The sequence below is a fragment of the Carcharodon carcharias genome, chromosome 14, assembly GCF_017639515.1.
Source record: "Carcharodon carcharias isolate sCarCar2 chromosome 14, sCarCar2.pri, whole genome shotgun sequence".
NCBI classification, from domain to species: Eukaryota; Metazoa; Chordata; class Chondrichthyes; order Lamniformes; family Lamnidae; genus Carcharodon; species Carcharodon carcharias.
Window position 1 is genome coordinate 127,898,167 of NC_054480.1, and position 72,089 is coordinate 127,970,255.

A 72,089-nucleotide genomic window follows, 5' to 3' on the forward strand; every position below is an offset into this window, starting at 1 on the left:
GTTGATGTTTCGAGTCTTCATGTCCCTTCAACAGAACTAGGTGAATCCAAGGAAGGGGTGAAATATAAGCTGGTTTAAGGTGTGTGTGTGTGTGTGTGTGTGTGTGTGTGTGTGGGGGGGGGGGGGGGGGGGGGGGGGTGGTTGGGTGGGGGGAGAGAAGTGGTGGGGGGTGGTGTGGTTGTAGGGACAAGCAAGCAGTGATAGAAGCAGATCATCAAAAGATGTCACCAACAATAGAACAAAAGAACACATAGGTGTTGAAGTTGGTGATATTATTTAAACGAATGTGCTAATTAAGAATGGATGGTAGGGCACTCAAGGTATAGCTCTAGTGGGGGTGGGGGGAGCATAAAAGATTTAAAAATATTTAAAAATAATGGAAATAGGTGGGAAAAGAAAAATCTATATAATTTATTGGAAAAAACAAAAGGAAGGGGGAAGAAACAGAAAGGGGGTGGGGATGGAGGAGGGAGCTCAGGACCTAAAGTTGTTGAATTCAATATTCAGTCCGGAAGGCTGTAAAGTGCCTAGTCAGAAGATGAGGTGTTGTTCCTCCAGTTTGCGTTGGGCTTCACTGGAACAATGCAGCAAGCCAAGGACAGACATGTGGGCAAGATAGCAGGGTGGAGTGTTAAAATGGCAAGCGACAGGGAGGTTTGGGTCATTCTTGCGGACAGACCGCAGGTGTTCTGCAAAGCGGTCGCCCAGTTTCCGTTTGGTCTCTCCAATGTAGAGGAGACCGCATTGGGAGCAACGAATGCAGTAGACTAAGTTGGGGGAAATGCAAGTGAAATGCTGCTTCACTTGAAAGGAGTGTTTGGGCCCTTGGATGGTGAGGAGAGAGGAAGTGAAGGGGCAGGTGTTGCATCTTTTGCGTGGGCATGTTAACCAATGTTTAGTGTAGGAGCTTACAAGTTATACATTAATTTTCAACAAAGGCCATTGTTTTGTAACAGCTTATGTAAACACATTCATAAAATGAAGTTGTCTTGTATTGTAAGACATTTCTCCCTAATATTCAAACTATATACACACAGGTTCACATACACATGGGCCTGTTTTTAAAACATTTTTAAAAATCGGTCACATGATCAATATCTTGCACTGGTCTGCTTTGAGATGGCTATTATTTGCGCTTACTGATGCCAACAGGAAGATGGCAGCTTCTGGAGTTGATCCTCGGTTACACAGGAGGTAACAACCCTCTTCCTTACCCACTCGCCTGCTCCAGTACCACATGTAGTGGGAGCTGTTCGCTATCTCAGTCATCAGTCTTTGTAATACTCTATTAGGAACCTTCTGAGTCAAAAGGTGGTGTGTTCAAGTCCCACTCCATGAAATTGGGCACAAAATCTAGCCTCACATTCCTGGTTCAGTACAGAAGGAGTGCTGCACTGTTGAAGGTACCATCTTTTGGTTGAGATACTAAAAATGAGGCTCCAATATTCTATCAGGTGGACGTAAAAGATCGTATGGCATCAGTTATAGAAGAGCAGGGGAGTTCTCCCAATGTCCTGGACAATATTTATCCCTCAACCAACTTCAATAGAACAGGTTTTCTGGTCACTGTCACATTGTTTGTGGGATCTTGCTTTGTGCAAACTGGCTGCAGCATTTCCTACATTACAACATGTCAAAAGTACTTCATTGATTATAAAGCACTTTGGGATACTCTGAGGTTGTGAAAAGTGCTTTAAAAGTTATTTTTTAAACTGGAGCAGATACTCCAATCTCTGCTCACACGTCAGCTCCATTTTCATCTGTTTGGGACACAGGCAGCTTCCACAGGTTTAGTTTTATTTGAGCAAAAAGGCCGGAATCTCTCCCTTCCTGTCTCCCCCACTTCCCATCCAGTCCGCTATTGGTGACTCCCGTGTTTTCCCAAATATCCAAAACAACGGAATAATTTTCTTGCAATCTCTTTGGGTGGTTGTTACTAAGAGTCACATGGTGGAATTTCAACCATCCCAAATCCCAGCATTATTTTAATGATCAGGGATCTGGACAGCTGGCTCCTGGCAAGGCTCCAAGATAGAACCGGACATGGGAGCATAGTCCAGGAGAGTGTATTTCTCAGGATCATAACTGAAGATTTAAAAAAGGCCAGTCATTGATGGACAAAGTGATAGATAAGCTGTTGATTTTCAAGATGGGGGAGTGAGTGGAATTCCTTGGGTTCACTTCAAAAGGTACCCCTCCAAAGGTGTGGGTTGAGGAGGGTTGGAATGGTTTAAATACCTACGGCTCTCCCTCAATTTAGATCATAGACATATCTTAGATGGTTTGGAAATCTGGAAGTTTTTGATCCTACTTGGAGCTGCATCCTTCCCCTTTCCCAGGGATTTCAGTCCCTGTGTTGGTTCCATTTTTTGTTAAGATAGATGGATGTTTAAATATCACCTTTGACCCTTTACTCTGTGATAACACTGCTTGCAAGAAATTTGGGCACCGGGCTCTGAGGATGAAGGGGCAAGGGTTGGGGGATGGAAAGGGGTGTCTTAAAGTGAATGTCATTAACTAATGTTAAATTAAAAACGCGACTGCCATTCAGATACAGGACAACAAAGCCACAATGATTCAATAACAAAGGACGCCAACAATCTACCTCTTCCAGCTTTCCCTGTGTACAGTTTTACAATGTGCCTTCTGGTACCTCGCCCCAAGTGCCAAGACAGCAAGCATTTGGCAGGCTGTTCCAACAGTGGTGGCATCACACTCCAGCTTGATCCTGTCCTTACAGTGTATCACTGGATAGGGATCAGGAGCAGCAAAGCCTGGCTGTTATGTCAACAAAAGAGCAGCCAATTTGGTTTGAGATGTAGAAGAGCCAGCCAGCAGCCATGGAGCTCGTACCCTGTGGGAGTCAGCACCTTAAAGCAAAAAGTGCTGGAGAAATTTTGGGGCGTGGGGGCAGGTGGTGGGGGAAAAGGAGTGGATAAAAAAATTTATAATATAAGAAATTCCTTCTGACTCATAATTACTTGCTCGTTCTCCAACATGGCAGACGAGAAGGCACTTCCCAGCTTGCTTCGTTCTCATGCTCAAGTCCCCTTTTCTATGAGGCCATTAAATACTGATGGAAGTAAAGGCCAAACAGGTTCGTCACCACTTGACAGGCAGCCAGCCACCAGGTCAGGAAGGAGAAGAGACCTCGGTAAAAGAGGGGTGTGAAAACCTGGCGGAGGGTGCTCAGGGCTGCTGTGATCTGAGAGACGGCTGCTCGATAATCATCCTCTTCACTGGCAGCTGAGTGGGAGGAATCCATACCAACATCCAGAGCTGGCGAAACTGGAGGAGGCTCTGGGTAAAAGCACCAGGAGTAGTCACCTAAATACAATAAACACACAATGAATTACATCGACTCTACAGCACTAAAGCAGGCCATTCAGCACAACTGGTTCATGCTGCTGCTTATACACTTAAGAAGCTAGATAAACATACCAGGGAGAAAGGAGTACAAGGATACCCTAACGGGGTAGGATGGGAGGAGGCTTGTGTGGAGCATAAAAGCCAATGTGAAACTGTTGGATCAAATGGCTTATTTCTTTGCTCTGGTCAATGTAAACTGCAGGCACCTGCACAGTGACTTGGATGAGGGAAATGAATGTACTATCGCCAAGTTTGCAGTTGACACAAAAATAGGAGGGAAAGCAAATGGTGAGGATGGCACAAAGTGTCTACAGAGGGATATAGACAAGGTTAAACGAGTGGGCAAAAACGTGGCAGATGGAATATAATGTGGGAAAGTGTGAGGTTATGTACTTTGGCAGGAAGAATAGAGGAGCTGAATATTATTTAAATGGAGAAAGACTGAAGAAAGCTGCAGCACAGAGGGATTTGGGGGTGCTTGTGCATGAATCACAAGAAGCAAGCATACAAGTTCAGCTGGTATTAGGTAAGGCAAATGGAATGTTGGCCTTTATTTCAAAGGGAATGGAGTATAATAGGGAAGTCTTGCTAAAACTATACAAGGCACCAGTTAGATCACACCTAGAATACTGTGAACAGTTTTGGTCCCCTTATCTAAGGAAATACAGACTGGCATTGGAGGCAGTCCAGAGAAGGTTCACTAGGTTGATCCCAGGGATGGAGAGATTTTCTTATGAGAAGAGGTCGAGTAGGTTGGACCTGTACTCAGTGGAGTTTAGAAGAACGAGAGGCAACCTTATTGAAACATATAGGGGAGAATTTTCCCCATGCCAATTAAGGCCTGCCCAGCGTATTTCTCAACTTTCAAGGATAGCAGGAGTGGGCAGGCAGTGGCGGGTGTGCATAGACCGCCGGGTCCAATGGCGACCCAGCGGCCTGTTTAAATGAAGGCCTGGCAGCCTTTGCAAGGCTGCTCACAATGGCCAGCAGAAGAGCACTGTACGCAAGTCCGGAGAGTAGGCCAGCGGGGCAGGCCAGGCCGGAGGGTAGGCCAGCGGGGCAGGCCAGGCCGGAGGGTAGGCCAGCGGGGCAGTGTGCCCCTCGTTTTTCTGACGAGTGCCTAGCTGCCCTCCTGGAGGAGGTGGCTGCAAGGCGGGAGGTCCTGCTTCCAGGGGATGGGGGGGGGTTCGGAGGCCTCCCCACCTGACCAAAGGTGCCTGGGAGGTGGTGACCGAGAGTGTGAGCTCCCATGATGTGGTGCGATGCACATGGGTTCAGTGCCATAAAAGATTCAACGAAACGACTTCCTGTGCTCGGGAAGGGTGAGTACCATGTTGACTGAAGTCACTTAATGCAGTCGTCACCCTTTCCCCCAACCTCCCCAGGGAGGTAGGTTTGTCGAGCACTCAGGTCACCATGTGTATACCAAAAGCCATGGCACTGCTGAATGCTCAGTGATTGAAGTTTGCAACATGGGTTGACCATTGATTATGGAAGGATGAGCGCATAATGATCCGGGGGACCGGCATGCAAATTGACATTGTCTTCACTGTAACTAATCAAACGTCCTTGTTCTTCCTTTCAGCATCATCGGAGCAGGGCCAGGAGGAGGAGGCGGGGGGGGCAACTTCTCACACCTGAGGGCCCAGAAACAATTGACTCACCAGCGTAACACCATCTCTGCCAGGCAGGCATCAGCGCAGATACTCGTACCTCAGTGGGAATTAGAAGATCGGCTAGTGTCCCGGGGCACAGCGGTGAGGGTACTTCACACTTGCTTGAGGTGCGGGCAGAGACAGAGTGTGTCCAGGGCGCCGGCAGTCCGAGGACTGCTGGGGACCAGGCACATGCTCAGTCGGTGGCTGATGACGTGCCTCTGGAGTCGTCCGTGAGGCTGGAAGTGCAGCAGGATATGCGGGACCATCTGGCAGAGATTCATGAGGCAATGCATGGCATGGTGCCCGTGCTGAAGGAGTCCATGCAGAGCATCACCGATGCAATGAGCTTCATGGCCGAGTGCCATGCTTCCTCCATGGAGAGAGTGGCGACTCTTGTGGAGAAGCTCCCCCAGGAGAACAATCAGGGCCTCCTGGGATTGCGCTTGGACCTGCAAGCCCTCACAGCGGCATTGACCTCAGCTGGTCATTACCCGTGTGGGAGATGGTTTGGGCACCAAGTATCCCAGCTCAGTGCCCATCCATCTACGGCGAGTAGGGTGGTCCGAAGCGACCTCACTTTGGTGCAGCAGCTGCCTCTTGTCTCTGTGGGCTCCTCTCAAGGCGCTCCGGATGAGGGCAGCAGCACCTCCACCCCTCTGCCAGTGACCATGGCATCCAATGAGGCTGCGACGACTGGGGAGATGCCAGCCCTGGCGCTGGCCGCTCCCTCCCAGGTGGGGCCATCAAAAGGCTTCACGGGCCCGTTGCGCCCGTGCGACATCCTGAAGATCGCACGGTGCCCCGAAAAACTGCAGTCGATTGTTGCCTCAAGGGCCTTAGCTACAAGATTAATGAATGTCGAGCGCACATTGGAGAACATTGTGTACCCGCCCACCTAAATATCGCGATGGCGCTTGATTACGGCAGGACGCTCGCCCGACGTCACCGCGCATCATTTTACGCGTCTTCGTGTGGAGTCCACCCCCGCATGCCAATTCTGGCCATAGGATTCTTAGGGGGTTTGACAGGGTAGATGCTGAGAGGTTGTTTCCCCTTGTGGGAGAGTCTAGGACCAGAGGGCATAATCTCAGAGTAAGGGGGCGCCCATTTAAAACAGAGATGAGGAGGAATTTCTTCTCTCAGAGGGTAGTGAATCTGTGGAATTCATTACCGCAGGGGGCTGAAGAGGCTGGGTTGTTAAGTATAGTCAAGGCTGAGACAGACAGATTTTTAATTAGCAAGAGAATCAAGGGTTATGGGGAAAAGGCAGGAGAGTGGAGTTCAGGTTTATCAGATCAGCCATGATTTGACTGAAAGGCGGAGCAGACTCAATGGGCCGAATGGCCTGCTTCTGCTCCTACGTCTTATGGTTATTAGCACAGACATATCTAAGTTGGGTCCTTCCAATCCGTATAGTTCAGTCTCACAGCAGATATCTGCCCCCGCTGAGTGAATGTGCCCTCAGAGAATGATAAAACTTAGCAAAATAGTGGGGACTCCAGGAGAAAAGGGACATCCTAAAATTAAAGGGAGGGACTGCTCAAGGGTGATGTCAGGAAGCATGTTTCTACACAGGCCAAAGAGCACTGAGAATGTGCAACTGTCCCCAAAATTGTGGTTCAGGCTGGGGGTCAAATAAAGCTTTTCGAGACAGAGACTGATCGATTTTTGTTGGGTAAGGGTGTTGAGCATATGGAGCAAAGATGGGTAAATGGAGTCGAAGTTACAGATTAGCCAGGATTAATTACATGGGGGAACAGATTTGAGGGGGTGAACTCCTGTTCTGAAATGTAAAATAAATGATAGATGGAGACAGTTTTATCACTTGTTCGCTGTTAATTCAGTTGCTTACCCAAAACTTTCAGCAGCAGAGTGGAGTGCAGGATAAGGATTATGGGGCCCAGGTACTGCACAGTGACCACACACAGATAGCAAAACACTCGAGAAACCTGTAGCAGGTGGTAAAAATACTGCATCAGTCATTAATAATCAAGCTTCAACCTGCTAACAAAGAGATGCCACTGTTTATAAACTACATGTTGGCGTGAATCACAGGAAATCACGTGCAATCAGGGTTCCAGAATCTGGTCACGATCCTCAGGGATACAGCAGCGAGAACAATATTATGACCCCAGGCCATTCCAATTCTGGGTGTCCATTACTCTCTATATAAACCACCACACCCCTCGATTAGATTCCAGCTTATGTAGAGTAAAGGGTTAACATCAGAAGTCTATATGATGCTGATGCATTAATGATGTCAGATCACATGACTGAGAAGTAAGAGAGACCTGGAAGGGGGAGAAGCTCCAACCCCGTGTAGAGGTCCAAATATGTAAATACTTGCTGTACATGAAGAGTAATGGTTTTGAGAAATGACAGACTTGAGCAGCTTACTTAGGGAGAATGGACAATCCCCACAAACCCCCTCTAGACCCCAACCGCATAATGAAACAGCCTATGACTCCCTCCCGGATATATGAGATAAGATACATGCTAATATTCAATATACAGGAGTCATCTTCTAACTAGCTCATGGAATCAGAATTTCATTTAATAAGTACATGAAGAAAAATATTATTCTGACCTCTTGGTGATCTAAGGATCTGTTTAAGATCAAGTAACCCCACTCTTGGTTATCTGTTCATACATTAGTCAATTTCTCATGGTATTGCAGAATGGGAATCAAGATCAGCGACTGTCTTCAAGTGAAGCAGGATTAGGGGACAGGGGATTATTGTATCTGGGAGCATTAGTGAAATTGAAAAGTTTTTGGCAATATGAGAAGCAGAGAAGTAGAATCTTTCAAAGCAAAGGAACTTCTTGGAATACGGGTGAGCAGCTGAGAGGTGGAGAACTGAGGTGCAATAGGAACATGACATGTTTACATAGGAAGCTCCCATTATAGGTATTGCAGACGGCCTTTAGTGGAAAAGGCTGGCAAAAAAGTGTGATTAAAGTGTGACAGCAGGAAGTAAGAGATGGTGACGTGGTGGTAATGTCAATGGACTTGTAATTCAGAAGCCCGGGCTAATACTGTGGGGACATGGGCTCAAATCCCACCAAGGCAGCTGGTGGAACTTAAATTCAATTAATAAATCTGGCGTTGTTTGGTAGTACAGAACTTGAGCATTGCTGAAAAAAAGAGACATGTCAAAGCTTTACGTCTTGCACTCATCAGGACCCTTACAAGAATACCAATATAAGGGGAAAACAACAACTTGCACTGTATGTGAAGAGAGTGCTGATTGGTTGGCAAGCGGCATTGCCATGGAGAATGCACTGATGGTGACTGACAGATAACTGCCAAGCATTGTTTGAAATTTAAACCAGGCAGCTTGACCCTGATTGGTCAAGGCATTGCTCTGAGGAATGAGTTAGTGAATGGCTGTCACTTATTTTGTTTAGCTGAAAAAGGCGCAGATTTCTATCTGCAAAGAACAGGGCCCTTTGTATTAATGTATGTAGCTTCCAGTACATGTAAATGTGCCACATTGCGAGCCTGACTGACAATCTTAAATTGGTTGTCAGCGTAATTCTTAGCACATTGAGGATTATTTAGCAAATGTTGCCCAATCATGGAATCACATGTAATGTTGAGTTTTGCAAGCACGGGCTGGTTGGGTGCGGTCTATACCCCGCCCCTTTCAAACAGTGGCTGGGACATGCAGTTTGATACAACCCACCAGTCTTTGGGACGTATGACCTGCAAACCTAGCATCTCACTGGCACTGAAATTCATATCCCACATTATTCATTTCTGTGATAGGCAGAACGGGCTGAGTTTTATGTTGATCGGGTGGATGCGGTGCGTGACCCGAACGGGCGTGAAATCGGGCGAGATGACATCAGGCGAGTGTCCTGACGTCATCCCGTGCTCATGTAATATTTCGGTTGGCGGGCACGCACAAAGTTGGAAGAGCGCACGTCAACAATTAAGAAGGCAATTAAGCCCACTAACGGTGCAATTTTCTATCATTTTACATAGCCCGGTCCAACCTTTTGGTTGGCGGACAGGCGAATCGGCCAGGTGGCCTTTATATTTTTCATCAAGCCTCATCCAAGGGCGGGATGAGGTTTCCATTATTAAACAAAATACAAATAAAAATCTGTGGACAGCATTTTTATAATCTATATGTTTGAGCGCCTGATTGTGATGCTAGGACATTTTATTCCTGTTTTTAAAAACTTTATTTCCTAGCTTTTGGGTCTTCAGCTCCCTGAGGCAGCTCTCAGCCTTCAGGGAGCTTTCTGTCAGCGCTTGCCCATGCCCGTGTTCATGTCACTCCCTGCCCTCCTCCCGCACCCACCACGGCACCACCAAGCTTTTCAGCACACGCTTTAATTAGTCAGCCAGCATGAAATCGCGGTCGGGGGCCGATCATGGTCAGCGGTCCATTTCCAACCAATAGTTCGCACCGGCCCACGAGCTGAAAATTCAGCCCAACGTCTTTTCTGGCTAGACAGCAGCATCCTGTTAGTGGTGAATACCACTCGTATTGCTGCTGCATAGTAGCAGCGTGAAACAGCTAGCTTCACCTGTTGCTCAAATTTTTGAGATACCTTGCCCTTCCAGGGTATCCTGAGGTAGACTGGGCACTTTTCAGGGCCTGAGACAATTACAACAAAGACCAAATTCAGGATATCAACAACATAGTGTGACTTGCAGGTAAGTTAAGAACAGGTAAACTATCTATTGAATTTTGCCAAGCGTGTATTAAATCCAAGGTTGTGCCTGTTTTAATTTCCAAACATATTGATAATACTAAAGTGAAACACAGTCCCACGACTGAGCGAGTGTTTATATGGGATGAGATTGAACAGATTGGTAATAGGGTTACTAATTTACAGCGTGCCCTACACTGCACTTGGTCTGAGGTGCAAAAATTTCTTTCATTTTTCAATTAGATACGTTTATGCTGCTATATTCTTCAATAGGTGACCACACCTTAAACCGTACCCGTTTGAAACACGTCCACACCATAAACTCACTTAAGCGGAAGCTTAATTAACGACACCATTAAATATGTAACAAATCTCTCTGACCACGTACTCTCAGAAAGCGAGCAGCTTGTTCTTGTGCATGGTTTCAATTTTGCTGTGCCTTCATCCCAAGTCAAATGGGAAGAGGTATTAGCTGAGTTTGAACTCCTCTACTCCCAACTATCCCACCACAAACCAGCGTCCACTGAAGATGCTGAATCCTTGAAAGCGCACCCAGCTGATCTAGCACACGCATGTTGCAGGATTCTGAACGACCTGACTTTCACATGCAAAGCGAATGTCTTACAAAGCGAATGTCTTACAGCATTGCAAGGCCTTAAGACGAACCTGGGCATACACATCAGTAAACCTGACAAAGGGACAGGAATATCATCCTTAACATGCGTGACTATATCAACAAAATGCACACTATTCTTAATGACAGGTCCAAATTCGTTTCCACTGGGTCTGCTGCCTAATGTGATCTGACAGCCTTGCTCGAAAGTAAGTTAAAAAAAATACTTGCTGGACTTGTGTAAGAGCGATGAGCTACTGCGTGATGTATATATGAAAGAGTTAGCCCTCACAGTTCGCTATGTCTGCGTATGTATGAGCTGCCCAAAACACAAAAGTGATGTCCCTCCAAGCCCTATCTTATCTATGACTGATTCCGCACAACATGAATTGGCCAAATGGTTGGGCAAATTGTTACAAGCAGTTTTGATCAAGTTTTCCACATACCCGGTGAAAGATTCCTTCACATTTGCGAGACCATGCTGGACTTGCATATCGTTAGCAATGCTGTGTCCATGTGCTCATTTGACATTGCTAGCCTATTCATCAATGGAAGCCATAGATATCATGGAGATCTAGACCTGCCACCATTGCGTGAATCAGTATTCATTGAACTTATGAGCTCAGCAACTGGTGCAGTTGAGTAGTTTTAATGACACCTTGTATGCCCAAATAGATGGTGTTGCCATGGGATCCTCTCTAGGCCCAGCTCTCGCAAACATCTTTGTTGGGTTCCGTGAGAAATGTGTATTCAATGGAATGACACCTAACCTCCTACCTCCCACGTATATCTGATCTGTGGATAAAACGTTTGCTATATTTAAATCTGCAGCTTCATGTAACAATTTCCTTACATGTCTTAATGGGCTCCATCCTACACTCAAATTCACCTTTGAAATGGAGCAGTCAAATGAACTCCCCTTCCTTGATGTACTTGTTGAGAGATCTGCCAGGGGATTCTCTACCACGGTCTAAGGCAAGCCTACCTTCACTGGTCAATATACGCCTTGGGATTTTTACAGTCTCACATGCTATAAGATTAGTCTTATCTGCAACCTTGTAAAAAGGGCCCAAGCCATTTTCTCACCATGCAAGCTTGATGCTGAAATAGGGGCATCAAAGGTATCCTACAGGATAACAGCTACCCTGATCAGGTCATTACACTCTGAGTATCACATGAGCTCATGAACAGGCCTAAGGCCTTCACTTTTGTCCCTGAAATGTGCCCAGTTTACCTCAGGATACCCTGGAAGGACAAGGTATCTCAAAAATTTGAGCAACAGGTGAATCTAGATATATCGCGCTGCTACTATGCAGTAGCAACACGAGTGGTATTTGCCACCAACAAGATGCTGCCATCAAGCCAAAAAGACATTCTGCCTATCACAGAAATGAGTAATCTGGTATATGAATTTCAGTGCCAGGGTGATGCTAGGTATGTAGGTCCTACGTCCCAAAGACTGGCGGATCACAGCAAACAGCATGTCCCAGCTGCTGTTCACAATGGGCAGGGTACAGACCGTACCTGCAAAACTCAAAACACAGTGTCCAACATTAGATGTGATTCCGCGATTGGACAATATTTGCTGAATAATCCTCAATGTGCCAAGAATTACGCTGACAACCAATTTAAGATTGAGAGTCAGGCTTGCAGTGTGGAACGTTTACATGTACTGGAAGCTACATATATTAATACACAGGGCCCTGTTCTTTGCAGACAGAAAGACCATGGACACACATTGTGCCTGCTTCAACTAAACAAAATAAGTGACAGCCATTTGCTGACTCATTCCACAGGGCAAAGCCTTGACCAATCAGGGTCAAGCTGCCTGATTTAAATTTCAATCAATGCTTGGCAGTTAACTGTCAGTCACCATCAGTGGTGCATTCTCCATGGCAATGCTACTTGCCAAACATTCAGTGCTCTCTTCAAATACAGTATGAATTGTTGTTTTCCCCTTATATTGGTATTCTTGCAAGTGTCCTGATGAGTGCAAGATGAAAAGCTTTGACGTCTCTTTTTTCAGCATCACTCAAAATCTGGAGTATAAGCAGGTTTCAGTAATTCTGGCCATGAAACGATCATCGATTGTTGTAAAAACCTATTGGGTTCACAAATGTTCTTTAGGGAAGGAATTCTGCCGTCCTTACCTGGTCTGGCCTATGTGCGACTCCAGACCCACAGCAATGTGGTTGATTCTTAACTTCTCCCTGAAATGGTCTAGCAAACTACTAGGTTCAAGGGCAATTAGGGATGGGCAACAAACGGTGGCCTTGCCAGTAACGCCTATGTCCCATGAAAGAATTAAAAAAAGATATCAACGGGAATTCCGTGGAGATGGAATATTCTAACTTATGTGGTATCTGGGCTATCACTTTTAGGCAACAATTGCTGCGTCTTCCTGGATAAATTAGAGGCTAATTGTTCTTAAGCAGTTCCTGAGATCAGGTTGATTTTCCTTTCTTTATACTTTTCTCAAACTATAAAAGAAATTCTGGCACCAAATGTCAATTAGAAAGTATCTCCTATATATGTTCCATTAACGTTTCCTTTGAAAACTGTATTTTTTCACCAGAGTTATATCAGTAACCAACACACACATAGTGTCATACAGGACTAATTAGCCCTCCTCTTTCCCATAATTCCTCTGATGTACCTTCCGCTGAATTTCAATAATAGGGATGCTTCCAGCCTCCTTCTTCATTTGTTCCACCCACTTTTCCGCCAGGTTCAGGTACGCCTGCAGGTGGTAGCGGGTCATGGCCAGACGGAGCATGCAGAGGGTGATGATTATCCATAGGCGCACTGTGTTGTACGTCGTGTCAGACATCCTTCGGAATCAAATGAGCAAGGAAGCCCAAAGTCAGAACTTTGTATCAATACTGCATTATTAATCTTCTATATTCAAGGAAATACAGAGTAAGCAGTTGATAGAATGGAAAGGGAGAAACTATTTCCTCTGGCAGGGGAGTTCAGAACAGTGGGGGAGGGAAGAACCTTAAAATTTGAACCAGGCAATTCAGAGGTGATGTCAAGAAGAACTTTGTGACACAAAGAGTAATGGAAATCTGGAACTCTCTCCCTGAAAAAGCTGGGGACTAACTGAAAGTTTCCAAATTGAGATTGATGGATTTTTATTGGGTAAGGGTATTAAGGGTCATGGAACCAAGGCACATGAAGGGGATTAAGATAAAAATCAATTGTGATCTAATTGAAGAAAGGAGCTGAATAGCTTCCTCCTGTTCCATAACTAAGACTGCAACAAAAAGTACAATTAGCCTGGGGATTATGCGGAAGCTGTGAGTAACAAAATGTTAAATATGTAAAATGAACTGAGTAGATCTTTATGAATGGATTTTTAATGGTGCAACATAATTTGAGAGCAGCTGCTTGCCCCACTCTACCTTGAAATTATCGTGCTTGAAGGTTTGTGATTTACAAACAAAAGGACATAGACAATAGGGCACATTCAGCAATGCTTCCCTTCCAACAAAAAGCCTTGTTAAACGGGGGTCAGAGAAAAAGCTCCAACACTGGACACCCACTCAATTTGTGGATAGCACCCCACCCACTAACATTCACCCCTTCCACCACTGAGGCACTGTAGCAGCAGTGTGCACCATCTACAAGATGCATTGCAGGAACTCACTAAGCTTCTTACACAGCATCTTCCAAACCCACGACTACTACCATCTAGAAGGACAAGGACAGCAGACACATGGGAACACCACCATTTACAAGTTCCCCTCCAAGTCACTCACCATCCTGACTTGGAAATATATCGTCATGCCTTCATTGTCACTGGGTCAAAATCCTGGAATTCCCTCCCTAACAGCACTGTGGTTTACCTGCATCACATAGACTGCAGTGATTCAAGAAGGCAGCTCACCGCCACCTTCTCATGGGCAATTAGAGATGGGCAATAAAAGCTGGCCATGAATGAATAAAAAGAAAAAGTTGCCAGAAATGCAGGGTTACCTTCCAATCTCCAGGAATTGAAGATTAATTTCCAGGACATTGGTGTGAGCGACACTCAAAAGAAAAATTACAGGATATTAACATTCTGTATTTTTTTTAAATGGGGGAAAATAAAGCTGTTTGAGTGACGGACAGGATCAATCCTATTGCTTAAGAAAAATGTGGGAGAGATGTGGGAATGTGGGGGAAGGGCAGCTCAAGGCAGAAGGTGATGTGATGAAATCTCCTGGAATAAAACCAGCCAGAGCTGGCAACCCTACATCACCTAGGTCAGCACTCCTGCCCAGGCTGAATTTACCCACTTATTCCTCCCTCCGATTGCCAGTTAGCACTGTTTTTCCATGAAGGACTGGATACTTGCTAGAGGACAGAAAAATCCAACGAGGTACAATGAAGGTGCAAGGCATTGTTGGGTACTCACAACTCCACCTTTTCTTTTCCAAGTGGAGCGTTCATCACAAAGTCTCTGGTAATTGGTTTCACCCACAGCAATAATACGATGATAGGCGACAGAAAGCTGGTGTGCAATAGGATCCTGGGAGACGAGCAGAAAACAAAGACCATGAGAGGAACATATTACTGCAACTATGATGATATTCATAAAAATAAACCTGCCCCAAGATGCTGCAAAAGGCACTAAGGACTAACAAATGCCGAGCCAAAGAGGGACAGATTTTTGGAGAGGTAACCAAAATGTTTCGGCAAAGTGTTAGGCCTAAACAACAACACCTTGTATTTCTATAGCACCTTTAATGTAGTAAAACATCCCAAGGAGCTTCATAGGAGCATTATCAGACAAGACCTTTCCCATCCCCTGAACAGGTTGATGCTGGCCCCAATTTAATACTTCATCTTAAAGATGGCACCTCCAGCAATGCAGCGCTCCTTCAGTGCTGCGCAGAGATGCCAGCAAAGTTCTGGAGTGAAGATTGAACCTACAGAATCACAGAATTGTTACAGCACAGAAGGAGGCCATTCAGCCCTTTGTGTCTGTACTGGCTCTCCAAATGACGAATTCACTTAGTGCCATTCTCCTGCCTTCTCCCCATAACGCTGCTTGTTCTAATTCCATTTTGAATGCTTCAGTTGAACCCGTCTCCACCACAATCTCAGGCAGTGCATTCCACACCTTAACCACTCGCTGCGTGAAAAAGCTTTTCTTCATGTTGCTTTTCCTTCTTTCACCAATTACCTTAAATCTGTGTCTCTTTCTTCTTGATCCTTTCACGAGTGGGAACAGTTTCTCCCTATCTACTCTGTCCAGACCCCTCATGACTTTGAATACCTCCATCAAATCTCCTCTTAGCTTTCTCTTTCCAAAGGAAAGAAGTTCTAACTTCTCCAATCTATCTTCAAAACTGAAGTTCCCTATCCCAGGAACCAACCCTGTGAATCTTTTCTGCACTCTCTCCAATGCCTTAATTTCCTTCCTAGGAACATAGGAGCAGAAGTAGGCCATTTGGTCTGTCACGCCGGCTCCGTCATTCAATTAGATCATGGCTGATCATCTTACCTCAATGCCACTTTCCTGTGCTATCTCCATACGTCATTAGTCTCCAGAAATCTATTGATTTCTGTCTTGAACATACACAATGATTGAGCTTCCATAGCCCTCTGAGATAAAGAATTCCAAAGATTCACCACCTTCTGAGTGAAGAAATTCCTCCTCATCTCAGTCATAAATGGTCTGCCACTTATTCTGAGACTGTGTCCCCTAGACTCACCAGCCACATCTATCCACATCTACCCTGTCATGCCCTGTAAGAACTTTGTAAGTTTCATTGAGATTACCTTTCATTCTTCGAAACTCTAGAGAATACAGGCCCAGTATGCTCAATTTCTCCCCATAAGACAATTCTGACATCCCAGGGATTAGTCTGGTGAACCTCCGTTGCACTCTCTCTATGATAAGTATATTCTTCCTTAGATAAGGAGACCAAAATGGTACACAATATCCCAGGTGCAGTCTCATCAAGGCTCTATACAATTGCAGCAAGACAACTTTACTCCTCTACTCAAATCCCCTTGTGATGAAGGCCAACATACCATTTGCCTTCCTAACCACTTGCTACACCTGCATGCTAGCTTTTAGTGACTCATGAACAAGGACACCAAGGTCCCTTTGGACATCAACACTTCCCAAACTCTCACCATTTAAGAAAGATGTTTCTTCATTCTGATTCACGTTATATCCCTCTGCCATATTCTTGCCCATTCTCCTAGCCCATCCAAGTACAATTGAAGCCTCCTTGCATCCTCTTCACAGCTCATATCCCATCAAGTTTTGTGGCATTAGCAAATTTGGAAATATTACAATTAGTCCCCACATCCAAATCATTTATATAGATTGTGAACAGCTGTGGCCCCAGCACTGATCCTTGCGGTACCCCACTAGTAACAGCCTGCCATCCTGAGAATGATCCGCTTATTCCTACTCTCTGTTGTTTGTCTCTTAACCAATTCTCAATCTAAACCAGTATATTACCCCCAATCCCATGTGATCTAATTTTGTTTACTGATCTCCTGTTTGGGACCATATCGAAAGCCTTCTGAAAATCCAAATACACTGCATCCACCTGTTCTCCTTTATCTATGCTACAGGTAACATCCTCAAAAAACTCCAACTGGTGTGCCAAACATGATTTCCCTTTCATAAATCCATGTTGACTCTGGCCAATCATATCATTATTTTCTAAGTGTCCAGTTATCACATCCTTTGTAATAGATTCTAACATCTTCCCCAGGATGTGATAACTAGACACTCCCTAAAGTACAGCACCCAGAACTGAATGCAATACTCCAGTTGATCCAAACTAGTGTCTTATACAAGTTCAACATAACCTCCTCGCTCTTGTACTCTATGCACCTAATAATAAAGCCTAGGATGTTGTATGCTTTATTAACTGCTCTCTAAAGCAGTCCTTCAATGACTCATGCACATATACACCCAAGACCCTTTGCTCCTGCATCCTCTTTGGAAATTTTTATTTTATATTGTCTCTCTACATTCTTCCTACCAAAATGAAACACCTCGCATTTCTCCATATTGAACTTCATCCGGCACCTATCCGCTCATTCCATCTGTCTAGACCTTTTGAAGTTCCACATTATCCTCCTCATAGTTCACAATGCTTCCGAGTTTGGTATCATCGCAAACTTTGAAATTGTGCCCAGTACACCAAGGTCTAGGTCATTAATATACATCAAGAAATGCAAGGGTCCCAACACTGACTCCTGGGGAATTCCACCATAAACTTTCTTCCAGCCCGAAAAATATCCATTAATCACTACTTTGTTTCCTGTAACCAGGCCAATTTCATATCCATGTTGCTACTGTTCCTTTTATTCCATGAGCTTTAACTTTGCTCACAAGTCTGTTGTGTGTGCTGTATCAAACGCCTTTTGGAAGTCCATGTACACCTGCATCAACCCTCTCTGTTAGCTCTTCAAAAAACTTCAGCTAGTTAGTTAAACATGATTTTCCCTTAAGAAATCAATACATGCTTTCTTTAATTAACCCACATTTGTCCATGTGATAACTAATTTTGTCCTGAAATATTGTTTCTAGATGTTTGCCCACCACTGAAGTCAAACTGATTGGCCTGTAGTTGCTGGGCTTATCTTTACCTTTTTTGAACAAGGGTGTAACGTTTGCAATTCTCCAGTCTTCTAGGACTACCCCTTAGCCGAAGGAAGACTGAAAAATTATGGCTAGTGCTTCTGCAATTTCCACTCTCACTTCCCTCAGTATCCTTGGATGCATCTCATCCGGTCCTAGAGCCTTATCCACTTTAAGTACAGATATCCTATCCAATACCCCCTCCTTATCAATTTTAAACCCTTATAGTGTCTGAATTACCTCCTCTTTCATCATTGCCTGAGAAGCATCTTTTTCCTTGGTAAAGACAGATGCAAAGTATTCATTTAATACCTCTGCCTCCATTTTGATTCCCAATAGGCCTTACTCCCCCTTTTACTATTTATATGACTATAGACTTTGGGATTCTCTTTTATGTTGACTGCCAGTCTCTTTTTGCACTTCCTCTTTGCTTCTCTCATTTGCTTTTTCACCTCCCCTTTGAACTTTCTATATTCAGCTTGGTTCTCAGTTGTATTTTCTACCAGATATCTGTCATAAGCACACTTTTCTTCTTTATCTTAATTTCTATCTCTTGTCATTCAGGGAACTCTGACTTTGTTTGCCTTATATTTCTGTTTCAAGGGAATATGCCTTGACTATGCCCGAAATACCTCTTCTTTGAAGGTAGCCCATTGTTCAGCTACCGTTTTTCCTGCCAACCTCTGAGTTCAATTTATTCGCCCCAGATTCATTCGTACCCCATTGAAGTTGGCTTTCCCCCAGTTAATTATTCTTACTCTGGATTGTTCATTGTCCTTTTCCATAGTCATCCTAAACTTTATGATATGATGATCACCATCCCCTTCTGACTTCTTTTAGAAGTTCAAGTGTTGCCACAGCATAAGTTGATTTAGATTGAGAAAGATTGGAAGTGAGCTGTGGAAGGAGTGGACTTGACCGGGTCCATTTCCTGCTCCCTCCCATTCTCCCATTAGTGTGTCGCCACAATGTTCATTCTTTAAATCACCACATTATTATTTAGCCCCAGTTGCATTACTTACTGTATCAGAGGTTTGTCTGCAGTCATCATGAGAGCATCTAAATGAGTCTGTGCCAATCGGAGGCCCGGGAATGTTAAACATGCACCAATAAATGCGGAAAGTCCAACCAATGAGAGTTTAAAGATTAGTCTGGCGATTGAGTAGCTGAAACAGAAAGAAATGCACATCACCCTGTGTGGATAGGTCAACACCACAAACAAATTTGATATGGAGTGGGGGGAGGGTAAATCTCTGGAAAGGGATAACAGACTCCGAGAATGAGCATTTTTAACGTGCAGTTTCAAGCTCCGGGTCAAAACAACCAGCAAAAGAGTCGTCGCAGACACAATGGATCAAGTGGCCTCCTTCTGTGCTGTACTATTCTATGATTAAGTGGCTGGCACTCTTTTATTTAATAGGTGTTTGTTGAGGGAGGAATGCTACTTGCCCTTCTTTGAGTAATGTCATGGGACTACAGGCAAACAGGGCCTGGTTCAACATCTCATTCAAAGGACAGCACTGGAGGGCAATGTAATACTCCACTGGTACTGCACAGGAGTGCCAAGCCAGCCTGGATTGTGTTTTATGCCTTTATACCATCATCTCAATACCCTCCTGACTAAGCAGCCGGTTGCAAAAAAAATTGCATTTATATAGCACCTTGCACAACCTTGGGGTGTTCCAAAGTACATTACAGCTGATGAAAGAGTTTTATCTGAAGTTATAATGTGGCACCCAATTTGCACACTGTAAGATCCCATAATTCTCTCGCTCTTCATGTAGCATCCATGTTATCTGAGGGTTGCTAATCATGGCTCAATAATGCCATGATATCACAATGGGGCAAATAGAAGGCACAGGCCCCAAGAACCAGATCAGCCTGTATGGCGATTGAACCTCTGCCATCAGCACTGTCAAGCACTACACTCTTACCATCCGAGCTAACTGGCCCTACCTTCCTAATTGGCAATGTGATAATGATCAGATAATCTGCTTTAGTGATGCTGGCAGAAGGATAAACATTGATCAGAATACCAGGGATAACTCCCCACTTCTTTGATGTAGGGCCATGTGATCTTTCAAGACCCCTTGAGAGGCAGATGAGGCCTCTGTTTAACATCTTATCTAAAGGACAGCACCTCCAATAGTGCAGCAGTCCCTCAATACTGCTTTGGGAATATCAGCTTGGATTGTGTGCTCAGGTCTCTGGAGTGTGACTTGAACCCACAACCTTCTGACTGAGAGATAATAATGTTACCTGCTGAACCATGGCTGAAAGGAAAAATTGAGGAGAAAGATTTGTAATGGCACAATTTGATATTAAATAAAAGAAACAATACTCACGGCCAGATGTCCACCCCTTGTTGCTTTAGAAAGACCCCCACATTTTCATACAAGTTGGCAAAACCTACAGAGGGGATAAAAGTCAGATAGAAGTTGGCAGTGTTTACAGATACCTGCTCATCGATCCAGTTCCACTTTCACTGGCTGTTGCCTCATTTGGTGAGTACACTGCCCAATGTGTTCAGACCAGGTCCCAGGGTCTGTGCTGACTTAGTGATCTCAGTCAAGTTGGCAATACAATTGACCTTGGTGCCACTGGTGTTGAAAAGGAAGGGCGGGTGAGAGGCAAGCTGGTGTCTCTGCTCCTCACCTATCAAGTGTCCCAAAGGATGCAAGCATTGAGAGCATGGAAGATGTCAGGGTTAGGTAGTGACGTAGCTGACACATAAAGTCTAGACCTGGCCAAGTACTGGAGAGTAACTGGCATCAATGGAACCTTGGGATTAATGGTATGATATTCCCCACTAGGTTCTATGAGCAACAAGTTTGTGGATGAGAGGGGTGGGCAGCCTCAGCCAGTTTCTAGTGGAAACAAGTCTCCAGCAGAAAGATGGGCACAAACTGCCAAACAGCAACAATATGATGCAGGGAGGCCATCGGATTGCTGGTGCGGTAAATGGGAACACAGAGGCAAACTGTAGAAAGGTGGGGAAGCTCCACTTTGCAATTAGCTTTAATTATTGTTTGGCTCCTTGGATTTGGGCAATGCTGGCAAAGCACCAATTATTGTCCCCATCACCAACTGCGCAGTAGAACTGGCAATGGCCTTCTAATTGGTAGTGATTGATTGTGCAACTGATTGGCTTGCCAGACCACCTCAGAGGGCAATAAAAGCCAAAGTGTGAGACTCAGTCACCAACAGGCCAGGCTAGATTCTGCTCCTCATAGAACACAAATGTCAGGATAATTTGGCAGCTTTCAAGATCAGTTTTTCTGGTGCCAGATTTATTAAATTCATTTTCATAATTTATCATGGTTGGATTTTAAATTACAATTTTAGAAAAGCACCATAACGATGGCCGGGAATCGTGCAGCGAGTAACTCATCTCCTGACTCCCCAAAGCCTGTCCACCATCTACAAGGCACAAGTCAGGAGTGTGATGAAAGACTCTCCACTTTTTAAAAGAACTACTGTTCTTTAAAAATATATTCTCAGGATGCGAGAATTGCTGGCAAGGATGGCATTTATTGCACATCTCGAGTTGCCCCTCAAGGTGGTGATCAGCCACCTTCTTGGATCGCTGCAGTTGTGTGGTGTAAGTACACCCACAGTGCTGTTAGGAAGGGAGTTCCAGGATGTTAACCCAGCGGCGATGAAGGAATGACCAATATATGTCCAAGTCAAGATGGTGTGATTCGGAGGGGAAATCATGGGATAATGCTGTTCCCATGTGGCTGCTGGCCTTCAAGGTGGTGGGTTTGGGAGGTACTGTTTTGTATTTGTCCTTGGAGCCCAATGGGAAGCTAACCACAAGCCATTTTGACTGTCTAGTCATTACATTCTTTAGCTTGTGAAATACAAGTTGAAAACTTCCAAAAGACTCACCCGGTTCAAGGCCAAACTCCAGATAATCCTCTCGCACAACCAGGACTAACATAGCAATGAGGACAAAGAGGAATGCGAAGGTCAGGCAGACAGAGCGCTCACCTCCTTCCTCTGCCTTGAAGTAATGAGTCATCAGAGAGAAGAGAATTTTACTGTGCAGATAGTGTCAAAGCGAACAAGGGGGCTTCACAGAAGAAATGAATCAAAAAACAACCTGTTTTGTGGGTCACCCTGCCAGTTTAAGACTGTGTTACTCAAAGCCATTTTGTCTTTGGCTATGGCGCCAATTTGGGGAGGGTGTCTGACATGGATCAGGGCCCACTCTTCACATCCCAAACTTCTTATTTCAATAAACACAAGAACAGGAGGAGGCCATTTAGCACTTTGAGCCTGTTCAATTAGATCATGGCTGATCTCATCTTAATTCCGCTTATCCCCCTTGGCTCCATATTCCTTGATAACATTACCCAAAAAAAATCTATTGATCTCTGTCTTGAAAATTTGAATTGATCCCTGGCATCGTTTATGGAATGTAAATTCCAGATTTCCACTGTGTTGTGTGAAACAATCCTTACTGATTTCACTCCTGAATGGCCTGACTCTAATTTTAAGGTACTGCCCTCTTCTGGACTCCTCCCACCAGAGGAAATAGTTTCTCTCTATCTACGCCTTAATTAGACCTCAAATAAGATCATCCTTCACCCTTCTAAACTCAAGGGAGAACAAACTAAGATAATGTGACTGTCCTCAGAAATTAATTCCCTAAGCCCTGGTATAATTCTGGTGAATCTGGAGAATTGTTTTCTCCCATTAGAATCATATAGCATAGACGGAGGCTGCAACTGCGCTGGCTCTTTGGAAACAAGAGAGATGCAACAGGATGGAATCTTAATTATAGAAACATCGTAGTGGTTGCATAGGGCAGACCACCCATGCTTGGAGGCCCAATGAAAGGAGGAGGCAGTTGACAGCCATGGATTGTTTGGAAGCAGTCGGGAGGTGTTGGGAGGGGCAGAAAGTGGGCATCAGTATAACTTTTGGGTTGTAATAAGAGCACTGCAGAGCAATAGTACCAAGTATGGAGGTCACTCAGGAATCTGCTTTACAGCATCTTCAGACAGCAGAACAGAAAGGGAGCTTCACTTTGTTGGGTTTCAGCTTGCATTCCACAAATTGCTGCCCTGGTAAAATCAGAATGTTTCTCTTATTTCTGCCCAATCCCAGTTGCCGTCCGCCAGCAGCGGAGCGCAGGAATGCGGTGCAACTTGTCACAACCACCTAACAGCTGGATACGCTATTCCAACATGCCAAAGGAGGGTGGAAGTGGCTAAGCGAGAGGGGAGGATGAGTGGGGCCTGGCCCAGCAGGCTGTCCTTGTTGATTGCTCTTTTTATATAACAGCGGTCAGTTTGTTTATCCCCACTGATTACTTGAGAAGGAAGATTAGCAGGGCTGTAAACACTTCAATTCATTACACACAGACAGCTCCCTGCAGGGGACAATGCCATTAACCACTTTTACAGCTTGTCAGAGAGTCAATGGTTACCCAATAAATTAAAACATTTCAACTGACTGAAAGGGAGGATACTGACAGTCTCTCTCCTTGATGTAAAATGCAAATAAGTTTTATGGACTTATCAGAAACCCACTGGAGGTATCTTCGCTATAAAAAAACGTGAATTTTTTCACCTGCTCATCAATAACTTGTAACAATAACAAGCCTACCTTTAACGTTACAGTTCTGTAAAGCAACAACTAGACCTCAAAGTAGATAAACAGAAAAATAGTCTTTCTTTTAAATAAGTACTGGCTTGACTTAGTTGGTAGCTGTCATGCCATTAGAGTCAGAAGATCATGGTGATCAAGCCCCTCTCCGGATCACATAATCCAAACAGACACTGCGGTGCACTGCCTAGGGAGTAATGGAAAGTTGGAGGTTTTTTTAATTTATTCATTCACGGGATATGAGCATCACTGGCTAGGCCAGCGTTTATTGTCCATCCCTAATTGCCCCTGAGAAGGTGAGCTGCCTTATTAAACTGCTGCAGTACATGTGGTGTAGGTACATCCACAGTGCTGTTAGTGAGGGAGTCCTAGGGTTTTGACCCAGTGACAGTGAAGGAATGGCGAGATAGTTCCAAGTCAGGATGGTGTGTGGTTTGGAGGGGAACTTGCAAGTGTGGTGTTTGCATGCATCCACTGCCCTTGTCCTGCTAAGTGGTAGAAGTCATGGATTTGGAAGGTGCTGTCGAAGGAGCCTTGGCAAGTTGCTGCAATGCATCTTGTCGATGGTATACACAGCTGCCACTGTGGGTCAGTGGTGCAGTGAATGTTTAGGTTAGTGGATGAGATGCCAATCAAGCAGGCTGCTTTGTTCTGAATGGTGTCAAGCTTCTTGAGTGCTTGTGGAGCAGCATTCATCTAGGCAAGTAGAGAGTATTCCATCACACTCCTGACTCGTGCTTTGTAGATGGTGGACAGGTTTTGGGCAGTCAGGAGGTGAGTTACTCACCACAGGATTCCCAGTCTCTTACCTGGTCTTGTAGCCACAGTTTTTATATGGCTGGTCCAATTCAACTTCTGGTCAATGGCAACCCCCAGGATGTTGTTATGATGATAATGCCATTGAATGTCACAAGGAAATGATTAGATTCTCTCTTGTTGGAGATGATCATTGCCTGGCACTTGTGTGGTGCAAATGTTACTTGCCACTTATCAGCCCAGACTTGAATATTGTCCAGATCTTGCTACATATGGACATGGACTGCTTCAGTATCTGAGGAGTTGAGAATGGTGCTGAACATTGTTCAATCATCAGCAAGCATCCGCACTTCTGACCTTATGATGGAGAGAAGGTCATTGATGAAGCAGCTGAAGATGGTTGGCCTAGGACACAACACTGAGGAACTGCTTCAGTGATGTCCCAGGACTGAGATGGCTGACCTCCAACAACTACAGCCATCTTCCTTTGTGCTTGGTATGACTCCAACCAGTCATAGGGTTGTAATGATTTCAGTTGTATTGGGCTCCTTGATTCCACACTTGGTCAAATGCAGCCTTGATATGAACAGCAGTCATTCACAGCATGCCAGCTTTCGGATGAGATGTTAAACCAAGACCCGGTCTGACCTCTCAGATGGATGCAATATATTTCATGTCACTACTTCAAAGTAGAGCAGGAGAGTTATCCCCAGTGTCCTGGCCAACATCCCCCCACAAATATCCCCTTCCTCAATGATGGAGGAGCCCAGCACATTAGTGCAAAAGATAAGGCTGAGGCATTTGTTACAACCTTCAGCCAGAAATGCTGAGTGGATGATCCATCTCGGCCTCCTCCGGAGGTCCTCAGCATCACAGATACCAGTCTTCAGCCAATTCAATTCACTCCACGTTGTTTCAAGAAACAGCTGAAAGTACTAGATACTGCAAAGGCTATGGACCCTGACAATATTCCGGCAATAGTACTGAACACTTGTGCTGCAGAACTTGCTGCGCCTAGCCACGCTGTTCCAGTACAGCTACAACACAAATGTGAAACATTGTCCAGGTACGTCCCGTACACAAAAAGCAGGACAAATCCAACCTGGCCAATTACCGTCCCATCAGTCTCTTGATCTTCAGTAAAGTGATAGAAGGGTCATCAATAGTGCTATGAAGCGGCACTTACTTAGCTCACTTGGCGCTGAATAAGGGTCATATGGACTTGAAACGTCAACTTTTTTTTCCTCTCCACAGATGCTGTCAGACCTGCTGAGTTTTTCCAGCATTTTCTGTTTTTCCAACTGCTCACTGATACCCAGTTTGGGTTCCTCCAGGGTCACTCAGCTCCTGACCTCATTACAGCCTGGGTTCAAACATGGACAAAAGAGCTGAACTCCCGAGGTGAGGTGAGAGTGACTGCTCTTAACCTCAAGGCCCCATTTGACCGAGTGTGGCATCAAGGAGCCCTAGCAAAACTGAAGTCATGGGAATCAGGGGCAAAACTCTCCACTGGGTGGAGTCATACCTGGCACAAAGGAAGATGGTTGTGGTTGTTGGAGATCCCAGCTCCAGAACATCACCTCAGGAGTTCCTCAGGGTAGTGTCCTCGGCCCAACCATCTTCAGCTGCTTCATCAATGACCTTCCTTCTATCTTAAGGTCAGAAGTAGGGATGTTTGCTGTTGATTGCACAATGTTCAGCACCATTCACGACTCCTCAGATACTGAAGTAGTCTGTGTCCAAATGCAGCAACACCTGGACAATATGCAGGCTTGGGCTGACAAGTAGCAAGTAACATTCGCGCCACGTAAATGCCAAGCAATGACCATCTCCAACAAGAGAGAATCTAACCATCGCTCCTTGATGTTCAAAGGCATTATCATCACTGAATCCGCCACTATCAACATCCTGGGGGGTTACCATTGACCAGAAACTGAATTGGACTAGCCATATAAAACTGTGGCTACAAGAGCAAGTCAGAGGCTGGGAATCCTGTGCCGAGTAACTCTCCTCCTGACTCCCCAAAGCCTATCCACCATCTACAATGCACAAGTCATGAGTGTGCTGGAATACTCCCCATTTGCCTGGATGAGTGCAACTCCCACAACACTTAAGAAGCTTGACACCATCCAGGACAAAGCAGGCCGCTTGATTGGCACCGCATCCACAAACATTCACTCCCTCCATCACCAACGCACAGTAGCAGCAGTGTGTCCCGTCTACAAGATGCACTGCAGGAATTCACCAAGGCTCCTTTGACAGCACTTTCCAAACCCATGACCACTACCATCTAGAAGGACAAGGGCAGCAGATAGATGGAAACATAACCATCTGGAAGTTCCCTTGCAAGTCACTTATTATCCTGACTTGGAAATATATCGCCATTCCTTTACCGTCGCTAGGCCAAAATCCTGGAACTCCCTTCCCAACAGCACCGTGGGTGTACCTACACCATGTGGACTGCAGCGGTTCAAGAAGGCAGCTCATCACCACCTTCTCAAGGGCAACTAGGGACGGTCAATAAATGCTGGCCTTGCCAGTGAAGCCCACTTCCCATGAATGAATAAAAAAAAAACAACCAACGTTGCTTAAAAAGTGACAAACTGGTCATTCATCCTATTCATATTTGTGCAATTTTGCTGTGTGCCAAGTGGCTGCTATGTTTGTCTTCATACCAACAGTAACTGCAATTGGGATTTAAAAAAATGTAATTCATTGGTTGTGAAACACTTTCAGATGTCCTGAGGGTGTCAAGGACATTATGTAACAATGAAATACGCAACAAGATCATCTGTTTTGATGATGTTGGTTGAGGGATAAATATAGGCCTAGGACATCAGGGATAACTCCCCTGCTCTTCTTCTGGACCTTTTATACCCATCTGAGGGGGCACAAGGGGCCACAGTTTAACATCTCATCTGAAAGACAACAATGCAACTCCCTCAGTACTACACTGGGAGTGTCAGCTTGAATTTTGTGCTCAAGTCTCCGAAATGCGGCTTTAGCTCAGGACCTTCTGACTCAGAAGCAAGCCTGCTACCAACTGAGCTTCGGCTAACAGCAACAGAATTGACAAGTCAGCATCCCCACGCTCACGTTAGTTTGTTTAGTACAAATGGTAAACTACAGGATGGGGGAAGGGGGCATAAGGATACATCCCAAAGGCTAATGTGAGCAGGCACCACAGCATGCCGACGTTCACTTCCCCACGTATGCTGAGCAGGTTGTAGTAAACCTCTGTGAACATGTAAACCAGAGTCGCATACAGGACAAAGTCCACCAGCCACTGGTAGTCCAAGAAGTAGCGCAGGACTAAACAAAAAGAGAAAAAGAGAAGAAACAATGTTAACCTGGGTAGTATTTTACAAAAACACCAAAATTACAGCATGTTTGGCCCATCCAGTCCATGTTGGTGCTAATTCCCCATATGAGCTGCAACCCTAATCCCCATGTGCTTCGCACATTCCTATAATCCTTTACCCCCCCTTTCCTTCAACCCACTTATCCAACCTATTCTTGAATGTTGCCATTGTGCCTGCTTCAGTTGTACATCCTCAGGTGATTATCAGACACTATTTGATACCGAGCCATATAAGGTGTAAAGAGGTGGGGAGGTTTAGGCAGAGAATTCCAGAGCTAGGGACCCAGGTAGCCAAAGGCATGATTGCCAATCATGGAATGAAGAAAATAGGGATGTTCAAGAGGCCAGAATTGGAGGAGCACAGAAAACTCAGAGAGCAGTAGGGCTGGAAGAGGTTACAGAGATAGGGAGTGCAAGGCCATGAAAGGATTTGAAAACAAGGATGAGAATTTTAAAATTGAGGCATTGCTTGACTGGGAGCAAATCTAGGTCAGCAAGCAAAGGGACTGATGAGTAAACCAGACTTGGTGTGAGTTAGGATACAGGCAACAGAGTATCAGTGGATATGGTGTTGAAGGACAGTCACCTTCAAGAGAAGAGGGGAGATGAATTATCAGCCATTTCACAATTACTCCAGTCTAAATCTCACAGTCAAGTTGTGCATTAACTGTTATAATGACGATCATTTCAGATCATCATGTGGTCCTTACCCAGAGCGTCAAGAGGGGTGATCGGCTTTGCTTGCAAGTACAGGTTGATATCCTTGGGCACCGTCTCTGGTTTGATGTCTGTGACACCATTTTGTCTCCTGTCAGTAAAAGACAAGAGAGTGAGGCAGCAGAAATAATTGGAATAGGCAACTGTTTCTGCACTTCACATCCAGCCAGCTATAGTTGCAGCTATTACTACAATTTTGTGGCTCTGCTGGTTCCATGCTTAATCCTTCCTTCTCAATCTTGCTCTCAAATGGAAACTCCCAGATCTTCTTTACCATTAAAGCTGCCTCCAAGAAGTTCGGTCTCCTGTTTCTTATCCAAACATCCCATCATCTACTAACCCTCTATAAAGTCCAAATCTGTCTTTTTTTTCCATTTGTTCATGGGATGTGGGCATCGCTGGCTAGGTCAGCATTTATTACCCCTTCCTAATTGCCCTTGAGAAGGTAGTGGTGAGCCACCTTCTTGAACCACTGCAGTCCCTGTGGTGTAGGTACACTCATAGTGCTGTTAGGTAGAGAGTTCCAGGATTTTGACCCACTGACAGTGAAGGAAAGGCAATATATTTCCAAGTCAGGATGGTGTGAGTTGGAGGGGAACTTCCAGGTGGTGGTGTTCTCTTTCTGCTGCCCTTATCCTTCTTGGTGGTGGAGGTCATGGGTTTGGAAGGTGCTATCAAAGGAGCCCTGGTGAGTTGATGCAGTGCATCTTGTAGAGGGTACACACTGCTGCCTCTATGCATTGGTGATGGAGCAAGGGAATGTTGAAGGTGGTGAATGTGGTGCCAATCAACCAGGCTACTGTGCCCTAGATGGTGTCAAGCTTCTTCACTGTTGTTGGAGATGCACTTACCCAGGCAAGTGGACAGTATTCCATCACACTCCTGACTTGTACATTGTAAGATGGTGGACAGGCTTTGGGGACTCAGGAGGTGAGTTACTCCCTGCAGAAGTCCCAGCCTCTGATGTGCTCTTGTAGCCAGAGTATTTATTATACTGGCCCATTTCAGTTTCTGGTCAATATAAACACCAGAATGCTGAAAAGTGGGGAATTCTGTGATAGTGATGTCATTGAATGTCAAGGGGAGATGGTTATATTCTCTCTTGTTGGAAATGGTCATTACCTGGTGCTTATGTGGTATGAATGTTACTTGCCATTTGTCAACCCAAGCCTGAATATTGCCCAGGTGTTGCTGCATTTGGACCCAGACTGCTTCATTATTTGAGTCATGAATGGTGCTTGTCATGAAGCTATTAATATATATATAATGTTATTAGGATTTTTTTTAAAATAGAGATTTAGTCTGTGGGTACCTTTGTGTCTTAACTGGATTAAAGCCAGCTAGTCTGGATGCTTTGATGTGTAGTAGTTTTGAGGTGTAAAGAGTACATTTGCGTTTTGTTGAATAGACCATTCAAGAAGGGGAGTGAAAGCTTGCATCTAGCTAGGAGGTACCACACAATATATTTATATTACTGATAAAATTGGTACTCTGAAGGGGTTTTATTGTTAGAAGACCAAAGGGCCTGGTGATACAATGAAAATTTACATTCAAAGAGAAGTGCTGGGTATAACCTGAGGAGAGTTTGTGTGTGCAGAGCAGAGGCATTTAACATCTAAGCAGCTGTAAGCCTACAACTGTCTGCAAAAGAACCAAATTGAAAGGAACCTCATTTTGAATTTGTAAGGTGAAAATGCTTTGCCTGGTGTCTGGTTAACTCTATTGCTTATTGTTGCCTTAGTGAGATTAATTTTGGAATTTGTTAAGAAGTTATGATAATAGTAATTTGTAGCCATGTGTATGTGGTTAATATCTTGTTAATTAATAAATGTCTCATTTAGTTTGATATAAACACCTCTCGAGAACTGGTGGTCTTATTTCTGAATTTAGAGCTGCAACTCAAAACATATCAATTGAATATATAGGTTATGACAGTTGTTTAAAGTTTCCCTCTGGGATTTTAAATGACAGTCTTTACAAACTGCCGCATCGTAACAGTGCTGTACATTGTGCAATCATCAGTGAACATCCCCACTTCTGACCTTATGGTGGAGGGAAGGTCATTGATGAAACAGCTAAAGATGGTTGGGCCTAGGACACTACCCTGAGGAACTCCTGCAGCGACGTCCCAGGACTGAGGTGATTGACATCCAACAACCACAATCATCTTCCTTTGTGCTAGGTATGACTCCAACCCACTGGAGAGCTTTCCCCCTGATTCCCATTGACTTTAGTTTTGCTAGGGCTCCTTAATGCCAAGTCTATAATGAGGTCAAGAGCTGAGTGGCCCGAACGGAACCTAAACTAAGCTTCAGTGAGCAGTGTATTGCTGGCTAAGTGCCACTTGATAGCACTGTCGACGACACTTTCCATCACTTTGCTGATGATTGGGAGTAGTCTGATGGGGGCAATAATAGGCCTGGTTGGATTTGTCCTGCTTTTAGTGGACAGGACATACCTGGGTAATTCTTCACATTGCCTGATAGATGCCAATGTTGTAGCTGTACAGGAACAGTTTGCCTGGGGGGCACAGTTAGTTCTGGAGCACAAGTCTTTAGTATTACTGCTGGAACATTATCAGGGCCCATCGCCTTTGCTAAATCTAGTGCCTTCATTGTTTACTGATATCACACGGAGTGAATCGAATTGGCTAAAGATAGGCATCTGTAATGCTGAGGACCTCAGGAGGAGGCTGAGATGGATCATCCACTCAACACCTCTGGCTGAAGATCGTTCTTTGCATTGATGTGCTGGGTTCCCCCATCATTGAGGATGGGAACGTTTTTGGAGACTCCTCCTCCTCCAGCGAATTGTTTAACTATCCACCACCATTCACGACTGGATGTGGCAGGACTGCAGAGCTTAGACCTGATCTGTTGTTTGTGGATCGCTTAGCTCTGTCCATCATATGCTGCTTATGCTGTTTTGCATGTAAGTAGTCCTGTATTGTAACTTCATCAAGTTGACACCTCATTTTTAGGTATGCCTGGTGCTGCTTCTGGCATGCCCTCCTGCACTCTTCATTGAATCAGGGTTGATTCCCCTGACCTGATGGTAATGATAGAGTGAGGGATATGCTGGACCATGAGGTTACGGATTGTGGTGTATACTATTCTGCAGCTGCTGGTGGCCCACAGTGCATCATGGATGTCCAGTTTTGAGTTGCTAGATCTGTTCGAAATCTATCCCATTTAGTATGATAGTAGTGCCACACAATACAATGGAGTGTAGCCTCAATATGGAGACAGAACTTCATCTCCACAAGGACTGTGCAGTGGTCCTACCAATACTGTCATGGACAGATGGATCTGCGATGGATTCTGGCAAATGTACTGAAGTTCTTCATCTGATTGGTAAGGACGAGGTCAAGTAGGTTTTTCCCTCTTGTTTGTTCCCTCACCACCTGCCACAGTCCCAGTCTAGCAGCTATATCCTTTAGGAATCAGCCAGTTCGGTCAGTAGTGGTGCTAATGAGCCACTCTTGGTGTTGGACATGGAAGTCCCAGCCTAGGGGGCATTCAGCACCCTTGCCTTTGAAATAGTGGCCGTGGGATCTTTTATGTTTGTTTTTAAATTAGTTCATGGGATGTGGGCATCACTGGCTAGGCCAGCATTTATTGCCCATCCCTAATTGCCCTTGTTCAGAGGGCACTTAAGTGTCAAGCATGTTGCTGTGGGTCTGGAGTCACATGTAGGCGAGACCAGCTAAGGATGGCAGATTTCCTTCCCTAAAGGACATTAGTGAACCAGATGGGTTTTTACAACAATTGGCAATGGTTTCATAACCATCATCAGACTGCTAATTCCAGTTTTTTATTGGATTCAAATTTCACCATTTGCCATGGTGGGATTTGAACCTGAGACCACACAGCTTTACCCTGGGTCCCTGGAATACTAGTCAAGTGGCACAATCACTACGCCACCATCTCCCTGTCCAATGGAGAGATCAGATGGGCCCTCAATATAACATCTCATCCAAAGGAAAGCACCTCTAACAGGGCAGCACTCCCTCATTACTGCATTGGGAGTGTTGGCATATTTTATTTGTTCAGGTCTTAGAGTGGAAATTGAACCCACAACCTTCTGACTCAGAGGCACAGTTCCTACCACTGGCTTGTGCCAATTTATCTTTCCCCTTGAGGAAACAATCAGTCTGAACTCAGTGCATTCTTGCTACTTGTGTACACCAGTGATTGTGGAAATAACAAAGACAGCTCTAATTTGTAAAAGAAAATACGCTTGAAATCCAGGCAGGATAATTTTTTGCGGGAACTATTTCCTCCAAAAGACGAATGCTACAATGCTTGACCAACCTGTCTCTCTTCACTTTGGGTTTCTGTTTTCCAGCCAAGGCTCGGAGTTCTTCATCTGATGGGTGTCTGTACCGGAAAAGGCTGCCGAAAAAATGGAGCACATAATTACCAGAACTGTTACATTCCTACTGGGTCAAAGGGGGCACAAAAGTGTTGTATTTATAAATGAAACAGTCAACTGTTTCCAGAAAAGAAGAGATTTTATTGTCTACCTCAATGCTTGTATGGGTACCAATGCAAGATCAGATTCCTCTGAAGAAACAGTTGAGACTGGCCAGGCCCACTTTTGAATAGACTTTCTCTGGAAGTGCGCATCACTGGCAAGGCCGGCGTTTATTGCCCATCGCATGGTTGTCCTTCAGAAGGCGATGGGTGGCCTTTATTTGACCTGTTGACTGTAGTTTGATACAACCATGTGGCCACTTCAGAAGGCAGTTAAGAGTCATAAGTCATAGAATAGTACAACACAGAAGGGAACCATTCAGCCCATTAAGTCTGGGCCGGCTCTTTCAAAGGGCAATCCAGGTAGTCCCACACCTTTCCCCATATCCTTGCAACTTTTCCTCCTTCATGTATATATCCAATTTCTTTTTCAAAGCTGGTACTGAATGTATATCTACCACCTTATCAGGCAGTGTATTCCAAATCCTAACTAATTTTTCCTCATGTTGCCTCTGGTTCTTCTGCTAAACACAAACCTATGCCCTTTGGGTATTAACCCTTCAACTAATAGAAACAGTTTCTCTTAATTTACTCTATCTAAATCCCGCATAATTTTAAACACCTCTACTAAATCCCCTCCCAGCCTTCTCTGATCTCAGGGGAACAACATGTTCTCCAATCTATCCATGTAATTGTATTTGCTCATCCCTAGAACTATTCAAGTAAATCTTTTCTCTATCCTCTTCAAAGTCTTTATGTCCTTTGTAAAGTGTGATGCCCTAAATTGGATACAATACTCCAGTCAGGACTGAACTAGTATTTTATATAGGTTTATAAGTCATAGTCATTTATGTTAGTGTGGGACTGAAGTCACACACAGACCCAGACTGGGTGAGGACGGCGACACTAAGGTAATGTGAGTGAACCAGCTGGGATTTTATGACAGCCTCACGGTCATTTTTAGTGGTAGTCCAGTAATTTAACCTTTATACTACTATACCCATTGATTCTTAGAACCAGCAGAAAGAAGAGACTTTGATTTCATGACACTGGGCTGAATTTACCTCCAGAGAATGAGAGAGAAAAAGAACATAGCTAAGTTATCGACTCCTGAATAGTACCCAGTGATCCCTCCCACTCACACACCATGGTGCAAAGTGCATGTTTGGATGTAGGACAGGATCGAGCTCAGCTGTGCAGCATGTTGCAGTTAAATAACACTTCACACCTATGACTCACGATGCTAGTTTGATTGAGGTCTCTGGGAGCTGCTGGTACCTGTGGGACCTGTGCCCCAGTGACAGCTTCAGAAGATATTTCAAATTGGCAAAAAAAAAAGTTAGATTTCTTACCTGCCATTACAGAGTAGCCAGCGACCTATGGAATAATGAGGTGCCAATCTCTGCATGAGGGTCGCCATCAGCAGACTGACAACCAGCTGAACACCTATAACACCCTGATAGAAAACAATATAAACTTCATAAATACTAAATAATGGAAAGAACAGCAGAATTATCTTTAAGTTTGCATCCTTTACCCTCTTGTTTCTATTTTATTAATTGCTCCTGTGAACCTTTCTGTTCATATCTCATTTTACACACTTGTCCTCTCCATGTTAAGATCAGGGCTCATTGCCCCACCCTGATATCAGCTTATTCTTTTCCAGAAACCCAAAACTGTGGAACTCCTTTCTTACTTTGGGTCCCCTTCCTCCCAGAATCTACTGGATTTTAAAATAGGAATCAGTCACGGCTCAGTGCAACACTCTACACCGAGTTAGAAGGTTGTGGTTTTGAGTTCCACAGCAGAGACTTGAGCATAAAATCTAGGCTGACACTCCAGTGCAGTACTGAAGAAACACGGCAGTTAGTTACTTGATAGTACAGAACTTGAGCATTGCTGAAAAAAGAGACAGGTCTAAGCTTTTCATCTTGCACTCATCAGGACACTCGCAAGACTAATATAAGGTATCAGTATTCTTGCAAGTGTCCTGATGAGTGCAATAAAGCTTAGACATGTCTCTTTTTTTCATCAGAACACTGCAATGTTGCCTTTTGGATGTGATGCTAAACCAAAGCTCTGTCTACCCTCTAAGGTGGATGTAAAAGATCCTGTGGCATTATTGGAAGTAGAGTTGGGCAGTTTTCCTTGGCATTCTGGACCAATATTTATCCCCCATTCGACAACACTAAAAAAATGTAATCTACTATCACACTGCTGTTTGTGGACGTTTTTATTTATTCTTTCACGTGATGTGGGCATCGCTGGCTAGGCCAGTATTTGTTGCCATCCATAAACTGCCCTGAGAAGGTGGTGGTGAGCCACTGACTTGAACCTCTGTGGTCCATGTGGTACGAGTACACCCACAGTGCTGTTATGGAGTTTCTAGAATTTTGATCCAGCAATAGTGAAGAGACAGTTATATAGTTCCAAGTCAGGATGATGTGTGGCTTGGAGGGGTATTTGCAGGTGGTGATGTTTCCAAGTGTCTGTTACTCTTGTCCTTCTAGGTTGAAGAGGTCATGTGTTGGAAGGTGTTTTTGAAGGAGGCATGATGAGTTGCTGCAGTACTTCTTGTGTGTACACAATGCTGCCACTGTACACTGGTGGTGGGGGGAATGAATGTTTAAAATGGTGGAATGGATGCCAATCAAGCTGGTCGCTTTGTCCTGGTTGGGGTCAAGCTTCTTCAGTACTAGTGGAGCTGCACTCATCCAGGCAAATGGAGTATTCCATCACACTCCTGACTTGTGCCTTGTAGATGGCAGACAGGCTTTAGGGAGTCAGGAGGTGAGTTACTTGCCACAGGAATCCCAGCCTCTGACCTGCTCTTGTAGCTACAATATTGATATGTCTGTTCCAGTGAAGGTTCTGGTCAATGGTAACTCCTAGGATGTTGATAAGCGGGGGATTCAGCAATGTTAATGCCATTGAATGTCAAGGAGAGATAACTAGATTCTCACTTGTTGAAAACAGTCATTGCCTGGCACTTGTGTGGCACAAACATTACTTGCCATTTACCCAGCCCAAGCCTGAATGCTGTCCAGGTTTTGCTGCATAACAGACTGCGTCAGTATCTGAGGATTGTGAATAGTGTGCACAAATTAGCTGTCACAATTACCTTCTTTACAACAGTGACTACACTTCAAAAAGTAGTTTGTTGGCTGTGCAGCTTTTTGGGACATTTGGAGATTGTGAAAGGTGCTACTAAAATGCAAATGCTTTCTTTCGAGTTCGGTAAATTGACACCTTGGCAGCATTCTGCACACCTCAAGGGAAAGCGATGAACATTGGGCAATGAAAGGACTCAGCTGTGTCCCCACATGGACAATTGATCATCAATATTCCACTGGAAGCCAGTGCACGGGGCAGTGCCAATTGTCACACTGCTGACATACCACAATCATTATGGCACACTGTGACCTGTCAATGTACAAACATTCCTGGATAAGGTTGCAGCCCAATGATGAACAACTCCCTCCCATGCCCCTTTAAGAGCCCTCTTGCAAATTAAAAGCAACAACTTGTGCAATTAGCCAGCTGTATAATAAAGCCCAGGCGGAGCTGAAGGGCTGAAATTTGCAGCTGTCCTGTTGCATTGGGGCCGCTGCAACCCAATGACCCCAAAACTATTTTCAGTTGTAGCAATAACAATTCCAGATTTAAAGCATGCTGTTGTTTTGCTGGGTTGAGAGTGACGAGGGTCGAATCGCCACCTCAGAAACTCTCGTCTTACCATGTCTCTCCGCTCAATCTCACTTTAAGCTCAATTAGTTTTCCTTTCCCCTCAGTCACTCAATGAGCAGCCTCAGCGCCATCGCTCGCCTTTAAACTCAATCTAGCTTGTGCAATGATTGACAGCCGAAATAACCAATTGAGTTGTCAGGTCGGATTGATTGACGTGTAGGTCGACCATTTAGTGATTGGCTTCATTTCATTGGCTGGTATTCATGTCCTGTCGAGCAATCACTGCAGCTGGGCGGGTGGCGCTCTAGGGAGTAACTGTCATCAGGAACGGTTGACTCGGGCACTGGCTTCTGGGAGTTGTAGTCACCCACGTGATCCATCGTGACGTCATGAACATAAAGTACTACAACTCCCAGAAGCCTTTGGGATATTGCACATGCGCAGTATCTAAACATGTTTTAACAACATGCTGTTCTAATAGCCAGATGAGACTTAATTAAAACTTTTGCTAACTTTTAACAAACTTACTCTCAATGTTGCAGCACCACATTTCATTTGCATGTAACAGCAGTTTTCCAATAAGTACAACTATTTAGTACTTGATGTTTCAAATTCCCATAAAAGGAAAAGGTTAAGGAGCATTTAAAGGTGCACAGTCTAATTTATTTTTGGCAAAAGGTAAGTTTAAAGGGACAGTTCCATTTATTACAGCACCCTCTACATTTTCTTTAACCATTGCTTAAATGATAACTTGTGGAAATATTAAATGCAAAACAGAAAATGCACAGCACTTAGTGGAGCACACCATGCATCTATTGTGAAAAAATGTATTCCTGGAGATGTTATCACATGACTTCCACCACACCCCAGCCATCAGTCAGCCAACACATCCATCATTGTGACTTACTGCCTTCCAATACCAAATGGAAAGAAATAAGACTCATTACACAATTGGGTGATGCTTAACTGTCAGCCAAACAGCCTTTTCTTCCCCATTTTCAATATTTTTGTATTTGATAAATAGAAATGTTCAAAGAAAACGACAAAAAAAGAACAATCTTTCTCATGCCCCGATGTTTTTTCTCCAGGATTGTACACAGCAATGTCCTGGAGATTGATCTTCAATTCTTGGAGACGTCAGCTGGAGGCCCAATCCTGGAGAGTTGGCAACCTGAGATGCATCTCCAAAATTTTTGACCTTCCAAGTATGACCTCCCCTACTATCTAACATCACAAATGGCTTCCTTTCCTGAGGTACTATTCCTCTCCCTTTCAAAACCTCTATCATTTCCTCTCTCTTCAAAAATACACCCTAATTGGTGAGATCAGGGCTAAATGTGCAATTAATTAAGCTCACATTCCACTGCCCTAAGACACTGCTTGTTGATGCCCCAGCGCATGATTGTATCAGAACCCATTACAACATTCTTAGTGCGCATCACTGACATTGTAGAAACAATGCATTGGCGACAGCACATACTCCCTGCAATTACATTCTATTTGGATTACCCCTGATCTCACCTCCCAAAATTATCCCTGTTGCAAGATTCCCTTCAGAACAAAATTAAACCGAAAGATCAATGGGGTGATCTTTCAGACTACATTTTGGCCTCAAGTAGCACGGAAGTTTGGAGAGCAGCAATTGGCCTCAGTACCCTGGCATAGGGTGGTAAGGAAGAAGGGGAGAATTCAGGCAAGAATCTCCTGCTGGTTGCTGTCCAATGATACCCAGAAAGAGCCCATGTCTGGGTGACAAGTGATCAAAATTATAAAAGGAGAGGAATACAGTTAACATTTTGAGTCCGTATGACTCTTCATCAGTTTTGACTCGAAACGTTAACTGTATTCCTCTCTGCAGATGCTGTCAGGCCTGCTGAGTTTTTCCAGCTATTTTTGTTTTTGTTTCAGATTTTCAACATCTGCCATATTTTGCTTTTATATTAAAATTATACAAGGGTCCAGAGGGGTACAAAAGAGGAAAAAAAATCAAGACTTGAATTGCCTTTCACAGCCTCAGGACATCCCAAACCTCTTTAAAATAACAACAAAATCTTGATTTATATAGTGCCTTTAACTTGGTAAAATGTCCAACGTTCTTCATGACTGTAATAAAGCAAATTTTGAAACCGAAGCCGTGGGACAGGTGGCCAAAAGCTTGGTCGATGAGCTAAATTTTAAGGAATGCCTTAAGGGAGGAAAGAAAGGTAGTGAGGCAGAGAGAGTTATGATGGAATTCCAGAACTAAAGGCCCAAGCAGCTGAAGACATGGCCACCAATGGTGAAGCAATTAAAATTGGGGATGTGCAAGATACCAGAATTGGCGGAATACAGAGGTCTTGGAGGCTTGTGGGGCTGGAGGAGGTTACAGAAATAGGGAAGGTTGAGGCTTTATGGAGGGATTTGAAAAGAAGGGTGACGATGGAGAGAGAATGAAATGTGGAAGGGATACTCGAAGAAATCTGGATGAATAAATTGAAGATGGGTAAAAACACAAAAGCAGCTGAGTTCACCATGATATAGTGTGACACTTTCAGCAGAAAGGTGTGCAAAGCAAGATCTCATCAGCATTTTTGCCTGATCCTGCATTTTTATACAAACATATGTAGATTAGTTTCACTCAGCCCATCCCTCAGATGTTTTAGTCCATTTATAGAAAAAGAAAAAATAAACACACAAACACAAGTGGGGAAAAGCACATTCATCTGAAATTTTAGTGACAGGTACAGCCCTATAGGTAAGTGTTCGAATGTCGTCCTTACATCCCCTCGACATGAAAAGGAATCAGCACCCACACCGCTGGGAAGAGAGCTGGCATGCCTGTCTGTAATTGCTTGCCTCTTCAAACACATTCATGCTTTCTCTCGCTCTCTTTCTGCGTATGCAAAGGAGTGTCAAATCCCTGCGCTGCTTCTTAGATGTTCCCACAGTACTGTAGGTGACTGAACAGCCAGTAAGTGAAATAATATTTGACAGGAACCCTTTTCTCTCTTCTCTCTCTCTCTCTTTTCATTCCTCTCTCTGTCTCACCTCCCTCTTTGTTGCATTCCCCACCCACTTCCTCTCTCAAAATCCAGTCCACTCCCCTCCTCTCTGTCTCTCTCTCTCTGCCCACACCCCACTATTTCTTCCATACTCTTCTTCCCAATATCTCTCATCCTGGTGCCTTTTGCTTTTTCTTTCTGTCACACATCCTCCATTTTCATCGCTGTCCACCTGCCTCTCAGTCTCGTCCTTTATAAAACATTAATTCTCGGGATGTGGACATGGCAGGCAAGGCTGGCTTATCCTTATCCTTATCCTGACTGAGTGGCTTGCTTGACCACTTCAGAAGGCAGTTAAACGTCAACCAGATTGATGTGGTACTAAAGTCACATATAGACCAAGACATGACATGGGGAGCAGGTTTCCTTCCGTTAACGACATTAGTGAATCAATTGGATTTTTACAACATTCATTTTTACTGAGGCTAACTTTTAATTTCCAGATTATTTTAGAAACTGAATTTAAATTGATATGGTGAGATTTGAACTCATTTTGTCTGGGTTATTAAAATCTAACAACTGATCTCTCATCTTACATTTTACAGTCTCTTGCTTCATTTTACCTTTTGTGTCCTTTACCCCAAGTATTGAAGAGTGTGCAGAACATATCTATATATTAATATCTTATTAAAGATCTTATATCTGCACTCAATTCCAATCGATAGAGCTCAGAGAACCTCACAGCATAGAATCAGGCCATTCAGATCATTGTATCTGTGCCAGCTCTTTGAAAGAGCGATCCAATTAGTCCCACTCCCCTACCCTTTCTCCATATCCCCTTCGAATGTTTTCCTTTTCATATATCCAAGGATCCAAGGATCATGTACTTGAACCCCTGGCTCTCCCTGTACCTGCAATCCCTCTCCTCTCCTCATTCTTCCTCCCTTTAGTTTTGAAGGCCACCAAAGCCTATTTGAAAGACACAGATAGGAAGAAAGTTTAGGGGGCTGAGGGGAGGAGAGAAACTGGGTGAGAATACGGGCCTCTGAACATAACATTGGGCAAATGAGTGGGAGTTGGAGTGAGTGAGTGGCTGGAAAATGCAGCTTTGAGGAAAGATTAGGTAGGCTAAGGTTTTTTTCCTTAGAATAGAGAAGGTTGAGGGATGACTTGATTGAGGAATGCAAATTTACGAGGGGTCTAGACAGAGTAGGCAGGAATGACTTGTTTGCCCTAGCGGAGAGGTCAATTACCCAGGGGGCACAGATTTAGGGTGATTGGTAGAAGGATTAGAGGGGATATTAGGAAAAGCTTTTTCACCCAAAGGTTGATGGGTGATTGGAATTGACTGCTTGGATTGGTGGTGGAAGCAGAAACCCTCAACTCATTTAAAAGGTCCCTGGATCTACACCTGAAGTGCTGTAACCTTCAAGGCCTTGGACCAGGTGCTGGAAAGTGGGATTAAAATGGGTGGCTAGTTTTTACAGCCAGCACAGACATGATGGGCTGAATGGCCTCTTTCTGTGCCATAACTTTTCTATGGTTCTAAGTGGGTCAACGGTAAAGATGCTGTGATGAGTGAAAGGAGAATAGAAAGATTGAGTAGCTAGTTCAAAGGAGAAATGATAGTGATGCTTCTGAGGGGTGGGTAAGAAGGGGAATGGTTAGTGGATCGTGAAGAGATAGGGGGCACGATGGGAGTGAAAGTTTGGGAGAAGGATGTATGATTGAGGGAGGGATGAGTAGTATAGTATAAAGGTCTGGCACGTAAAGGGTTAACATGAGACTGAGTACAGGACTGCCCACACAGTGATTTAAGAGATCACATGACCTGCACCTAGGGATCTGTGTGGTGTTGGACAGATCCATGTGTAGAAGCAAGCATGGAGACAGCTCCTAGCTTGGACCTTTACTATGTATAGTTTATAGTAGTTAATAAATACTTACTATTAGGTTACTTTCTAACCTAAGGCTAGAAGTACCTTAATAAGAACTACCAAACTACATCCAAAACCTACAACATGGTGGAAGTGAATGGAACAACTCAAAACCTCACGGAGACTCCAGAAGAAAGTTAAAATCCTAGAAAACTGAAGGAAAAATCAGAGAAACATTCTGACCTGAAGAAAAGCTCAAGAACTGAAGGCAGAGAAGGAAATCACCAGAAAAAAAAAGCTCCAAAGAAAGGCTTGGAAGCTGAAGGCAGAAATTAAATTCCTCACTGCAGCAGAAGACTCCATTGAATCCCAAGCAAATTTAGCTTCAATACCCAGAGTGTGCAGAGTCAGCAGACTTAGCAGGGGTGAGCTAAACATTTAAAATTCCTGGACAACACAAGTCCTGAAAAAGTTAAATACTGTAGAGGTCAGAAATTGCCATTTAAATTGCAGTCTGAGAAACCTGATTCCTGAGTCAGTGCCTGAACACGCGACGGTTGAACTCGCCCCGAACAAAGAAAAAAATTAATAAAAAATTAATTGCGACTGAGTAGGTAGCTTTAAAAACCTAGCAGAAGTTAGGATTTGATGCTTCCACAACCCAGGAACATTACGCTAAAGCGGGGAAGACTAAAAGGTCAATCCAGGCAGCCATTGTTGAAACAAAAAATTTCAACGCTGAGCTCATGAACGCAATGAGCCCGCCAAAACCAGCGAGCACAAGAAAAACCCTTTGTGAAGATATGTATGGTGGCGCCATTTGGATTTTTGGAAACATCTTAAAGCTGAAACTGCAATTTAAAAAATTTAACCATAGGTCAGAAATCCACTCTCAAGATCAATTTCAAGATCCAAGGCCCAAATCAATCACAAAATTGGGCATTTTGGGGAAAGAGATTCCTTAGGTACATGATTGCTTCAGGTATGGATAAAAAAAGAAGCTGATCAAGTTAACACACTACTTTAATTGGTACATTGACGATATAATAGCTAGACAAGGAATCAATGAATCACCTGCAAATCTGATGAAGTTTTAAAATCATTTGACACTTATTTTAACCACAGAAGTGACAAAATCCTTGAAAGACCTAAATTGAATAAATATTTCCAGCCGCCAGGGGAACCTGGCCACGCTTTCATTACTGAGCTGTCCAGAATGGCTGAAGGCTGTGATTACAGTGACTTGAAATCTAGAATAGTTGTAGGAGTGGCGGACAACATACTCTCAGACATGCTTCAAACGAAAGAAGATCTAACCCTCGAGAAGGCCACTCAGATTGGCAGGCAAATGGAAATCTGTTTGAGGCACAGATCCATATTAAGGTGAGAAAGCAAACCGTTGTACGAAGTAAACACCAAAGTCCAGCTAGTGAAGCAGCACAGAAACAGGGATGCTCCAGGCCAAGGGAAGCAATACCCTAACTGACCAGTAGAGTGACCATGCCAGCGCTGTGGAGCAAAGCCCCCCACATAGATCAATGTCCGGCAATTTGAACCCAATACTTTCAATGAAACTGAATAGGACATCCCCGGAAGCTGTGCAAAGCCAAAACATCAAGACATACGGAAGAGGATTCATGAGGCCGAGACAGCACATCAGGAATACACACAACCATGCTTCTTGGGTGAGGTCAAAGATCCTGGATTTTCATTCTGTACTGCAGACGTCTCAGTTAATGCCCATTTTGCAAGCTTTTAAGTTGGACAAGGGAGGCAGTGTTATGGTCCTATTGGACAAAGAACCACGGCTGAGAGACCTCTGGCTTCGAACAACAGACACAACATTCTATGCGTCCAGTGGAATCCGACTTCCAGTCTTAGGCATGATTCTGGAACCATTGAGGTATGGCGGTAAACAAATCTTCGAGCTGATGTATGTTATCTGTAACCAGTCTTTTTCTCTCTTGAGCAGAGGTGCCTGTGTGGCCCTGAATCTCGTTAAAATAGCAGAAGATGTCAAGAAAACCATTATCGTAAATTGTACAGAACTGCAAGTTCCTGAGAGCTCCAACAAGAAAGATTCTTTCGACTGGGACTTCAGCTCTGAATTGTCTTCTCCCTTTGCAGAGCAGGTTTGCCCACTCTCGTTATAGGTGCCAGAAGCACTTCATTGGTCAGAATAGTCAACCACTCAGAAGGTTGCCACGACACCTTGAGTAGATGATGATCAAGAGATGAACCAACAACGGGAAGAGCCTCAACCTTCGGCTCCGACGCCAATTGGAGTTAAACCCTGAGACCACAGAGCAGACGCTGCAACCCCCAGCCAGCATGACAGGGCCACAAGCGATGCTGGAACCAAGTAGCAGCCGTCCAGTGATGAAAGCATACCACACGGCTAAACACAAAGGTGAGCTTACTACCCAGTCACACCCTCACAACAGGAAGAGCCATCTTCCATCCCAGCGTGTGTCCAGGTAAGCCGCATGAAGGAAGAAGAGGAAAAAAACATTATAGAGATGAGCCTAGAGCTCGTTTGCCCTGTAAAGAACAGGATAAAGCAACCGCCATTTGTCACTACAATTGGGGAATCGACAAAGAGCGATTCACTGCCAAAGAAAGGAAAAGGGGGATGAAAAGACATCCAGATGTCAGAACAACATCCAATTCAACAAAGTTTGTCTGCAGCGACAGAGCCTAACAATCCCCCGACAGCATGAGTACAAGATATGGAAGTGTTACAAGGCCGCGAGACTGCTCAAACACATGAACTCAGTGACTTGAGGGGGGAGACGGGGTAGTAGTAATGATTTAGTACATGGAGTAAACTGGGATAACTAATAAATATGTTGGATAAAGACTTTGGGTGAGGCGAAGTATAATGGCCTGGCATGTAAATGCTAATCTGGGACTGAGTGCAGTACACCTCACACAGTGATGTAAGAGAACACATGACCCACACCTAGGGGTCAGGATAGTGTTGGACTGAGCCGTGTGTAGAAGCAAGCATGGAGACAGCTCCTAGCTTGGACCTTTTCTGTACTTATGGGCTGAATCTTCTAGTCGGTGTGTGGGGGCGGGACCAACACACTGATGCATAAAATGACGTGTGATGACGTGGGGCATACGTCTTGACATCATCGCGTGTGATTTCGGTATTTTGTTCAGCGGGCGCATGCCGGAGGCGGCTGTGTGCTCACCAAGCTGTCAACAGCCTATTAAGGCCTTTAAAAAAGTAATTCAATTTGTTAACAATGCTGCTAGTTTAACTTTAAGGTTGGCGGGCAGGCAAGGAGCCCAAGCGGCCTTCGCACTTTTCAGGAAACCTCATCCATGGGTGGGATGAGGTTTCCTGAAGGTAGGAGATAGAAGCGGGCCGTCCGAGGTTGGGCAACTATCAGGTTGGAAGCTGTGGGAGGGAGATCCCCAGAGGAGATGAGGTCAGTGACAGTCCTGGAAACAATGGCTTGATGTTCAGTGGTGGGGTCATGGTCCAGGGAGAGGTAGGAGGAAGTGTCTGCGAGTTGACGCTCAGCCTCCGCGTGGTAGAGGTCAGTGCGCCAGACAACAACAGCACCACCCTTGTCAGCGGGTTTGATGACAATGTCAGGGTTGGACCTGAGAGAATGGAGTGCAGTAAGTTCAGAGAGAGACAGGTTAGAATGGGTGAGAGGAGCAGAGAAATTGAGACGACTAATGTCGCGCCGACAGTTCTCAATGAAAAGATCGAGAGAAGGTAAGAATCCAGAGGGAGGGGTCCAGGTGGAGGGAGAATATTGAAGATGGGTAAAAGGATCCGTTGAACTGGGAGAGGACTCCTGCCCAAAGAAGTGAGCCCGGAGACGAAGACGGCGGAAGAAGAGTTCAGTATCATGCCGAGCCCGAAATTCATTGAGGTGAGGGCGTAAGGGTATGAAACTAAGTCCTTTGCTGAGCACTGAACGTTCAGCATCGGAGAGGGGAAGGTCAGGGGGTATAGTGAATACACGGCTGGGGTTGGGATTGGAAGATGGGGTGGGGACGGAGGGACAGGCAGGGGTGGAGGGTCCTAGATGGGTGTTGGTGTCGATGAGTTCTGTCGAAGGGTCATGAGGACTCGAAACGTCAACTCTTTTCTTCTCCGCCGATGCTGCCAGACCTGCTGAGTTTTTCCAGGTAATTCTGTTTTTGTTTTGGATTTCCAGCATCCGCAGTTTTTTTGTTTTTTTCCTGAAGGTGTTTAAAATAAATAAATCGATTTTACTAACTTTGCAAACATGTCCCAGCTCATGTGGCACAGTCACATGAGTGGACATGTTTAAATAAATTTTCACTTTATTGATTAAAAAGTTTTCTCAACCATTCAATCTCTCTGAGGCAGCTCCATGCTGCGCCGCTGGCCACGCATTACGCTGGGCAGGCCTTAATTGGCCGGCCCTTGTAAAATGGTGGAATGCAGCCAATCGCGGGTGATAATCGGCTCCGCACCCACCCCCATCCACTCCCGCCCAGCCCGCATGCCATAGGAGAAGTTCTCCCCTATATGTATAGTTTCAAGTAGTTAATAAATACTTACTGTTGAGCTACCTGAGAGTACAAATACTTTAATAGCTCATATCGAACTACGCCCAATACTTTACAACAGGTAGGGCCTATTGAGGGTTACATTTGTCTGGCAATCCCTCACCCAAATGAAGTCCTCAAATCTTGGTCACTGTTTTCCCAAATACCACCACAACCGGCCTCCTACCTGATAAAGGAAAGAAAAGAACAAGAAATGGATGACAGGGAGGGAAACAAAATAAAGGGGTATTGGGGGGGAAGGGGCAAAGAGAGGGAGAGAAACAAAAGCAAAAGCGGAGACCACATAGATATTTCAGCATAATAACATAAGTACAAGTAAGACAGTGATACCTCACTCTGTCTTACCCTGTGGGAGATTAACTAATGTTAACTTAAATGTGTTATATTTGAAATGCACTTCCTGCAACATACTTTCAATCACCCTTAATCACAGTTAAATTTATTACAATCACCCCAAATTTATTTTAATCTAAGTACAATTACCAGGCATCTCTATTCTATCACACCTAATTGGCCATTCTTCCCATAAGATTAAATCCTTGATTTGCAATTTTTCAAGACTTCAGTAAGTTAAAACAAGGTAAAAACAATTGACTAGCTCCAAACTAGATGTATGTTTAAGAAATATAAGAAATTGGTGAAGGATACGACCCCTCAAGCCTGTTCTGTAATTCACTCAGATCTCACCTTCTACCTCAACTCCACTTCCTTCTTTATCCCCAAATCCCCTGATCCCATATGTGTCCAAAAGTCTATCTATCGCCTTGAACAGCAATTGAGCATTCACATCTCCCTGGGGTAGAGAATTCCAAAGATTCATAAGCTACTCATTGAAGAAATTTCTCTTCACCTCAGTCCTAAATGCCTTACGGTAGAGTTGGATTTTAGCATGCCATACATTGCAAGGAAAGTAATATTGAATCAGGGCTACACAAATTAACGTAAACAAAATGAAACTAATGAAGAAAATAATGGCACAAAAAGAAATGACAAAGGTCCAGGATCAGATGGGTTATATCCAAGGGTTTTAAAGGAATTTAAACATGCGGATGTCCTAACTATAATCTTCCAAAGTTTTCTCAATTAGAAAATGACACGTCACTTCACTATTTAAGAAAGTGAGAGTAGGATACCAGGGAATTATAGGTCAGGTAGTCCAACATCTGTTGTCGGGAAATAGAAGGGTCTATAATTAAGGATGGAGTGACTGAACACATTGAAAATTTTCATCTGATCAGAGAGAACCAGCATAGATTTGTAAAGGGTAGTTCATGCCAGCTGAACCTGTTGGCATCTTTTGAAGAGGTGACCGAAGTAGTGAACAGGTTCGCTAAAGTTTAAAAACAAAAAACTGCGGATGCTGGAAATCCAAAACAAAAACAGAATTAGCTGGAAGAACTCAGCAGATCTGGCAGCATCGGCGGAGAAGAAAAGAGTTGACGTTTCGAGTCCTCATGACCCTTCAACAGAACTGGTCAAAGGGTCATGAGGACTCGAAACGTCAACTCTTTTCTTCTCCTCCGATGCTGCCAGACCTGCTGAGTTTTTCCAGGTAATTCTGTTTTTGTTTTCGCTAAAGTTTAAGTTCATGGAACTGAAGGCAAGTTATTGATCTGAATAGGAAATTGGCTGAGCGACAGGAGACAGAGAGTAGGGGTAAAAGGCAGATACTCTAATTGCCAGGATGTGACTAGTGATATCCTGTAAGGATCCGTATTGGGGTCTCAACTATTCACTATATTTCTGAACAACTTAGATGATGAAATAGAAAACTATACATCCAAATCTACTGATAACATCAAGATAGATGACACTGCAAGCAGTGTGGAAGTAAACATAAAATTGCAAAGAGATATTGATAGATTAAGTGAATGGGCAAATCTGTGGCAAATGTATTTCAATGTAGACAATGGATCCAAAAAGAACAGGGTACTTTCTAAATAGTGAAAAGCTAATAATAGTGGAGGTCCAAAGAGACTTGGGGGGTCCATTTTCATAAACATTTAAAATGTCATGAACAGGTTCAGAAAATAATCAGAAAGGCTCATGGAATAGTGGTCTTTCTATCTAGAGGACCAGTCATGCTTCAGCTAAACAAAGCCCTGGTTAGACCATACACGGCATACTGTGCACAGTTCTGGGCACCACACCTGAGGAAGGATATATTGGCCTTGGAGAGCATGCTGGGTAAATTTACTAAAATAATTCCTAGACTCCAAGGATTAAATTACGAGGAGCAGTTACACAAAACCCTGAAATGTTAATTCTATTTCTCTCCACAACTGTTACCTGACCTGCTGAGTATTTCCAGCATTTTCTGTTTTTAATACACAAACTAGGGTCGTCGTCCCTGGTATTTAGAAGGGAAAGGGGTGATCTGATTGAAATTTTCAAGATATTAAGGGGAACAGACAGGGTCTCTTGTCTTGTCTTGTTTTTCATCCAACCTCATGCCGAGGGTTGGCCATACCATGAACCACTGATTTCTATTCTCCACTGCCCTTACTGCCTATCCCAGTCCGTGTTCTGATATTATTCATCCACGCCATCTTGGGTCTCCTTGCGTACATTTCTTGGGTGTTTCACCTTACATTACCTCCTTCTCTGAACACTCCCCTCCTGTTAGCTTCATGTCTCCAAAATATATGAGCCTCCTTTTAACACCAGCTTTCTTGAGCACCCATTCATTTGTCCACTTGGCTGTCTGTGGCACACGTAATATCCATCAGGGTCCCTTCATTTCAAATGCTCTTATTTGAGCTTTGTCACTCCTCTTGATTGTTCAGCTTTCACAGCCGTACACTGTCACCAGCCACATGTGGGATTTCAGAAGATGAATGTTCACTGCAGTCAAGATGCTGTGGCTGCTCCATATTCTTTGAAGTGAGTTCACAATGTCATGATCCTTGTTAAGTCTCACCCAAATTTCTTTGGTAGACACTGCATCTTTTGTGATGAGTGACCCAAGATAGCAGAAGATATCAACCTGTTCAAGTTGAACTCTGTTAATCACAGACAGGGTGGGTAGAGAGAAACTATTTTCACTGGCTGGAGAGTCTAGGACTTGGTGGCATTGTTTAAAATTTAGATCCAGACCTTTCAGAAGTGAATTTAGGAAACACTTCTTCACTCAAAGCAGTAGAAGTTTGAGTGACAGTGGAGTAAACGCTTCTTTAAGTAAATGCCAATTGATGTTATATCAATTGTTAAATTTAAAACTGAGATTGATGCATTTTGTCATTGAAATATATTAAGAGATATAGGATGAAGGTCCATGGAGTTAGGTCAAAACTCAGCCATGATCTTATTAAATGGTAGAACAGGGTGGAGGGGCTAATTGGCCTCCTCTTGTTCCTATGACCCCTTATCCTGAGATGATGACCTGTAGTTCTATACTCACCAACCAGTGGAAACTGCTTTTCAGCATCAGTGCTGCCAAATCCTCTAATAACTTGATAAGCTTCAATGAGATCACCTCTCATTCTTCTAAATTCCAGACAATATAGGCCCATTCCACTCAATCTCTCCTCATAGGATAATACTCTCACCCCAGAAATTAATCTATTGAACCTTCATTGCACCCACTCTAACTAAGCCAATATTCTTTTTATTATTAAATTACAGGATGTGGGCTTCGCTGGCTAGGCCAGCATTTATTGCTCATCCTTATTTACCTTTGAGAAGGTGGTGTTGAGTTGCCTTCTTGAACCACTGCAGTCCCTGTGGTGGAGGTACATCTACAGTGATGATAGGGTGGTGGTTGACTCTTAAGTGCCCTCTGAAATGGCCTAGCAAGCCACTCAGTTGCATCAAACTGTTAAAAAGTCAATATATCCTTCCTTAGGTATGGAGGCCAAAACCGTACAAAGTATAAACAGTAGCCCAGATGTTCCAAGGAGCAGCAATCATAGTCGGATTGTCGCTCCACTTGAACATTCCCCTGATTCACCACTGCTTCACATTTCTTCTGGAACCTTCTGAGCACAGTTTTCCCAGAAATGCAGAGTGCTGCATCCCTCGGAAAGCTCCGTCTCAGTGGAGGGGGAAGACACGACACATCTCCTTTTGATGGTACCAGCTGCTGTATGGCAAGTTTAAAGGTCCTGTTTGAATTTCAGTGAATTGATGAGTGGATGAATGAAGAAATGAGTAGGGTGATAGAGTGGGTGATGTGGTAGGTGGGTGGGGTGGCAGCTGGGTCAGGTGACAGGTAGCAGGTGGTAGGTGGGTGAGGTGGTAGGTGGGTAGGGGTAGGTGGGTGAGGTGGTAGATGGGTGAGGTGGCAGGTAGGTCATGTGGCAGGTGGGTGAGGTGACAGGGGGTGAGATGGTAGGTGGGTGAGGTGACAGGAGGTGAGGTGGTAGGTGGTTGAGGTAGGTGGTGGATAGGATGGTAGGGTGGGTGAGATGGTAAGTGGGTAGGGGCAGGTGGGTGAGATGGTAGGTGGGTAGGGGGTAGGTGGGTGAGATGATAAGTAGGTAGGGGGTAGGTAGGTGAGGTGGTAGGTGGATGAGGTAGTAAATGGTTGATGTGGTGGGCGGGTGAGGTGGCATGTGGGTAAGGTGGCAGGAGGTGAGGTGGTAGTTTGATGAAGTGGGTGAGATGGTAAGGTGGGTAGGTGGCAGATGGGTAAGGAGGTAGTTGGCTCTGGAGGATAGTCATGTAATGGGGGATTAGTTGTGTCGGATTGGGGTAGTTGGGCTGGGTCAGGGGGTTAGTCAGTTGTTCGGGGGGGGGTAGTCAGGTCACGTCAGAGGGTAGTCAGGTCAGGTCGGGTACTCGGGGTTTAATCGATGGTGGGGGGGTAGTTGGGTGTTCATGGGGTAGTCGGGTGGTCGGGGGGGGTTGCTCGAGTCTGATTGGGGGTGTAGTTGGTGGGGTAGTTGGGTGGTCGAGGGAGGGTAGTTGAGTGGTTGGGGGGTAATCGGGTGGTCAGTGTGAGTGATGGGAGGTCAGTGCTGTAGTTACCCAGGAAATACTAGGTTTTAATCTGACTAACATTTCCTAGGTAACTATTCAGGTAAGTACGTAGGAACTGTACAAAGTCTCCGACTCTAGCTCAGAGCTTCATGGAGGATCCTGGGGAGCAGTGGAATTGCCCATTGGAAGCTGAAACTTTCCAGGCAATTCTCACATAGGGCCATGCGTCAGGACTTACATAAGGCCACGATGGCAGTCATACATCAGGTCTCATGATCCAGAGACCAGAAGATTTGGGCCAATGATTCTTACAATTAGGATAGTTTAAACATTTTCTACACCTCCCAGTACAAAGAATAAAAAGAAAAAATAAGACAGAGGTCTTTTAAGTCTTGGGTTTGAGGGCTGGGTTGTCAGGGCTTGAAGATCACATGCGACCCAAGACTGAAAGTTACCTAATGTGCTGGCATCAACATAATAGATCAAGAATAAGAAAGCTTTGTCCTACTCCAGTCTGTCCCTCTGTTATTCCAAATCTCCCTGTCCTGGATCCTTTGAATGGCCCTAAAGGCTTGGCCCCACTAATCTTGCCAGGACATTATCCAAGATATTTATCATCCTTTGCATCCTTCTGGGGTGCAATGGCAACTTATTTTCCATCGCTCATATCATTGGCCAAATCACACGTATGTGAGGTGACCCATCAAGTACCAGTACACAACATTTAAGAAAATTCAGTACTCCATCTCTGTCTGGTTTAGGATGAGGAAATCCAATGTGCTGGGTTTTGAATTTTGAATGCAGGCAGCATGAATGACATGTGGTGAGTGTAGCAGGCTTGGAAGGAACAGGTAACTTTGAACCTATGATTCCCAAAGATTACCAGCATTGGAGATTCTCCTTGTGTCATGTCTGGGTCTGTTGTAAACTCATTGATAGAGATTGATTGATACATTTAGTTAACTGCTATATCATTATTGTATCATGTGCCTACCAAGATGGTAGAAGGCAAATTAGACATTGGTCTTTTTTTGTCTAACAATTCCTATATTCCTATAATTGGGGAGACTGAGGGAGCTAAGGATTTTTTTTTGAAACCTCGAGTAGGCATGAGTTAGACTAGGAAGCAGTGTGATGCCTCTTGCTTTCAACTCAGTGTATTTGCGTCAGAAGGGTTGGCACGTACAATGGGATCTTGGGAGAGGAACAAGAAGAGAGCACAGTGGCAGAAATTGAAGAGATGCATAGATTGCAGTAGAAAGAGATTTTTTGGAGGCCGGAGGATAAGAGGCACTTTCAAACAGAGAGTTTTTCATCAAACCTTATCCAGGATTACAGAACTGCTAGAAGAGGTTCTCCAGAGGCAGGAGCAAGAGATCAACTTATGGGGCTTTATTGAAAGTTTAAAGTTAAGCGTCTAAGGCCTGCTTTGAAACCTTGGAAATTCTGCATCACCATTTGCCTTTAAAAGCTATTCCTATTTTTAGAAGCAGATTACAGTGCCAACTACAGAGAGACATTGCTATTGCCTCTGGAGTGGCTGTCTCTCACACAATCCTCAGTGGCACTTGTGCCATATGTTATGGAGCCTTCAACTAACTGGGTGCAGTAGTCTATGTTACTGCACTAATAATTCAGAGAATGAGAGTACAATTCCCATCAGTTTGAGAATTTGAATTCAGTTTTAAAATACCTGAGCATTAAAACGCCGCTCCCAGTAAACGTGACTATGAAGTTGTTAGGTTTTGTTTAAAAGCCCACCCGGTTCACCAATGTTCTTTAGGGAAGGAGATCTGCCATCCTTACCTAGTCTGGCACTATATGTGTCTCCAGTGCCACACCAATGTGGGTGACACTTAACTGGCCTTTGCAGTGACAGAGCAAGTCATTCAGTTGTATCAAACTGCTAGTAATTCAAGAGTGAAGTCTACTGCTACCTTCCCAGGGCAACGAGGGATGGGCAACAAAGGCCTTGTTAGCACCACCTACATCCTGAGGATGAAATTGAAAGAAAAAGACCACAAGAATTGAATTGTAACACTGGAATTCTCAATTTTACATTTATTTAGTTCCTGTATTTTAAAGTTTAAAAAATGCAATTGCTTTGATTTCCTTCCATTTCCACACCCAACCTGAGATTCTTACACCTTCTTTATCATATATGTCCAAAGCTATTTAGTGTTGACAAGGACTTTGCTGCATTCCATTATCACCTGGCACAGCTCTTTCCAAAAAGTATTTTAGTGTTTTACACCGGGTATTGATTTAATTGCTGTGTGTTGAAGATAGCAGAACGTTCATAGCACAATATTCCCTTTCCTTCAAAAGAAAAATTGGGAGCAGAAACAAAACTGACTCAGTAGGGGGTGTGACTGTAGTGCAACACCTAGTTCATGCAGTTCATGGATGCTAATTTATGAATTGTACTTGATGTAAAATAGATTCTGGAGGCTCTTTGTGTGCACATGCCCATGGTCCATCCATCTTCTCTTTGTTCTTGGTACAAAATTAAATGCTAGACTGTCTGGAGATCCTTAAATTCTCAAGGCCCAGCATTAGTTCCAGTGATTATAATAGCCTCCTTTGTGTAACTTGTATACACAGTGCAGCATGTCTTTAATATGCACCTCCAAACACTGTTGAGCCAAAAGCACTGAAAGCACGTTCTCTGCTTCCTTCAAGTGCGTTTTTCTTCCCTTCAGCACAAAAATTGAGCCACTTTTCTACTTATAATTTTTCTTTAATTCGTTTTCTTTTGCTCTGCCCCTTCTTGTTGCATATCACTGACTTTTTAATGGATATTCCCTAAGAAATCATTTGTATTTCACGGTCCATTGAACAGAAGCCTGTGTGTTTTTTTTTATTCTGGGACCATTAACATGACAAAGGAGAGGGCCTGTGAACTCCATGCACCTTTAGACCCCTGCCTCAACCTCCTGAATAGCAAGTTCCCCATTCCCCACTCTGTTAGCATAACAAGCTCAAACTTAGTCCAGTCTTGTTTAAACTCTTTATTGAGCTAATTTAATATCCCAGCTCAATATTTCTCATATGCTGTGTGGAAAACACACACACACACACCCACTCTCTCTCTCTCACTAAAAGCCCTTTAGTTGGGCCATCTGTGGATATCAGTGAACAGCTGGTGTTGTAGCTCAGCCACAACTTGAGGACTTTTACCCCCAATTTTTTTTGCTGTACATCTTCCTGAGAAATAACACTCCCTCCACCCCCATTTCCTCCTCCCCCTTCTCCTCCTCCTCCTCTCCTGAAAATGATTCAGTTGTCTGTCAGTACCCTCACCCCCATCTGCCCCTGGGTTGGCCATTCTTATGTGTTAGCCCAGATAGTGAGTGTCATCACACACCATTTGACCTCGAGAGGCACCACAGTGGAATGCCCCATTTTATCCTCACCTAATTTGCTTTTTATTACTCATTCCAGGATGTGTGCATCACTGGGAAGGTTGACACTTGTTGCCCATCTCTGTTTGCCCTGACTGAGTGTCTTCTGAAGCCACTTCTGAGGGTAGTTCAGAGTCAATTACATTGGTGTGAGATTGGAGTCACATATAAACCAGACCAAGTAAGGACAGCAGGTTTCCTTCCTTAAAGAACATTAATCAACCAGTTGGGTTTTCAAAAGAAAGACTTGCATTTACAGAGCACCTTTCACAACCTCAGGGCATACCAAACTGTTTTACAGCCAATTAAGTACTTTTGAAGTTATAATGTTGTAATTCAGAACAAACGGGGCCTCAGTTTATCATCTCAATTGAAAGATGACACCTCTGACAACGCAGACTTCCTTCAGTACTATCCCTGAAGCCTTGGTTATATGCTCCAGTGTCAGAAATAGGACTGGAACCTACAACTTACTGACTCAGAAGCAAGTGTGCTACCCACAGAGTCATGTCTAGGAGAGCTACATATTGCTACCCTCTCTTGTATAAGCAATGGTTTGTGTTAACACTGTGTTTATTGATATTCATTGCAATAATGCCAGGATAGTGACGAAGTCAGTTACTTCTCCTCTTGTGCACATGAGGTCAAAAGAACATGTCAGGGGAAGGTGGGAGGCTAACCAGGAAATAATTAGAAAACAAAATATAGAATTCTTTGGGCATCACACAAGGCCAGCAATATTGCCCATCCTAGATGTCCTTGACAAGTTGGTCGTAGCTCTTCTTCTTGAACCACTGGAAACATCTTCACCACACATTGCATAGTGCTGTTAGGGAGGGAATTCCAGGATTTTACCCAAGCAACGACGAATTAAATCAATGGAATAACAAATTGGGCAGAGTGTAGAATGGGCTGATTCACTTTTGCACTCTCACCAAAGCCCAATTTCACCCATATAAACACTATGCAGTGCACTATGCACTGATGGATTTCAGAATAGTCTTTCACGATCTGTTAAGTACATAAGAAGATAAGGAATTGGAGCAGGAGTACACCAGTTGGCCCCTTCAATACGGTCATGGCTGATCTTCTGCCTCACCTCAACTTTTCTGACTGCTCCCCATTTCCCTTGATTCCCTGAGAGATCAAAAAACTATCAGTCTCTGTCTTGAATATACTCAATGACGGAGCATCGATAACCTTCTGGAATAGACAACTCCAAGGGTTCACAACCCTCTAAGTGAAGAAATTTCTTTTCATCTCGATCCTAAATAATCAACCTCTTATCCTCAGACTGTGCCTCTGTATTCTAGATTCCCCAGTCAGGGGAAACAACCTCTCACAGTCTACCCTGTTAAGCTCCTACAGATTCTTGTATCTTTCAAAGAGATCACATCTCATTCTTCTAAACTCCAGCGAGGTATAGGCCTAATTTACTCAGTTCCTCATCATGTGACAACTCTCTTATCCCAGGAACCAATCCAGTGAACCTTGGCTGTTCCACCTCCTAGTCAAGTATATTCTTCCTGAGATATGGAGACCAAAACTGTGCACATTACTCCAGGTGTGGTCTCATTAAAACTATATACAACTGTAGAAAGATTTTTTTATTGTTGCACTCCAACCCCCTTGCAATAAAGGCCAGCATGCCATTTGCCATCATAATTGCTTGCTGTATCTGCATGCTAACTTTCTGTGTTCGTTGTATGGATAATATAAAATGTTGACAATGGTTGATGGTTTACTGTCCGTCGCAGATGACTGGTTGATTTTTTTCTCAGCTCATCAAACTGAAGGACACCAGTTCTTGGAAACAACAATGTCTTCCTATGTTTCGTCACTCTGTGTTACCATCCAATCCACTTGGGACAGGCAGCTTCAGAAGTTATCTGCCTTGCTTAATCCCTTTAAATGTATCTAGTTAGTTATTGTAAGACATGACTAAGTTGGAAGGACTCTTGCCTCTGATTTGGAAGGTTGTAGATTCCTAGGCTTGAGCAGAAAATCCAGTACTGACATTTCCAGTAACTGGTGGGAGTGCTATGCTGATGAATATGTTTCCACACAAGTAAAACATTAAACCAAGGCCCTGCTTGCCCTCTCAGGTCGATGTAAAAGGCCCTGTGACACTACTTGAAGAAGTGCAGGGCAATTCTCCCCGGTGCCTTGTTCAGTATTTATCCCTCAATCAACATCACTAAAACTGATGATCTGACCATTACTCTCTGTGGGACCTTGCTGTGGGCAAACTAGTGTTTTCCTATATTTCAACAGCAGCTACACATCCAAAATACCAGATTTGCATTTTGGAATGTCCTGAGGTGGTGGGAGGAGCTTGAAATAAAAAAAAGAGGAGCTGGCATTCATAATCGAGTATTTTGCATCCTCTGCAGGACAGAAAGATGCAGAGCTGCAGCATTTGGTTGAGACAACCACCCTGTATTTATATAGAGTGTTTAACATATTAAAACATTGCAAGGTGCTTCACAGGAGTGTTATCAAACAAAGCATAACACTGAGCCACACAAAAGGCATTATGGAATGTGATCAAATGCTTAGTCAAAGAAGTAGGTTTCAAGGAGTGTCTTAATGGAGGAGAGAAAGTTTGAGAGGTGGAGTGATTTAGGGAGGGAATGCCAAGGTTTAGGGCCTTGGCAGGAAAAGGTATGGCCACCAATGATAGAGCAAAGGAAGTCAGGGATGAGCAAGAGGCCAGAACTGGATGAAAATAGAGATCTCAGAATGTTTTAGGGTTGGAGCAGGTTACAGAGATAGTGAGGAGCAAGGCCATGAGGAATCTGAAAACAAGGATGAAAATTTTAAATTTGAGCTGGTGGTGAACAAGGAGCCATTGTAGGTCAGTGAGAACAGTGAACAGGTCTTTGGGTGAGTTAGGGTACAGGCAACAGAACTTCAAATAAGCTCCCGTTTATGGATGGCGGAAGATGGGAGGCCAGCCAGGAGAGTGTTGGAATACAGGTGTCAGGTCTGCTTATGGGAATTGTGGCAAGACCATTGGAGGAAGGAGCAGCTCATTGAAACACCCTGAACCTCCAGCATACTGGCGACAGTGAGTTGCCAAAGATACCAGTTCTGCCACACTCAATAAGGTGCCTCCCAAATCTGATAATTGAAAGTTGCCAGGCATCTGCATTTGGGAACTGGGATAAGCATCCAACATCTTCCCATTCTATTCACCATGAATAGACTTTACAACTGTAGTATCAATATATATTGTTAATGCAGGAATTAGAGAATAGTATATACTATTCACCCCTGGCATTGCTTAGTTTAAGTTGGAGCATCTGCTGTTTTGTAACAATGATGTGTTATAATATATATATATAGATGGATATATAGAGCTGTTGATTTCATATAGAACCATAGAAGTTACAGCACAGAAAGAGGCCATTCAGCCCATTGTGGCTGTGCTGGCTGAAAAAAAACTAGCCACCCATTCTAATCCCACCTTCCAGCACTGGCTCATATGGGGCTGAATTTTACCGGGGTGGAGGTGAGGGGAGCGTATTGCTCACCGCCCCTGGAAGAAATGTTGGTCCGAGCTGACAGGTTACGCTTTGTTTGATAACATTCCTGTGAAGCACCTTGCAATGTTTTAATATGTTAAACACTCTATATAAATACAGGGTGGTTGTCTCAACCAAATGCTGCAGCTCTGCATCTTTCTGTCCTGCAGAGGATGCAAAATGCTCGATTATGAATGCCATAAGGCACTCTGGGCAGCTCTAAGGATCTGAGGATGGGACTTCTGCTTCTCAGTGGGAGGAAGTCCCACCTCAAGAGCTGTCGGCCAATCTGGCACTCCCAGCAGCGCCAAAACTCAGTAGTGGACACTACTGGGACTGTGAGTAGGCCCCAGGATGAAGACAAAATGGATCCCGGAGAGTGGTAAGTTGGGGAGTTGGGGGCATTGGACGGGGTTGGGAACGAGAAGCCAAGGGAGGGGTTGAGGGAGGTGGAGGCAGGTTTTATGACTAGGTGGAAAGTGACAAATAGGGGTGTAACATCTGGGGTGATCCTGATGTACACAGGGCAACCCTCCCCAAAGGGCATACACCCCCTTCCTTCCCGCTTTTTAACCAGTGTGTTAAAAAAATGGCTTTCCTACTCCCATCCGCCTGCCCACACCAACTGTATTATGGGTGGGCAGTGTGATATTCGGGTCAATTGGCTTGTTAACCAGGTCAATTGCCAGTTAGTTTTTTTTTAAATGGTGGGTGGGCTGCTGATTTCAGTGCCCGCCCACCTATCGTTTTATGGGGAATGGCTTGGGGGTGGGTGGGAAATTGGTGGGCTAGCCCCATCTGTTATATTTTATGTGACTCTCTGCTGAAAACACGCCTGGCAGGGCTGCCTTAAAATCCAACCCATGGAGTTTGGGTGTTCTTTCTCATTCTCACTGCTTAGTTGCTCTTTAATAACTTCTATGAATCAGAAAGCTACAGACTTTATTCTGAGAAGTCCCTTAACATTCGTATGTATTTGCACTTATGATGAATATTTGCACACATTAAGGTGAACAAAGACAAGTGAATTCAACACTTTCCCACTCTGCATCAGCATGGGATTAGATACAGAGTAAAGCTTCCTCTACACTGTCCCCATCAAACACTCCCCAGGGCAGGTACAGCACGTGGTTAGATACAGAGTAAAGCTCCCTCTACACTGTCCCAATCAAACACTCCCAGGACAGGTACAACACGGGGTTAGATACAGAGTAAAGCTCCCTCTACACTGTCCCCATCAAACACTCCCAGGACAGGTACAGCACGGGGTTAGATACAGAGTAAAGCTCCCTCTACACTGTCCCCATCAAACACTCCCAGGACAGGTACAGCACAGGGTTAGATACAGAGTAAATCTCTCTCTACACTGTCCCCATCAAACATTCTCAGGACAGGTACAGCACGGCGTTAGATACAGAGTAAATCAGTAAATCTCCCTCTACACTGTCCCCATCAAACACTCCTGGGACAGGTACAGCACTGGGTTAGATACAGAGTAAAGCTCCCTCTACACTGTACCCATCAAACACTCCCAGGACAGGTACAGCAAGGGGTTAGATACAGAGTAAAGCTCCCTCTATACTGTACCCATCAAACACTCCCAGGACAGGTACAGCACATGGTTGGATACAGAGTAAAGCTCCCTCTACACTCTGTCTATCAAACATTCCCAGGACAGCTACAGCACTGGGTTAGATACAGATTAAAGCTTCCCCTAAACTGTCCCCATCAAACACTCCCAGGACAGGTACAGCATTAGGTTAGATACAGAGTAAATCTCCCTCTACACTGTCTAATCAAAACAACAGCTCCAACTTCCCTTCTGGACCAATGTACACATTTGTGTTTGTCACCCAAATACATTGAAGAATGCCTGAGCAAATTTGACAATTAACTGCTAAGTGGTTTTATTTTTATTCATTTATGGGTTGGGGTAGGAAGTCTAATGTTATGGACCTCCATATGATGGGCTGATACAACTGAAAGTGTCCTGAATCGATCCCAGTTTGCCGGTCAATCTAATAAAATTGTAAATCAATAATAAGCACACTGACAAATGCTGCTCTTTTAATGTAGTTTATTTTAAAGAAATAATTGATAAAAGCGCAAGATGTAAATTGACAGCTGCTGTTAACTTGTCATTCTCTGGCAGATTTTTCACCACTCCAGTTCCCATGCAGAGTAAGCAATGCTGCCCTCCAGATGATGATTGGACATCTCGTAACATCTTCAGCATTTAAATTCTCGGTGTGTTTTTGGGGTTCATCAAAACAGTGTCAGTTTGTCTCGGTAGCATTCTTGCTTCTGAGTCAGAATTACACAGAATTTACAGCACAGACTATTCGGCCCAAATGGTCTATGTTGGCGCTTATGCTCCACAACAAATTTCTTTTACACCTCTTCATCTCACCTGATCAACATAACCTTCTATTCCTTTCTGTCTCATGTGTTTACCTAACCTTCTCTTAAAGGCATCCATACCATTCACCTCAACCACTCCATGTCGTACAGAACTCCATATTCTTTGGTAAAGAAGTTTTCCCCGAATTTTGTTTCGAATTTATCAGTGACTATCTTCTGGTAAAACTTCTGGTTTTGGATTCCACTACAACAATGTTGAGATTAAGTCCCACTCTAGACACTTAAGGCTGGCACTCCAATTGAGTACTGAAGGGCACAGCACTGTCAAAGATGGCATCATGTGGATGATATGTTAAACCAACTGTTCCAACTGCCTGTTTAGCTGGGTGAAAAAAGTCCCATTCCACGATTAGAGCGAGACCAAAAGATTGTCAGTCCTTGGGAATGGAAGAGCACAGCTAGATGCAAAGTGAAGTTCCCTCAACTCAGTTCTGACAAAGATGACTTGGCGCCAACCTTAGAAAAACACCCTTGATTGCATTTCATTCTCTGCAACATCAATCCTTGTGAATAAGGTTTTCAGTTGGTGCCCAATGCTTTTAGCCCATGCACAAAGTGTAGTGCCTCACTTCAGATGGGTTCCTACAGCCAGCAGAGGTTACGGAAACTCTTGTCCAATTAGTCTGATCTGGATTTGAATCTTTGAGGTGATAGAATTAGATTCTCACCCATTGCGTTGGCCAGTTTCCTTAATGGAGAACAAAGACAGGAATGAAATACACGATAAAGTTGTTTAAGACTGGCAAACATCAGCTATTTTCTGAGTTTGATGAATGCATCACACTATTCTATCTCTCTAGCTGCCTCTTGACTCTGCCAATACTAAGTTGTCCACGCTGGCCTGACTCTCTGGGTAAATAGTTAAACCGAGACTCTGTTAATTCCTCTCTTTTAAGTTAGTGGTCCTGATCCTTTTTGTTGAATGCATTTGGGTTCAAATTATCAAAGCTCCTCAGAATTTTCTATGCCTTAATAACTCAGTTTAGTCAATTTAACCCAAACCGCAACTGTTCCCGATGGAATCCAAACCTCAAATGCACCTAATAGAACCCCAATATCAACTGTGCTCAATTTAAGCCAAAAAAACTCACTGACGATGTAATAGATTTTCTGTAGTATTCCAGGATGAATAGTTGGTGTGGTAATTTGAAACATGGCTGTAGAAGGCACCAAACTAGGACTCTCCACTCTTAACTTGGAAAAGCCACTGGTGAAGATAGCTGATCTGCTGGTGGCATGTTTCGATTGGCTGATTGGTTGGTAGGTAGAAGTGCAGCTTGGATAGATTGGTGTGGATTTTGAGAAGGGTGCGATGAGAGGCAGAGAGCTAATGGAGGTCAGCAAGAGAGGAATGACAGGTGTGCGGGACTTTGGGTGACTTGACTAGGAGACTATATGATCTTGGATGAGTTTGATTTAATGTAGAGTGGAGCTTCTGAGGCCAGAGAAGAGGCTACTGAAAAAAAATTGAGTCTCAACTTGGCAAAGATAGAAATAAGGGTTTCAGTGACAACAGACATGAGATGGAGATTGAGGTGTGAAATTTCAGGAATGAAAGTAGGCAGACCCAATGTTGGGCTTGATGAAGGATTTGAAACTTAGTTTAGGATCGAACAGGTCATGGAGCTTGGTCGGCACTACAGTACCTTAAAATGGATGTTTATAAAGAAGAATGGGGTTAGGAGTAAACAGCATGGAATCTCTCACAGGGATCTTATTTATTGCACTTGTCTTTATAAAATAAATCCTCTGACTTTACTGTGAGCAATGGCATGGGAAATGCTAATAAGGTATAAACATAACTTTCTGGTCTCTGATGATGATGCTTATGGTAAGTTGTATGTTAGGCTGCTTTTTTTAATGCAGCCCATGTGTATTATTCTGCTGCTAAGGCAATGCAGTCTGAAACCTGCTGGGTCCCTTTAAGACCTCTCAATTTAGTTCCTGTGCTCTCCTGAGGACAGCTAAAGGTTACTTACTCTTAGGCATATCCTGAGGCAAACTTGAGGTCAGAAGTAACTGGCAAGAAATCGCTGCCTTTTTTTATCACAACAGCAGGAATATTCACATGTGAAAAAGTGAAAGAAACATGCAGTGTGTCAGTTGAGTCTCGAAACATTTACACAATAAGTTATAGGCTTCACATGTTGAGATATACATTTTATATACTGAGCTTCACGCCAACTCTTGTTACATAACACACCCTGACTGTCATTTCCCATTCAAGAAATGTGCAGAAGTTAGGTCACAACTGACAATCCTTCAGCAGAGATACTGTCGTGCAGTTAATGAAGAGAGAGTGTGGGCACTCTGTCAGTGGGAAGATCCAGGACTGCAAAAACAAAAAGGGGAAACAGAATAAGAGTCACATTATCAAATATACAGTAAAACTAGCAAAAGAAAGTCAACAGATGTTTTCTTGGGAATTTTTAATTAAACTCAATTTTTAAAAAGAATTATTCCTAATATAAGGGTGCTGCTGCCAAGCCCAGCACTTATTGCACATACCACTTCATAGGGCAGTTAAGAGTCAAAAACATCACATCCAGAACAGACCGAGTAACGATGGCAGGTTTACGTGAATGAGTTGGGGTTGTATCACAATCCAACAGCTTTGTCATCACTTTTACTGTTCCAGTGAAAATATTTTTTTATTTCAAGATTTATGAACTGAAATTCAAACTCTCAAACTACCATGGTGGGATTTGAGCTCTTGTCCATGATAAACTATTAGCCTCAGCCTTGGAATGACTGGCCCACTAACATACCCACTATGCAACAAACAGCAAGGACCCAACTTTGATACCTACAAAACTTTGCAAAACATCTTACGCATCTGAGAAAAAAAGTCTAAAAGTTTTGCACAAATTATTACTGAAATGCCCTTGTTGTGACAGCAAAATCCCACCAACATTGGGTGAGGGAAGAACGTTAGCCTAGAAACTGGGAGAACTCCTTGTTCTTATTCCAACAATGGAACTGGATCCTTTCCATCTACTGAAACAAGCAGATGGGATTTTTGGTTTTACGATGCCCCAGCAAAAGATGGCACCTCTGACATTGCAGCACTTCCTCAGTACTGCATTGAAGTGGCAGCCTTAATTCTAGTCTCTGGACTGGGAGTTGAACCCTCAACATTCTGACACAAACAACAGAGCCTTACCCACTGAGCCAAGCTGGCACAGTTAGAATATTATTGGTTCCCCAACATGGGGATGCTCTGATCTCACCTCTGCTGTCCCTGTGAAAGGTTAAGATGTGGAGGTCAGGTCCTTCACACATCAAAAGAGAACAAGTCCACATTTAAAAATTCTACTAAATTTGAATGAAGAAAGAAAAAAAGACTAGCATTTATATGGAGACTTCCACAACCTCAGGACATCCAAAAGCACTTTACAGCCAATGAAATACTTTTTGAAATATCGCCTCTATTGTAATGTTGGAAACATGAAGCCAAATTGTACACAGCAAGATCCCACAAACAGTAATCACCAGATAATCTAGTATGGGGGAGAATTTTCCCCCGTCGGGGGGTTTTGTGTGGGGGTGGGTGTGGGCAGGCCAATTAAGGCCCGCCCAGCGTGACACGCACCCGGAAGCCCATGCGCATGTGTGCGAAAGAGTGTAGAAATCTCCGAGGCACAGAGCTGCCTCAGGGAGATTAGTTTAAGTTTCAAACATTTCAATAAAGAGGAGAAAAAAATTTAAGACATGTCCCCTCATGTGACAGTGTCACAGGAGCTGGGACATGTCAATGAACATTAATGAAAAAATGTATTTAATTTATAAACCGTTCATGAACTCTTATCCTGCCCGTGGATGAGGTTCCATGAAAAATGCGAAGGCCGCCTGGGCTCTTTGCCTGCCCGCTAACCTTAAGGTTGGACAGGCAGCTCAGTTTATTAGTTTAACTGATATTTAAATGGCCTTAATAGGCCTTTAGCCGAGTCGGCTGCACGCCCGTCGAACTGAAAACCTAAATGACGCGTGGTGATGTCAGGACGCACGGCCAACATCACCGCACGCCATTTTACACCTCGGCGAGCGGGCCCCGCCCCCCCCTCGCCGAGCCGAAGATTCAGGCCGTCGGGATGTTGATTGAGGGACAAATATTGGCCAGGGAAGCAGGACGAACTTGCCTGCTCTTCTTTGAAATAATGCTGCAGGAATGAAGCCATTGTTCTTGATGTGTAGAAGCTGAGGAAGCTCTACTATCATCTGATGGAAGAACAAAAAAGAGCAGAGAGGACAGCACTATTTCCTTGCTTGACCAACTAATAGTTAAATTGGACATAAAAGGGATTCAGGAACACATGGAGTGTCAAATCTGCAGGGGGCCGCACTAGTTTGGAAATGACCTATCACTGCTACTCATCATTATTAACTATAAGATCAACAATTATATACGGTCTTCCATTAAGGTACTCTAACAGAGCAGCACTTTTTCAGTATTGGACTGGGAGTGCCAGTCTACTTCTTATGCTCAAGCTTCATTCAGTGGGACTTGAACCTACAACCTTCTGACTCAGAATTAACACTGATCCATATCTGACACCTTTACAACTCTTACATGCTGCACTGCAATGACAACCGAATGATCTCTATACAGAGCCCTGCTGGAAAGTGCATACGTTGAGGGGGATGTCCAGGGGAGTGAGGTCAGGTTTGTCGGTGAAGCCGCTTGGTTGACTAGTGCACCGACATTCGCTGTGAAGAAGGATTCATTGGGCTGAGGCCGCAAGTGGAACCTGTACCTCAACAGGGCGTCAGTTCAGCAACCTTTAGGAGAGGAAGTGATTTTAAATTTTAATTTAGGGTGGAAAATAGACTGGACTGATTAAGTAAAACTTGGTGCGTGAACAGAGCAAGATGACCAAAAGTTTGTGTTGAGTGACTGAGGTGACAGCTGCAGAGACAAGAAAGAAAAACCTTTGATTTTTTTTTAATTTAGCCAAACTAATTGGCTAAATTGCTAAAAATTGGGCTTAGAATTTTATGCTTTCGGCTTTCAAGAAACAATTAAACAGTTCAAAATTAAAAAAGAAAGGAGGTTAACCTGGTTATGATGTAATAGACAACTGCTTTACTAGAGTTGAGCTGTCCCAGCATGGATGGACAAGGGCTGTCAGCAGGAGACCTGCAAATCTCTCAATGGCTCTTTGTGTCTATGCTGGAACAAGGAGTCGGGGCTTTTTTAAATGAAAAAGTGTTGTACAGATACGCGCCTAATATGAATCATTTTGCCTTGGGAGTGATCGCGAGTGAGAAAATGAATAAACATCACAGGCAGATACACGGCTTAGGGTTGCCAGCCATTAACAGTTTATGGGAACTGGGAGGCACACAATGGAGAGAGGCTGGGCCATTGTCCACTGACAATCCAGCTCCAAACGCACACCCCCTCCCTCCCGTTACCCAAGCTCATTCTCCCAATTCCTCCCCAAAAGTGAAAGAAAAGAAAAAACGCTTCTGGCTGTTAGAGCTGGAACTTGGCATCGCTTCTTCAAATAGCTTATCATTTATCCAAGAGTAGGAAAAATGGAAAGAAATCTCATCTGAGTCCGTTATTCAGAAAATAATTGGACACCTTCCTGGCCATTCAAAGGTATCCCAACTCTGCTGTACCATTCCGGCATTTTGGTCTTAGAAATTTTTGGACTTGTTTTAAAAATGAACATTGCTGTAAAATGTTCTACCCAAAGACTGAAGGATCATGAGGTAATCTGTGCACAATGGGGCATATTCAACCACCCCAGTGTGGAGCTCACTCAAAGAGAGAATGACTTGCATTTCTATAGAGCCTTTCACAACCTCAGGACATCCCAAACACTTTGCAACCAATGAAATACCTTTGAAGTGCAGTTGCAGTTGTAATCACCAACAAAACTCAGTCCCACTCTCAGATACCAACACTGGCATCATCCACACACCCGCATATAGCCTGTCCCACTCTCAGATACCAACATTGCCATCACCCACACCCCTGCACACAGCCTGTCCCACTCCCAGTTACCAGCTCCTCCATTACCAGCATAATATAGTGGAATTTCCTCAGTTGTTTTGCCAAAACTCTCATTGAAACTCTTTAAGGTCCAGCAGAATGAGGTCAGAAAATGATCGGACAAATTTATATCAGGTCCCAACTTTAGTTGCAAAATCTCACTTGGTGTGAATCTGGAGGTCATTAGGCTGAGTGAGAAGGGGTGCAATGATCTCCAGGAGATCAAAAGGGGAAGGTGGATGTGAGGTGGGGAGTGGGCATTTAGACTAGGGGAATGAACAGTACCCCCAGAAAAGGGCATATTTCCAGAAATTAATGCATCAGCTCCATCACAGGGGCTGAAAGGAGGGTATAAAATAGGCTTTGGGGAGTACTCTGATAGGGTCTGTTGGGGTCAGCATTGGAGGTCACAACCAGTGAAACTGCTAGAATTGAAAGTCAGGGCTAACGTGTCCTACTTCCAGAAACCACTTCCCCACTACCCAACACCTTGCAGCTGGTGTACCAGGAGTGATTTAAATTTTTATTTATTCTTTAATGGGATCTCAGCATCATTGGCAAGGCCAGCATTTGTTGCCAATCCATAATTGCCCTTGAGCTGAGTGGCTTGCTTGGCCATTTCAGAGGGCAGTTAAGAGTCTGGAGTCACAGGTAGGCCAGACCAGTTGAGGATGGCAGATTTCCTTCCGTAAGGGCATTAGTGAGCCAAATGGGTTTTTACAACAATTGATGATACTTATATTGTCACCCTTATTAAGACTAGCTTTATATTCCAGATTTATTAATTGAATTTAAATTCCACCAACTGCCATGGTGGGATTTGAACACACATCCCCAGACTATTAGGCTGGGACCTCTGAATTCCTAGTCCAGTGACATTACCACTATGCCACCATCTCCCCCATCGATATTGTTGACTAGTAAAGGGCAGTCACAATTAACCCAGGGAAAATTGGCTCTAGGATCAGCTCATCATCAGGCTAGATCCTACCAGACTACTTTGCTTAACTACGGCCTTTGAATGAAGTAGAGTCTGCTTTGCTTATGGGAACCAAAATGATTCATTTTGTCTTAGGTTTCTACCATGCAGCCTTAGAATCCATACATGCAGTTCGAATCCCTGTTCCTAATAATTAGTAGATAAATCCATTTAATGGTACCAACAGACTAACATTTGCCTTAAGCTAATGAGGCAATGGTATTACGATTAGCATTCCACAAATCATCAAGGCCCCAAAATTCGTACCAATCAATGAATGAGAAAAATAAATGCAAAGAGGTTTGAGTTGCCCCAACCTTTGAGTTTCACAGGCAACAGGTTGGACAGTCCTTGTCGCAAGATTTTAAATCTTAAACAAAAAGAAAATTAATCCTTGAGTTGCCACCATCTTGATCATTCATGTTGTGCTTCTTCATAAATCAGGGTAAAATTATGGGCTGAATTTTGCCCTCATCGGGCAGACTGGCCCGGGAATGGTTGCGAAACCGATCGTCGCCCACGATAGAGCCCCGACTGCGATTTCACGCTGGCCGGCCAATTAATGGTCAGCGAGTGTGAATTGCGTGCTGCAACGCTCAATGCTGCCAGGCTGGGGGTGGGAAGAGGGTGCGCTTGGATGTTTGCGCACGCACACTGAAAGCTCCCTGAAGGCACAGAGCTGCCTCAGGGAACTGAACATTTGCTACAGTACAAAACAGATTTAAAAAATAAGGTGAACACGTCCCTTCATGTGACTCTGTCACATGTACAGGGACATGCTATAGATTAGGTTTAAACATTTTTTATTATATTTTTAATTCCTGTTGGAAACCTCATCCCGAACGGTTGGCCGGGCAACAAAAAATCCAATTTTATTAATTGATTAAAGGTTTTAATAGACCTTTTGATTGTCGGCGGGTGCGCTGCCACCTCTCACACGTGCCCGTCGAGTGAAACATTGCGAGCATGTGCAATAACATCAACATGCTCGCCTGACGTCATCATGTACTATTTTACTCTTGTTCAGGTCGGGCATGCGCCTGCCCAATGAGAGAAAAATTCTGCCCTATGTGGGCGCCATGGCTCAATGGGTAACACTTTTGCCTCCTCAGCAGGTTGTGAGTTCAAGCCCCACTCCAGAGCCTTGAGCACATAATTCAGGCTGGCACTTCTAACGCAGTTCTGAGGGAGTATTACACTGTCAGAGGTGCCATCCTTTGCATTAAAACAAAAAGTCCCACCTGCTTGTTTTGATGGGTGTAAGAGGATCTGTTTCACTATTGGAACAAGAGTTCTTTCAGTTTCCTGGCCAATATTCTTCAACGCCACCAAGAAACATATTTATTTCATTACTCATCTCAGTCATTGTTGGTCAGGTTTTGCTGTCACAACAAGACTACTACATTTCAATAATAATTTGTGTACAACTCTTTGGCATGTTAAAGTATAATGATTGGCGAGTTCCTGAGGGTGTGAAAGATGATATATAAATAGAAGTTCTTTCTACAATAACATGCAAATTGACTGATAGATGGATAAGTCACCATTTATTTGATCTATCGATCCATAATTTGGAACATTGGACATGCTGTGCCATCTTCAGTTATTTCAGAGAAATATTTCCTTCCTCCTGCATTCTTTCTACCTTTCCCTCCTAAAGGTGTTGATTCTCAATGAGATTTGCTTCCAAAAGTTTGGTTCAGTTGGTAGGACCTCTGTGGCAAAGATTGTGAGTAGAATACGCACCCCAAGCTTGAGCACTGAATTCTGGATATGATTTTTCCAATGTTTCTCAGCTCAGTTCTTAGAATCATAAGATGATATAACAGAGAAGGAGGCCATTCAGCCCATAATATCTGTGCTGGCTCTTTGAAAGGACTATCCACTTAATCCCACTCCCCTGCTTTTTCCCTGTAACCCAGCAAATTCTTCCTTTTTAAGTATTTATCTAACTTCCTTTGAAAGTTCCTACTGAATCTGGTTCCACCACTCTTTCAGGAAGCACATTCCAGATCACAATAGCGTGCTGCATAGAAATGTTTTTCCTCGTGTCACCTCTGATTTTTTATTCACATAAGGAGTTATGTTAAATCAGTGTCCTCTGGTTAATGACCCTTCTGCCACTGCAAAGATCTTCATCTTATTTAATCCATTAAAACCCTTCAAGATTTTGAACACTTCTATCAAATCATCCCTTAGCCTTCTCTGGTCTAAGAAAAAGTTCTAGACTGAAGAATACTTTTCTGACTCGTCACCACCAATTGTACTGTCAGTCAGACTTCCCATTCCACATTTATCCAGAGGTAAAAATGTCCGCTCTGACAAAGGGTCATCAACCTGTAATGTTAATCCCATTTTCCCCTTCCACTGATGTTGCCAGACCTGCTGAGTATCTTGCAGCACTCTTTGTTAATCTCCTGTAAAGATATCAATGGGTAATACTCCAGCCATCTGAGTCTGAATGTTGTGTGTTCACTCCAGAGTCTTGAGCACATAATTGAGACTGAAACTACAGTGGAGTACTGAGGGAGTGCTGCATTGTCAGAGATGTTTTCACTTGAATGAGATGTTAAACTGAGGCCATGTCTGCTCCTTCAGGTGAATGTAAAAGATCCCACAGCACTTTTCAATAGAAAAGCAGGGAGTTCTGTCTTCATGGCCATTTCATAACCCTTAATCGGTATCAGCTGTGGTTCAGTTGGTAGCGCTCCCTAGGTTCCAGGTTCAAGTTCCCACTACAGGACATCTGTACAAAAATCAAGGCTGACACTCCAGTGCAGTACTGAGCGAGTGCTGCACAGTTGAAGGTGCTGTCTTTCTGAAGGGGTGTTAAATCAAGACCCTGCCTGGTTTCTTATGTGGGCATAAAAGATCCTGTGGCACTATTTGAAGAAGATTAGGGAAGGTATCTCTGTGTCCTGGCCAATATTTCTCCCTCAATCAACATCACACACAAAAAAAAGATTAAAAAGAGATAAAAAAAAGATTATCTTGTCATTATCACATTACTGTTTGTGGGAGTTTGCTGTGTGCAAAGTGGCAACATTACAACAGAGACTACACTGCACAAAGTACTTCACTGGCTGTAAAGTGCTTTGAGAAGTTCATGGAAGGCACTGTACGCACAATTTTCTTTTTAATCTTTTGCCACCTGGTCTTTTATGTGTTTCCAACACTTTCAATTTTCCTCTGAAATGGATAATCTGGTCATTATCTCATTATTGTCTGTAGGAACTTGCTATGTTGACTGCTACCAGTCCTACATTACAACACTGACTAAACTTCAAGCATCCTTCGTTGGGTGTGAAGCATTTGGGATGTCTTGCGGTGACAAAAGGCAGGTCTTCCTTTTTTTACAGGTGTGTGGGATTTCAGAACAGTACACATCAACCTGGAATGGCCTCGCAGGTTAGGCTTATGGATGAAGAATGGCCACTTGAGATGCGATTGCAAAAGCTCCCTCAGCTCATCTGCTGCTGAAACTCTCACCCATGACTTTGTTACCTCCAGACTTGAATATTCCAATGCTCTCCTGGCTGGCCTCTTAACTTCTAACCTCCATAAATTTGAGCTCATCCATAACTAAGCTGTTTGTATCCTAACTCACACTAGGTCCCGTTCACTCATCATCCCCCATGCTTACTTTCCTACATTGGTTCCCAGATTAACAACACCTCGACTTTAAAATTCCCATCCTTGTTTTCAAATCTCTCCATGGCCTTGCTTCTCCTTAGTAACCTCCTCCATTTTTACAGCAAAGATATTAATGCTTCTCCAGCTCTGGCAGCTTACACATCCCTGATTTTAACTGCTCTACCATTGGTGGCCGCGCCATCAGCTGCCTAGCTCTGGAATTCCTTCCCTAAACTTCTCTGTCTCCCCACTTTTCTCTACCTTAAAACCTACTTCACCTGTCTGAATGCCTCCTTACATGGCTCGGTATCAGTCTTTTTGACAATGCTTCTGTGAAGTGCCCTGGGATGTTTTACAATGTTAAAGGTGCAGTATAAGTTGTTATTGCTATTGCCCATGCAACATCTACCCTAGCAAGAGCAGGCATCTTCAGGAGGGGGTGGGAGACACTTGAATAGCTAAATGAACTGCAGGGATATAGATGGCGGTGCAAGAGTTAAAAAGAAAGGAGTTTAGGCGTTAGCTCACTATGAAGGGCCCTTGTTGTATTTTCAAGAGGTGGACCTCAGCTAACTCATTATTCCAGCTTTCTCCATATGAAAGGACTCGGTGGGAAAGTTTGGATAAGGGGAGCTTGTGATCCCGCAGTCGCAGAATTAATTTGCATAGATTTACATAAAGTTTCCTTTTCTTGTGTCTGAACTTGAATAACAAATGGCCATTTGTGTCTCGAAAGAATTAACGTCTGTAAACTTTTTTCACATAGCTATGGGAGCGGGCAGGAGAAAGGGGAAAAAAAACTAATGGGCAAGTACAATATTAGTAGATAGATTAATTGTGTAACTCAAGAAGAGGGGCTTTTCTGATCTCTGGATTCAGCCTTGATCAAGCTCTAACCATCCCTTCCTAGTTCAGCTTGAACAGTTGGGTTATTCTGGGATGTGAATTTTCCCACAGTCATTGCCAACTAATCGCTCCTACAACAACAACTTATACTTATATAGTGCATTTAACGTGATAAAATGTCCCAAAGTGCTTCACAGGAGTATTACCAAACAGAATTTGACAGAGTCACAGCAGGGCTTAAGCCAGATGACCAAAGGTTCAGACAATGTTCATGTTAAGGTGCATCTTAGAAGAGTAAAAAGAGGCAGAGAGGTTCACGAAGAGAATTCCAGTTCTTAGGGCCGAACAGCTGAAGGCACAGCCACCAATGGTGATGCACTTAAAATCAGGTTCCAAAGAACAGTCACACTGGTCTTGAAATGT

The 72,089-nt window shown here is 43.9% G+C and overlaps 1 protein-coding gene across 1 annotated transcript; it reads right to left on the reverse strand.

Moving 5' to 3' along the window:
• Window positions 1–974: 974 nt before the first annotated feature.
• tmem161a (transmembrane protein 161A) lies at window positions 975–36,663 on the reverse strand. The gene is made up of 12 exons (XM_041204949.1): window positions 36,564–36,663; window positions 34,180–34,283; window positions 32,666–32,746; window positions 28,346–28,443; window positions 27,430–27,586; window positions 21,794–21,945; window positions 20,248–20,311; window positions 18,925–19,068; window positions 14,705–14,818; window positions 12,962–13,136; window positions 6,880–6,976; window positions 975–3,327 (listed from the first exon to the last, which is right to left on the reverse strand). Exons 1-12 carry the CDS (start codon window positions 36,564–36,566, stop codon window positions 3,056–3,058), a joined length of 1,461 nt encoding a protein of 486 aa, XP_041060883.1. The 5' UTR covers window positions 36,567–36,663; the 3' UTR covers window positions 975–3,055.
• Window positions 36,664–72,089: the final 35,426 nt, after the last annotated feature.

What these genes read in the sequence shown, in the direction of transcription:
- tmem161a (XM_041204949.1), bottom strand. An exon ending in CCCAAAGTGAAGAGAGACAG is followed by an intron (nt 28,444 to 32,665) that starts GTTGGTCAAGCA and finishes TTTTACTGACAG; the next exon opens with GAGACAAAATGGTGTCACAG. An exon ending in GGAAAAGAAAAGGTGGAGTT is followed by an intron (nt 13,137 to 14,704) that starts GTGAGTACCCAA and finishes TTGATTCCGAAG; the next exon opens with GATGTCTGACACGACGTACA.